Consider the following 56,312-nt stretch of genomic DNA (forward strand, 5'->3'; position numbering starts at 1 on the left):
AATTATGGAACATGATCTTCATATAAATATTGTTTCGACTTGGAACATGATCCTCTCAATTTCAAATGAAATAGATGCTATCCATTTTATGGTCAAAAAGTTAACACATATAATAATGTACATGATGTGTCATGGTGTACGTATTATTTCCATTAACTAATATGATTTATTATTCCATTGTTTTGTTTTTGGTCCAATAATTTTAGAATAAAGTTTTCATCTAAATTGGGTTGAAATAATTTCTTTTAACTCAATCTATTAAACTGATACGTGTTTAAAATGTATTTTTAATTATGAAAATTACATACATTTTGGACACATGCCAATTTAGTAGACTGAATTGAAATAAATTTTTCTAACTCCATAATTTTATTGATGACAGATGAAGAATTAGATTGATATCTCCAACAATTTTCTATCCAAACAGATTTTAAGTTATCTGACCACTTATTCATAAAAGTGAGTTATATATAAACTATCTCACTCGTGTTGCTGAAATTACTTAAAGAATTGAACAAAAGTTTACTGAAAATTTCAATCCTAAATAATTAGGGCTAGTGGTGCTCAACTTCTTCACATGTTTCATGTGTTCATGTCTCTCTCTCTCTCTAAAAAAAACTTAGACACTGCCTTATATTATGTTCCCAAAAGTAAATTTGTGTCATTATGCACGTAATTATTGAGGTCCACCACTTCTTGCTACCCAAATTATTAGGGGCTTTTTGACAACTTTTAAGGAATTATTTGTGTCGTTGAGATCAACACAAATTTCGCTCAAGATGGGAAAAGGTTTATGGAGCCAAACTCATCTTATATATATATATATACATTTTTTTTTTTTTAAAAAAAAAAAATACGTGTATTATTCATTTTATAAAAATAAAGCAATTTGCTCTAACTAAATAGGGAAATGATTTTTGGGGGACGTTTTATCGTCCCCCAACCGGCATTTTTAATAAAAAAATCCTCTTTTAATGAAAAGAGGCGGGCAAGGGACGGTAACCCGTCCCCGTTACCGTCCCCTGCCAATCACTGCTCAACTAAATAATATCAGAAATGCAAGAAGAAAAATCTTCAATCGAAACTTAATGTAGGACATGTTTAACGGTTGCTTTAACTAAACTATGAACATCAGAATTTTCTACCCTTTTGACATTGAGTTATGTTATTTGCATATACACGTCTTATACACACATTCATAATCGGTATGTATATAATATGTGTACGAAGTAAAATATGTGTACAAATGGTTAAAGTGTCTTACATCGTCAAAAGATATATGACTATGACACTTTATAAGTTATAGTGCTTTTTTTCTCTTAAGATATTTTTTGAAAGTGATTATATTTTATTATTTTTTAAGCATCTTTTTAGAACGAGTAAGACCGATAAACCTTTATACAAATAACACAACTCTTTGAGATAAGCTATTTGCCAAACCGACCCGGTTCTAAGCACAATAGTAACCAATGTTGGACAAAGAACAGGACATTTTGGACATTTCGGTAAATGGCAAACTCGATACTGGAAAGCTAATGAGCGGTCAATGCGTAGGGAAGCGAGAAGGAGCGGACGAGATTAAATCTTTGTGGATTCGAAATATTCGATTGCCCACTAATTGGTCTCGGATTCTCGGAAAGCAATGGAACATAGTGGGGCCACCGAGGCAAAATGGCGAAGATGGGCCGAATGGGTCCCACCAACCCCTATATATTATTAATAATATAATATTATTATTCTACGTATCTCCCTCCGAAACCTTTTTGTATTCAAATTTCAAAATCTTGCTTCAGCCTTTTTCTGTCTTTTTGGCTTCTTCTTTTTTTCGTACTTGCTATTTTACAGCTTCACTCGTCTTTGCAGTTACTTTCGTTATGCTCAGTCCTTTCTCAAAAGTATATACTATATAGACGTTGCTCTCCAATTAAATAATAAAATAAAATAAAATAAATCAACTTAACAAATGGGAGTATCAAATCTGAGCCCAGACTCCATAGCAGTCTTTGTTCCATGTAGTTTCGGGAATTAGTGGATTATGCAGGATTTAATTTTTATTTATTTATTATTATTATTATTATTTTTTTTTTTTAAAAAAAAGAAAACTTCTCTTAACTCGTTGTCCAGCCCTCTCACACACCTTTGGTACCTTATAAAAAATTAATAAGGGCTGTGTTGTGAGTTTTAAATGTTACTCGCAAGTGCATGAGTCGTTTGCAATATAGTGTGTGCAAGTGCGAGGTCGAATCCACAGGAAAATGGTCAAAAGTTAGTGTTTTGCTTAATCAACCTCATTCTAATCTAGTTCAAAGAGATTGAGGGTTAAACATGCACCAAAAATGCTAAGTTAAAGAAGAGGAAATGAAGTATTTAAAAAGGGACTAAAGCTAAAGAATTCATCAAACCAAATTCAACAACTCACACTCTTGGTTTCCACTTGAACACCCAAAGAACATTAAGCTTAGGGCATCATTCAAGTTTCTCAACCATAACCCTTAAAACCATTAAACGAATCCAACTCAAAGATAAATCACAAAGAGTATACATTTGAAATCAAATCATCCATTGTATCCATTCAAAGAATAAATCACAATGGATATCATCTTTCAAACCGATAAAACAATGTATCCGTCGGTTGAAACACATTAAATGTCCTATGTCTACCACCAACCACATTCATTGCAAAAGATAAAGCATTAAATGAATGGAACTTGAACAACATAATGATATAGCATTAAATGTACAAGTAGGACTACAAGAGTGTGAGTGTCATCAATGGAGATATTTCATCATCAACCTTAGTTGAGAGTTCTAGCCTCCCATGATTAAGAACACCACAAAAACTTGAAAAACATGAAAATTGAAGAAAAGCTTTACAAAGACAAATGTCTAAAGAAAAGAGCTATTGAAATAAACTACAAAATACACGAAATTAAACCTAGCTACTGCTCTCCGAACTCTTTCCAACAAGGAAGCATATCTATGGCTTTATAGAAGGAAATTAGGGTTAGAAACCCATGTAAAATGACTCCTCTAACCCTCTCTAGGGTTCCTCTCTTGCTAGAGACAACCAAGGTCACGAAACTAGCGTGTTCTGCTGCGAAAATCAGATGGAGAACTGTTTTTTGTCATGAAGAAGCTCCTGATTGGGTGTTCTGGCACGCTTCTGCAAAAGTAAGTTCTGTGAAATTTCGATCGATCGACTTCGGGCAAAATTTCGATCGATCGACTTTTCAAGACTTCCGAATTTCCAAGCATTTCCACATGAAATTTTGTCATTCCTCTCTTATTGACCTATAAAACACAAAAACACAAAAACTAACAAAAAATCAGAAAATAACAAGGCTAAAGGTCTAACTAATGTAAATCAAGGGGTCCAAATATACAATATTTGGTACTCATCAGGCTATTTTTTATTAGCTCATTGTTTGAATTGTATGATAATCGTACAACAGTATATTAAATAATGTTACTCTAACAAAAAATGTTATAATGTAACTTAAAGGTGAAAAATATTTTTATGAGAATTTTGTGCTTTGAATTATTTGTTAATATTTTATTTTAATAACAAAAAACAAAAATTTTAATAAACATAACTAATTTTTATTTTTATTTTTTATTTTTTATTTTTATTTTTTTGGGATCGAAATCCCCTACAATCTCCTTCCCGAAGTATGAAGGATTGTAAGGGGCTATGAGAGGCCCCCAACGACAACCCCTGCAGGGGATGGGGAGAATTGTCGAGATCTTCAACAGTAGAAAATCCTGATCCATTTCTTGAGGTTTCACAAAATTATACTGCATTTTTTTTTTTTTAAAAAAAAAAGATTTTCAATCAGATACTAATCTCTTTTAAATTTAATATATTAAAACGGATCATATTCAAGCTATCAAATATAAACCATCATAATATTTTAAAAGAAGTGTTTGGTGTCAATTCCCCTACACTGTAGGGTCAACAGATTCAATAGTGAATTTACTTATCTCTTATACAAAAATTGACAAAAGATGAAAATTAAACATTTTTTTTTAATCTTTTAATCAAAAGAAAATTAACATTGAATCCACAAATTTTTTTTTTATTATTATTTATGAGTTTTAATGCCAAGAAACCTCGAGTATCACCAGCAGTCAGCAAGTTGGTTACTCTTCTAAATTTCCTTGTTATTGGGTGTCAGGTAGTGTCACGCACTCCTTAACAACATCTTGGCCTTATTAATACGTGAATTTTAGAAACTTTATTTTTTGGTATCTAATTTTCAAAACGTATCGCAGATAAGTTTCGCGAAAAGATGGACTTAGTACTTCCGTCTATTTTTCTGTCCAAAATGTAACACTTTGTTAGGTCTTAATCCCTAAGGGTTGACAGGTGTTTTAGTATTAAAAAAAAAAAAAAAAAAAAAAAAAAAAAAAAAAAAAAAAAAAAAAAAAAAAAAAAAAAACTTTAAAAATTAATTAAAAAATTTTAAAAAAAAATTGGAAAAAAGAAAGAAAAAGAAGAGGGGTGGCTCCGCCACCCTTTGGCCACCGTGGGGGTGGTCAGCCACCTCCATTTTGGCCAAGAATAGCCACCCTCTTGATCGGTCTGGCCATGGGGTGGTTCGGCCACCCCATGGCAAAGAAAAAAAAAATTATTCAAGAGTTTTGGCCCTTGGAAGTGGCAGGCCACCACCATGGTAGCCAAAGGATGGCTCAACCACCCCTCTTCTATTTCTTCTTCTTTTTTTTTTCAATTCTTTTTTAAGTTTTTTCAATTTTTTTTAATATTTTTAATTAATTTTTAAAGAATTTTATTTTATATTTTTATAGTTTTTATTTATTTTTTTATATTGTGACATGTGTCAACCCTGATAGTTGACACTTGGCAAGGCGTTAAATTTTGGGCGGAAAAATAGACGGAGGTACCAAGTTCGTCTTTTCGCAAAATCCAGGTATCATCTGCTATACGTTTTGAAACTCAAGTACTAAAAAATAAAGTTTCTAAAACTCAGGTACTAATAAGGTATTTCACCCCAAATTTTAAAGCAAAACACATCGAAAAGTTTTCCAATGACTTGACATTTACACGATGTTAAAAAAAAGAAAAAAAGAAAAAGAAAAAAGGGAGCAAATTCAATTGTCAATTCATGTTGCGGGATTGATTTCTCGTCCATCGAAAAAGTGTAACCAACAAAGTTGTGTGAAATTGAATAGGTGAAATTCTATTTGTTGGATGAAGGTGAGCTATTGCCCCAATTGCAACAGAAGAGTTTCCTGGCCCCAATTGTAACACCCTGATTATCATATATATTGTGAAAAGAGTTCTCATGCCAAACCCCACAACCGGTTATTTGTGCCACTCAATTTTTGGTTAGTTTTTTCAGCCTTGTGAACAAGTAAACCTTCTCTTGATTGTCGCAGATTTGCTAGGGGGCATTTCTCCATAAAGATCACACTCACGGATAGGGGTGTGCACGGGGCGGGGCGGATTTCCAACCTTTTTCCCCCCGCCCTGTACTACTACTGATTGAGAAAATTTCACCCTTGAACAGCACAAAAAAGGGAGAATCCGTGTGGGGTAGGGGGGTGCGGGTTGCGCAGGGCTGGGCGGGGGTGATGCACCGCTCTTCAACTTCTTCAATCTTCTCTGAAAATACTGCGGCACTTGGGTTAAAACAAAGAAGATGAAAAGGCGAAGAGCAGCGCAAGGGGAGGTTGTGAAGAGAGGAGAAAAATGTAGAGAAGAGGTGTGCGGCACAAGCATTGCGGTGCTAGGGTTAAAAAGAAGAAGATGAAGAGAAGAAACAAAGGAAAAGGAGAAAAGGGTGAAGTAATGAGGGAAGTCCACGTGCCATTTAATAAATGAATAATGGCTTACCCGTGCGTTTGAATAATTACTTCCTCCACGTGAAGTAATGTACCAACGCATGGGTAAATGAACCAACACATCAATTCAAATAAAAAAAAAAATGAAAAACACATGAATAATGAGGAAGGAAGATGTAATGTATAGGCTGTAAAGCTGTATTTGGTAAATGAACCAACGCATGGGTATTTGCGTTGGTTCAAAGCATCCTTAAGCCACTACTTCCTTCATGTCACACTTGGAGGAAGGATTCAGAAACAAATAAACATTTGTAGAAAACAAAAACAAAAACAAATAAATGAATAATGTTTTACTAGTTGGTTCAAAATGCAAATACCCGTGCGTTTTGATTCTTTCGAACCAACGCATGGCTTCTTGTTCCAGCTGTACCAATGCATGAATAATCTATTTTCACTTCTTTGGGTTGTCTTCTTCCTCAGAGTCTCAGACTGAGACATAATGAAGAGAAGATCAAAAGAGAGGCTGAACGAACTCAATGAAGAGTGAAGAGAAGAGAAGAATGAAGAAGACTCTAGAGGCTGCAGTGCAAGGTTAGGGTTTTTTAATTTTTCTTCTTCTTTTTTTTTTTCCTGCGGGTTGGGGCGGGGCGGATCCCCGGGATTTTTTTTAAATTCCAACCCGCAATCCGCCCCGCACCACACGGATATACCATATTTCAACCCGTACCCGCAAAAAAGAAAACAAATAAAATTGGCTTGGGCAGGGCGGGGGATGCGAGTTGGGGCGGGTCTACGGGTATTTGCCCACCCCTACTCACAGATTCCATCCCAAGGAAGTTCTTCACCCTTGACCTTCTTCAACAAGTAGTGGCTTACGATCTCTTCATCGTTGGACAAAAAGCGAAACCCCATCGACAACATTGTAGCCCTTGACTCCATAACTCTTTCTTTTCTCCTCGAACAATAAGAATAAGGACTTCTCTCAGTACGTAACTTGGAAAAAGAGTCCAAACCCAAGATGTATTTGTAAGCCCTGCACTGACCGACGTAGCTAAATAAATAAATAAAATAAAATAAAAAAACAAATAAAAGTAGTCGCGGCGGTGCAAGCCTACCATTTAAGGAAGGCGGTGCAAGACGACGTTCTGTATTGCCCTGTCCGTTAAATGAATTGCATACAGAATTTATAATGGCAATTGAATCCAGTGAACAACCCAGTGACTGGGTCATCGATGACATCGGCAGAGACTCTGCTGAAGGGGTCACCGGCCGAGAAACGGTAGGGTTTTAGCATAGAAGGCCTCGAATACCATCGTACGACTCGGCGAAATTTTTCCTGTCTTTTTCATCGTTGTTGTTCGCTGGCTTGTTTCATAGCTACCCCCTATGTTATGGGTCTACCGAGATACAACAGAATAAGTGAGTTTTAGTGATTTGCAGAATATGGTTTTGTATAAGAAAAAGAAGAACGAGAAAACCGGAGATAATTTGAATGGGGGATGTGTGTTTTTCCAAACTGACGTGCAACAATTTTTAAGCAAAACGAGTCGAATGTTTTCCAATGACTTGACATTTACACTATGTTAAAAAAAAAAAAGAAGAAGGAAAAACTTAGCAAATTTAGTTGTCAATTCATGTTGCGGGATTAATTTCCCGTCCATCGAGAAAGTGTAACCAACTAATCTGTGTGAAATTGAATAGGTGAAATTGTATTTGTTGGATGAAGGTGAGCTATGGCCCCAATTGCAATAGAAGAGTTTCCTAGCCCCAATTGCAACACCCTGATTATCATATAGATTGCAAGAACAATTCTCATGCCAAACCCCACAACCGGCTGTTCGTGCCACACGATTTTTGGTTTGTTTCTTCAGCCTTATGACCAAGTTAACATTTTCCTGATCGCCGCATATTTGCCAGGGGGCTTTTAACAATAATGATCACACTCACGGATGCCATCCAATGAAAGCTCTTCACCCTTGATCTTCTTCAACAAGTAGTGGCTTACGAGCTCTTCATCCTTGGGCAGAAAATGAATAAGAATAAAGACTTCTTTGAGTGCGTAACTTGAAAATCAAGTCCAAACCCAAGATATATTTGTAAGCCCTGCACCGACCAACATAGTTAAATAAATAAATAAAAAAAATAAAAATAGCCTTGGCGGTGCAAGCCAATCGTTTAAGTAAGGCGGTCGGTCGAATAAGGACTTCTCCTTGAACAATAAGAATAAGGACTTATCTCATTGCGTAACTTGGGAATCAAGTCTAAACTCAAGATGTATTTGTAAGCCCTGCACCAACCAACGCAGCTAAATAAATAAATAAATAAAAACAAATAAAAGTAGTCGCGGTGGTGCAAGCCTACCGTTTAAGTAAGGCGATGCAAGACAACGTTCCGTATTGCCCTGTCCGTTAAATGAATTGCATACAAAATTCATGATGGCGCTTGAATCTAGTGAACAACCCAACAATTGGGTCATCGGTGACATCGGCAAAGACTCTGACGGAGGGGTCACCGGCCGAGAAATGGTAGAGTTTTAGCGCAGGAGGCCTCGAATACAATCGTCTGACTCGACGAAATTCTTCCTGTCCTTTTCGTCGTTGTTGTTCTCTGGCTTGTTTCATAACTGCCCCCTATGTTATGGGTCTACCTGGATACGGCGGAATAAGTGGGTTATGGTGATTTGCAGAAGATGGTTTTGTATAAGAAAAAGAAGAACGAGAAGACCGGAGATAATTTGAATGGGGGATATGTGTTTTTCCAAACTGACGTGCAACAATTTTTAAGCAAAACGCGTCGAATGTTTTCCAATGGCTTGACATTTACACTATGTTAAAAAGAAGAAGAAGGAAAAAACGTAGCAAATTTAGTTGTCAATTCATGTTGCGGGATTAATTTCCCGTCCATCGAGAAAGTGTAACCAACTAAGCTGTGTGAAATTGAATAGGTGAAATTGTATTTGTTGGATGAAGGTGAGCTATGGCCCCAATTGGAACAGAAGAGTTTCCTGGCCCCAATTGCAACACCCTGATTATCATATATATTGTGAGAAGAGTTCTCATGCCAAACCCTACAACCGGCTGTTCATGTCACTCGATTTTTGGTTAGTTTATTCTGCCTTGTGAACAAGTAAACCTTCTCCTGATAGCAGCAGATTTTTCAGGGGGCTTTTTACCATAAAGATCACACTCACGGATGCCATCCTAAGAAAGCTTTTCACCCTTGACTTTCTTCAACAAGTAGTGGCTTACGAGCTCTTCACGCTGGGTAGAATGCGAATACCCATCTGCAGAATCGCATCCATTGACTCCATCACTCTTTCTTTTCTCCTCGAACAATAAGAATAAGGACTTCTCTCAATGCGTTCCTTGGAAATCAAGTCCAAACCCACGATGTATTTGTAAGCCCTGCACCGACCGACGTAGCTAAACAAACAAATAAATAAATAAAACAAATAAAAGTAGTCGCAACGGTGCAAGCCTACCGTTTAAGTAAGGCGGTGCAAGACGACTCTCCGTATTGCCATGTCCGTTAAAAGAATTGCATACAGAATTCTTGATGGCGGTTGAATCCAGTGAACAGCCCAGCGACTGGGTCATCGGTGACATCGGCAAAGACTCTGCCGGAGGGGTAACCGGCCGAGAAATGGTAAAGTTTTAGCGCAGGAGGCCTCGAATACCATTGTACGACTCGGCATAATTCTTCCTTTCTTTTTCGTCATTATTGTTCGTTGGCTTTGTTCATAGCTGTTCTTGTGTTATGGGTCTACTAGGATACGACATAATAAGTGGGTTATGGTGATTTGCAGAAGAAAAAGAAGAACGAGAAGACTAGAGATAATTTGAATGGGGGATATGTGTTTTCCCAAACTGACGTGCATCAATTTTTAAGCAAAACACGTCAAAAAGTTTGTCAATGACTTGACATTTACTCGATGTTAAAAAAGAAGAAGAAGGAAAATACGTAGCAAATTCAGTTGTCAATTAATATTGCGGGATTGATTTCCCGTCCATCGAGAAAGTGTAACCATCAAAGTTGTGTGAAATTGAATAGGTGAAATTCTATCAGTTGGATGAAGGTGAGCTATTGCCCCAATTGCAACAGAAGAGTTTCCTGGCCTCAATTGCAACACCCTGATTATTATATACAATGTGAGAAGAGTTCTTATGCCAAACCTCACAACCGGTTGTTCTTGCCACTCGATTTTTGGTTAGTTTCTTAAGCCTTGTGAACAAGTAAACCTTCTCCTGATAGCTGCAGATTTGCCATGAGGCTTTTCACTATAAAGATCACACTCACGGATTCCATCCCAGGGAAGCTCTTCACCCTTGACCTTCTTCAACAACTAGAGGCTTACAAGCTTTTCATCGCTGAGCAGAAAGCGAAACCCCATCGACAGCATTGCAGCCATTGACTCCATCACTCTTTCTTTTCTCCTCGAACAATAAGAATAAGGACTTCTCTTAGTGCGTAACTTGGAAATCAAGTCCAAACCCAAGATGTATTTGTAAGCCCTGCATCGACCGACGTAGCTAAAAAAATAAAAAAAATAAAAGTAGCCATGACGGTGCAAGCCTATCGTTTAAGTAATGAGACGACGTTTCGTATTGCCCTACCCGTCAAACAAATTGCATATAGAATTCATGATGGCGCTTGAATCCAGTGAACTACCCAGCGATTGGGTCATCGATGACATTGGCAGAGAATCTGCCGGAGAGGTCACCGGCCGAGAAATAGTAGGGTTTTAGCGTTGGAGGCCTAGAATACCATCGTACGACTCGACAGAATTCTTCCTGTCATTTTTGTCGTTGTTGTTCACTAGTTCGTTTCAAAGTTGCCCCCTATGTTATGGGTCTACTGGGATATAGCAGAATAAGTGGGTAATGGTGATTTGCAGAAGATGGTTTTGCAGAAGAAAAAGATGAACAAGAAAACCAGAGATAATTTGAATGAGGGATATGTGTTTTCCCAAACTGACGTGCATTAATTTTTAAGCAAAACGCCTCAAAAAGTTTTCCAATGACTTGACATTTACACGATGTTAAAGAAAAGAAAGAAAAAAGGGAGCAAATTTAGTTGTCAATTCATGTTACGGGATTGATTTCCTGTCGATTGAGAAAGTGTAACTAGCTAAGCTATGTGAAATTGAATAGGTGAATTTGTATCTGTTGGATGAGGGTGAGCTATGGCCCCAATTGCAACAGAAGAGTTTCCTGGCCTCAATTGCAACACCTTGATTATCATATATATTGTGAGAAAAGTTCTCATGTCAAAACCCACAACTGGCTGTTCGTGACACTCGATTTTCAGTTAATTTTTTCAGCCTTGTGAGCAAGTAAACCTTCTCATGATCGCCGCAGATTTGCAAGAGGGGGCTTTTCACTAAAGATCATACTCACGGATGCCATCCCAGGGAAGCTTTTCACCCTTGACCTTCCTTACCTAGTAGTTGCTTACGAGCTCTTCATCGCTGGATAGAAAGCGAAACCCTTTCGGAAGCATCGTAGCCATTGACTCCATCACTCTTTCTTTTCTCCTCGAACAATAAGAATAAGGTCTTATCTCAGTGCGAAACTTAGAAATCAAGTCCAAACCCAAGATTTATTTGTAAGCCCTGCACCGACAGACGTAGCTAAATAAATTAAAAAACCAAATAAAAGTAGCCATGGTGGTGCAATCCTACCGTTTAAGTAAGGCGGTGCAAGACAATGTTCCGTATTGCCCTGTTCGTTAAATGAATTGCATATAGAATTCATGATGGCGCTTGAATCCTATGAACAACCCAACGACTGGGTCATCAAAGACATCGGCAGACTCTGCCAGAGTGGTCACCGGCTGAGAAATAGTAGAGTTTTAGTGCAAGAGGCCTCAAATACCATCGTACGACTTGGCGGAATTCTTCTTGTCTTTTTCGTCGTTGTTGTTCGTTGGCTTGTTTCATAGCTGCCCCCAGTGTTATGGGTCTACTGGGATACAACAAAATAAATGGGTTATGGTGATTTGTAGAAGATGGTTTTGCAGAAGAAATGGAAGAACGAGAAGACAAGAGATAATTTGAAAGGGGGATATGTGTCTTCCCAAACTGATGTGCATCAATTTTTAAGCAAAACGCGTCGACAATTTTTCCAATGACTTGACATTTACACAATGTTAAAAAAACAAAGAAAAAAGGGAGCACATTCAATTGTCAATTCATGTTGCGGGATTGATTTCCCGTCCATCGAGAAAGTGTAACCAACTAAGTCGTGTGAAATTGAATAGTTGAAATTGTATCTATTGGATGAAGGTGAGCTATGGAACGTGTTTTGCTTTTACGCTTCCCAATAAACCTACTTACCATCACGCCTTCTGACTCTTGTCTTCTCAAGAAATTCTTCGTCTTTCCGAGATTTTTGTCAACCAAACCTAATCAGATCCTGTTCAAATAGCTCTTTTGTTTCATAAGTTTTCGATGTGGTACACTAACAGCTAGTGGGCTTGGTTACTTTCGTCATTTATGTAAACTGTAACGGCTACGCGTGCAATACATTCCATAAGCTCATCTAAATAGTATTGGTGTGGGCTCCAGGTCTTATATATATATATATATATATATATATATATATATATATATATATATATATATATATATATATATATATATATATATATTATTTATTTTCAAGTTAGTGGGCGAATTTGTATCCGTTGGTTGAAGGTGAGCTATGGAATGTGTTTTGCTTTTATGCTTCCCCATAAATCTACCATCATGCCTTCTGAAACTTGTCTTCTTAAGAAAAACTTTTTGTCTTCCCGAGATTTTCTCAACCAAACCCTAATGCTTGAAATACTCCAAAGAAATGTTGAGATTCTCAAGGGGTTTACCTTTTATGATTGGAATTATACCATATAAAAGATTTGGTTTTCACCCCTACATATTTCCTCTGCAACCTCAACTTGGTTCTCAAATTTACTAGTCTCTGTAATTGTTATCACCCAAATCCAACTAATTTTAATTTTTTCAACGAAACAAAAAATGCATTGTTAAAACAAAATTGCAGAAAGTCGTTCGTTTAAAAATGTTTGAAAAAAGAAATAGCAATTTGCAAATGGGAACAAGTTTACGCATTCAAAACGTATTTAGGTGTGCATTTTAAAAAACACATGATTTTAAATGTTGAACCGTTAATTTACTAGACGCTTAACTAAATTTTAAAAAATTACATTTTGAAAATAGTAGACTAAACTAAGAGTGGTTTGGATTTAATGTTTAAAAAGTGCAATTTTAAAAGGGATGATTTGAAAAGTGCGATTTGATGGAATTTGGAGCTGGAGCTAATCTGCCTCTATATATATGCTTATGGATTCCAAACAAATATGTATGCATGCATTAGAAAATTGCCAGCCTGAGCGTCATTTATCATGAAGTTTCCTGGCATCGTACAATTTCTAGCCCTAAGATTGTTGGACAGACTATGGAACCAACATTTATGAGTTGTTCAAGTTTTGAGAAGGGTATATTGGTTAGAAACTTACCTTCGATCGTGTTTTGGGACCTCCATAGATATTATAGGTGTTTAAGGTTAAGAAAAATGGATATTATTCAAGTATTTTGGTTAAAAAATACTTTTAATATGAGATTGCATAATCAAGACGCTTTTTTCTTCTTCTCATATTTGTTTATTATTATTATTATTTTAAAGTATTTTTACTAGGAAAATCTATCAAGTAAACATGTTCTCTCTCACAGAGTAATAGGTTCTTAGAGCACTCACAGTGGGTTATGTAAAACCCACTTTTGGCTAAAATAGGTAACAAAACTCCTAAAACCTTAAACCACCCTCCATCGGCTTATGTAAAGCAACGCTACAATACAATTGCCGTCCATTTGTGAATAGTGCAACGTCACATGAGACGTTGCACTGTACACGGATCTAGTGAATATTTTATTGTTCTTTCTTTCACTTTCTTCCTCTTTCTCTTGTTTTCTTCGCGTCTCTCTCTCTCTCTCTCTCTCTCTCTCTCTCTCTCTCTCTCTCTCTCTTTCATACTCTTCTCCTTCTTCTTTTTTTTTTTTTTCCTTCCCTTTTCCTTTCCCTGCTAAAATTGATGGTTTTGGGGTTTTCATTTTCTTGGCCCTAGTATTGGCGGAGCGACTTGTGGCAGTGGTTCTGGTTCGGTGTTCCTGGCTTGTCGACATACTCTGGGTTCTGGTTTGGTGGGTCTGGTTCGGCGGCTCTGTGGGGTGCTCTCCCACTTCTCTCTCTTTCTCTCTTGCTCGAGGGTTCTGGTATAACCCGCCCATCTTCTCGCTTGAATGAAGAAATCGAAGAAGGGTTTGGGAGTAAATTGGAGATTGGAATTAATGGGTGCAAAAGTTTCAGAGTTGAGGGATATGGTAGTGAAGAGGGAGGAGAGGAAAAGAGAGGGAGTTTCAACGAGAGAAGGACGGTGTGTGTAGAAGTTTTTGGTACGGTGATGTGTTTTATTTGGTGTTTTTGGTGAAGATGCGTTTTTAATTAAAATGAATAAAAATAAAAATTGATTATTTTAATAAAAAAGAGAAGAAGTTTTGATGGATGAAGGTGTTGAAAAGGGGTTAGCTAAATAAGCAAAAATGGGTTTTCATTAGCAATTTTATATAAAATTTTACACAAGCCGTTGTGAGTGCTCTTACATTGTAGCTTTTTGGTCTAACTAATCATGTAGGAATTTCTCTAATTATTAGAAATTTTCTTAAATTTTTATTAATACAAGATCCTGCTACACCCTTAGTGGTCTGGCAGCACCTTGGGCTCACCTCACTTTTTACATGAGGCTTACCGAATGTGGAGGCCTAGCCTAGGATCGGCTGACTAATCCTTAGTCCAATACCCCACACCACTCAAAGCGATGGTTGGTCCCAAGAGGGAGTTTACACTTAGCAAGTCTCAAACCTGGGACCTATAGGACAATATTCCCTAAGGACCTCAAGCCTCAACAGCTAGGCACACCCCTTGGGATTAATTATTAGAAATTTAGCAAGTTATTGGATGATTTTTGTTTTCTCTCTCCTCTCCAGGCTAAAAGGAGATGTGCTGATATCCAAGTATTTTAGTGAAAGAACTAGGAATTGAAGGAAGTTGAAAACTTGGAAGGAAAAAACAGTGAAAAAAGACTGGCAAATTATCAAGGACCGAATTGCAATTTCTCATTTCTTTCTTGATCACGATCCTAATTGGTTTCCATACTATTGATTCGATCCTTGTTAGAAATTGGAACTTCGTGTTAAATCACCAGTTGTCCCAAAAGTTTAACATGGAATATTTAATTGAAATGAGAGATAAATGACGAAGTCAAGGTTCGAATTCAAAATCTTTGGATCTGATACCATGTTAAATCACCACTTGTCCCAAAAACTTAAACTGATAGGAAGATGTAAATTTAATCACTTAATCAATATTTTAACACTTTGTATATCCATAGTGGCGTTAGTCGATATATTTCTAAGAGTTGTATTTTCTTAGATTTGTAACTTCCATAACCGAGAGTTGTGTTTCTTGGTTGATTATAAATAACCAATGGAGTGGATGTGAAATCATTCGATTTCAATTTTCGAAATTCTGAATCTCTTTCAATTTTTCTCTCAAATCGAGTTTAGGTTATGGGCAAATGTGTTTTGTTCTTGTAATAAAACATTACCGTTGAGTTTTTTCAATTCTAGATGTGAAAGAAGTCACTACACAGCGTAGAACACTTACAAAATATCCTGATCTATATGTTCTTAAAAGGTACACACCATAAAACTAACCCTTTTTTTTTTTTTCTTTTTTCTTTTTTCTTTTTAATGATTTTCCAACATCCTTGATTACAGGATTAGGCCTAAGCTTGCTCAATTGCACTTCCGGGCTTGTTTGATAAGCAACATTACATGACATAATCGTGCATCTGGGTCCCACTTCTGGCAATTTTTGCTGCAGCCTTCCACTATTCGGCTGACTTGATTTGGCCAAATCGTCTAGCTGGCCAACACTCAAAATAAATTAAGCTTGAACAGCAATTAAAAAAAAAAGTTAACGTACACATTTTCACGTTGACTATTCAACGGACAATTCACGTTGACAATTCCTCTCTTTTTCTCCCTCAATTCAGAAGACACAGCAAAGAGATGACCGAATAGTGGAAGGCTGCAGCAGGAATTGCCAGAAGTGGGACCCGGACGCACGATTCTGTCATGTAATGCTGCTTATCATGGACTGAACTCCCTACCTTTCACTTGTGCGTTTAGACGTGCATATGTTCAGGATGAACCTCTTTTTTTTTTTTTTTTTTTATTTATTTATTTATTTGTTTTTAAGGGAGGTTAGTAATTAGAGAGGGGAAAAAAAAGAAAAAAAAAGAAAAGAAAGGATAAAACATAATAAATCACGATTGCCTCGTGAAAAGTGTATGACATATATCGGATTCGAGTCATGTTGAAATATGAGTATTAGATTATATAGGTTAATCCTAACCCAACTTGTTTATTTAAATGAATCAGGCCCCTTAACCTTAATCTTCTAATTTCGTATTGGATACACGAGCCGTGTCAAAAATTGATACCCCTACTCGCAGGTACGAAATTTATTAGTATTTGTAATTGTTACTCTCCAAATGAAACTAAGTTTAATTTTTACAATGAAACAAAATTGCACTAAGCGTCCTGTTTGAGAGTGTGCTTGAAAAAAATAGCAGTTTGAAAATATGAAATAAAAAAAAATAAAAATAAAAAAATTCTTCACATAAAAACTGCAAATAACTGTAATTTTATTAAATGCTTAATTACATTTTTAGAAATTGCTTTTTTATATCTACGGGTTTAAAAATATTTTGAAACTATGGAGGCTCTTGCATGTTTCGGCCCTTTATTAACTGATCTGCAAAACACTAAATTAGAAGTCTACATTTATGGAATTAGATGCAGGGAAATATATTTAGTAGTATGAACGAGGCATTTGCAATGCAATTCTCATTTGGCAGTTGCCTATGCTCGCACCTAATGACATTTGGCAGCTATGCTTATAAAATAAATCTTATTCAGAAATTTATTTTTCCGAATTTCCGCTTTTTTTAAAAAAACTAGGACTTGATGCTGTAAAAAAAAAGAAGAAAAAGTGGCAACTAATGACCAAACACGTGGACAATAACGGGAGGGAAAGACACATCATCGCATTTCATCAATTGTTTGTACATGGTATCAGAGCCACAAGTTTCTTGCGATGATGGGTCTTTCCCTCAAAATACGCCTTAAGAGAGGAAGGAACACCATTGCTTATAAAGTGTCCAGGTGAAAAAAATCTTAACGATATGGGACACTTCAACATGCAGGACATGAAATGTCTACTATTTTTTTTTGTGTATGGAGATTGGTTTCAACTTCCACCAGTACCCTCCTTGCTGCGGCGATTATTCTCTTGATTGTTCCTTCTCTGATACGCCATCTCAAACCACCTAAAAAAAGAAAAGGGTTATAACAGCTATTTTTTTATTTGGTGTAATAGTCTCCTCTCCCTTTCACCTTGGGTGAGTGTAAGGTATAGGGTCAATTCGTAGTTCAACCTACCATGATGATCAAGTTGCTAGCTGAAGTTGCGGTTAGGCTAATTTAGTCAAACACAGCAAGTTTTCCCCATCACTGGTCGGACCAAGCTTTCTTAATTCTAGTCTTAAATGCTACATGCTTCCCACTATTCATGTTCCGAGTCCATTATTTTTTTTACCACATATATCACTACTTACTAGTTGCGTTGTGAAATTTTTATTTGAATAATAATAAGAAGTGATTGACGTGATATAAAATATAAAAATTTTGAACTTTTTTATAGAAAAGTAAAAAAATTTTGTTTTGTAATGGGTTTTTTTTTTATTTGAATAGTAATAAAAAATTATTGATGTAATATAAAAAATAATAAAAAATAAAAGAAGTTAGATTGTTTTGGATTCGATTTTTTTGGGAGAAGTGAAAAAAAATAAAAATAAAGAGGAAGATGAGAGTGTTGCCAAGCACACTCAATGTATGTCGTTCCCGACGTAATATAAACGTTGACATCATTTAGTAAGAGACATCATTTAGTAAGAGACGATGTTAAATTATTTGGATTAAGATCTTCCACAATTTTAAAAAAAAATTAAATTCTTATATTATGTGAATTCATTCCTTTTTTAAATTGAATGACGTGAAAAATGCTACATATTAAAAATATGACATGTTATCGAGGATTCGAGGCAAAAAAGAAAAAAGAAAAAAGAAAAAACACATTCCAAAAGGTTTTTTCTTCACTTTTGAAGAGGTGCTTCTTCTTTACTAAACTAAAATACAGTTTTTTTACTCAAAGCTTTTATTCGATATAAAGTGTAAGAACCTGTTAAAAATATACTCAATTTTTATTGTTAACATGTCATATTTTTAATATGTAACATTTTTCATACCGTTCGATGCATAAAACGGTCTAAATTCATATAATTTGAGAATCTACAATTTTAAAAAAATTGTAAAGGATCCTGATCCGTACCGACTACTTACTACTTACAACTAGATTTAAAAACACCATATTTTAGCTGTCTTACGTGCTATATATTGACCCTTAGAATGTAGTAAAGGGTATAATAATTTTTATTATAAGTCTTTTATAAATTGACTTGACATAGTTTACGCATTACTTATAACGTTAGCCATTAAAATAATTTATCAAATATTATTGCTTAATTCTTTACCTATATTATGCTACATGGCATTCATATATAGTAGTACTACAACATAAATTTGTAAAAAATTATAATTAAAGTCAGTGTCCCAAACATTCTCCTCGATCTGCGATTGAATTTGTTTTTGTCTCCAAACATGACTCTTCACGGCCTTTAAGTAGAATTTAAGCCCCTCAAAGGTGGTCGGCCGGCCGGACTGAATTACTATTTTGCAACTGGCTATATATATATATATAAAAGCAGACAGGATTAAAATAATAGCTTATGTACATTAATTAAGTATACGGAACAACCAAAACGCGTACCGAATGAAATCAAGATTTTTTTTTTTAAAAAAAGTCATATAGAATTTAAGCCCCTCTATTTATTATTATTTTTTTTTTTTAAGAATAATTTAAGCCGTCCTGCTTTATTTATTTATTTAAATGATTATATTAAAGCATACAATATTAAGGTGTATTTGACATTGCGATTTCATAGATAAAAAATACAATTTTAAACTAAATCAAAGAAAATGAATCGTTTGGAATAGCGTTTTTAAAAAATTGCAATTTGAAAACTTAGAAAGTTTGCGTTTTCAAATCACAGGTAATGGTGTTTTCTTAAATGCACAATTTTAAAGGATAAACTGTGATTTTGCAAAACGTTTAACTGTATTTTTAAAAATTACGTTTTCATATCATAAACCCAAATGAAAACTCTTAGGATGCATTTGAGATTGCGATTTTATATACAAAAAGTGCGATTTTAAACCGAATGGCATAAAATTAATCGTTTGGGAATTGTGTTTTTAAAAAAATTGTGATTTGAAAACGCATAAAACTATTTTTTCAAATCACTGGTAAGTGAGTGCTTTTTGTAAACGCAGAATTTCAAAGGCTAAACTGTGATTTTATCAAGCGCCCTAACTGCATTCTCAAAAATCACATATTTTAAATTTGTTATTTTAAAATCGCTTTCAAACCTAAACATACATTTACAAGAAAGGAACCACGCACGGTTGACCAAAGGAAAATTAGGATTATCATAACAATGGCAATAAGGACGTACGTTAACGTTGCTTACTCACCAATCATAATACAGATGAAAACTGTGTTATTCGAAGATGCAAATGAAACTAGCTAGCATAGTTTGTGTTTCTGATCATATACAAAAATGGCTTGTAATTATAATAATACATTTATCATTTTAAAGAAATTTAAAAAAGGTTGTAATGGATGTCATGCATTATTAATCAGAAGTCTCCCCCTCCGGCCTCTCTCTCTCTCTGCACATAATTAGAATACATTTTGCTTAACTGGATCTTACTGTTAAGATTCCCTTACATGTCCATATATATATATATAAGGACTTGTGATGATCACTGCATATAGAAGAAGAATTCCTTTGCTTAAGAACATACGCAGTAGAGTTGCTTCAATTCAGAGGGATTTGGAAATGAAGATCGAGGCTAGCATTCTCCTGTTGGTCTGTATAGTATTAGGCATTCTTGGAGTCTGTCATGGAGGCAGCAGCTGCCTCAGGAAGACTTTCTATAAGAAAACCTGTCCACGCGCAGAGATGATTGTCAAGAATGTCACATGGAAACATGTCTCCACGAATCCCAACTTGCCGGCAAAGCTGCTGAGATTGCATTTCCACGACTGTTTTGTTAATGTAAGGCACTAAACATGGCCCTTCTGCATGCACGGGAAATTTATATGCATTCGGATCTCCATGTTCTTGCTCATATCATTTATCCTTTTAAGGTTCATTACACTTACTCCATGCATACTAACACTCCATTTGCATTTACACTCATGGCTAAATTTCATTGAAGCTTATAATTGAATGCAAATTTGCAGGGTTGCGATGCATCAGTTTTATTGAACTCAACAGCAAATAACACTGCAGAGAAGGACGCAATACCAAACTTGTCTTTGTCAGGCTTTGATGTTATTAACGACATTAAAGCTAGACTTGAGACGGAATGCCAAGGAGTTGTATCATGTGCTGATATCGTGGCTTTGGCTGCCAGGGACTCCGTTTCATACCAAGTAAGTCAAGAAAAATAATTCTTGGTAATGCAGTAACTATTCGGTGTTGTTTGAATAGTAAACGACGCTAATCCAAATTCTTGACCTTATGTTTAGTATTGTTTGCTAATGGACACTATTTAAACTTCACTAAGTGAATCATGTGTGTAATATTTGCAGTTCCAAAAACCAATGTGGGAAGTGCTTACAGGTAGAAGAGATGGCAATGTTTCAAGCAACACATCAGCCTTAATGAACCTTCCACCGCCTAACTTTAACTTCACCCAGCTCAGCGTTTCCTTTGCCCGCAAAAATCTTAACTTGCAGGACCTCGTCGTATTATCAGGTAAATCCGAAGAAATGTATCGCAAAATAGTGAAATTTAAAAATAAAAAAAAAAGTTTTTAATATAATGTGTAAATATATATATATATATATATATATATATATATATGTATGTATGTGTGTGTAGGTGCGCACACTATTGGAGTGGGTCACTGCATTGCATTCACCAACAGGCTCTACAATTTCACTGGAAAAGGTGATCAAGACCCTTCTTTGGACCCAGCCTATGCCGAATTCCTGAAGACCAAATGCCCGAGCCCTACTGACTTTATAACAACAGTAGAAATGGACCCCGGCAGCTTTCAAAACTTTGACAGCAACTACTATGCTATCCTTCTGCAGAATAAGGGTGTCTTCCAATCCGACGCGGCTCTTCTGAAAAACAAGCAGGCCAAAAGAATTGTCCAGAAACTGGATAGCCAAACCAACTTCTTTACAGAATTTGCACAGTCGATGAAGAGGATGGGAGCAATTGAGGTCCTTACTGGCACTGCCGGGGAGATTAGGAAGCAATGTTGGAAAGTCAATTCTTGAGGTGCTTTAATTAAGTTTTGGTAATCTGTTTCAAACGTCTAATGAAATTGTTTGGGATTGTTTTATTTATTCATTTGAATGTAAAACTACTCTGTTTCACTAAATAAGTTGTACTTACGTGGTTATTAATTGGCCTGCATGTCAATGAGTTTGTAAGCTCAGATTCTCTCTATATGAACCTGCTATGTTTCTTAATATGTAATGCTTTTGTAAGCTCGGGTTCTGTATCTGAATCTACTGTGTTTCTTTAAAAAATTTAGCCTCTGTTTGTTTCGTCGTAAAAGAAACAACTTGATTGAGTAGAGAAAGCTAAGCCTTCTTTGGAGACTTGGGCCCTTCGACAGCCTTGTCCTCACGTACAGCCAGCAAAACATGCCTTGGAATGATTCTGTTCTTCTTCTTGTCATGAGCTGCATTTCCAGCCAATTCCAGCACCGTCACACAGTTTTATGCACAATGACTTCATAATCAACTAATCAAGAATGAAGAAGAGACTGAAATTGAAGTAGTACGGAATTGAAGAATATCAAAATAAAAGAAACACACCACCTCACTTTGCAATCAAATGCAGATACTAAAAACTCCATATTTATGTTAAAATATATGATGAAATAATTAAATTTATCTCTTTCTATTAACTTAAGCTTTTGAAATAAATAGTAATTTAACATGTTATTAAAGCTAAAAGCATCACGTTAAGGATTCGAGTCACGGAAGGAACGACTTATAAGCTGGATTAAAATATTGATAGGTGAATGGAGCCGCCAAAAGAGAAAGGGCTACTATCGGGTCAATGTTAAGAGAGTGAGCCTCCGTAGACGTCGATTGTAGAAACGTGGTGGTATGTTTCGATCTTTGTGTCCCACATGGGTTAAGTTTAATCTTAAACATGTGTATATAAGCTCTTAGACACATTCTCTTTGGAAGCTGGTTTTCAAGAGTGAGTTCTACCAAAAGTTTGTATGATTTGGTATTAGAGTAGAAGTTATGAGTTTGAACTTTGTATTCTTCATTACCTCCAATTTCAATTAAATATTCAATGTGTTAGGTCACACCTATTAAAAAGGAGTTGGACCACACACATGAAGGAAAGAATTAAATTACCAAATGAAATGGTCGGTCCAAGAAAAATCAGCTACTATTAATGGAATGTATACATTTTATGTCCTCCATTTCCAGGAAAGCAAACATATATCTAGGGCAATAAACACAAACATGCATCAACTACCAAACAATAACACAGACCCACGAATTTTCGAACCAAAACGCTAGCCTAGTGATCGAGCAAAACAACCAACATCTAATTAAGCAAAATCACAGATTTGAGAGCTATAAACAAAGTTTGACCATAGAGACAAAGGGAATGTATGCTATTAATTACTTCAGCAGCTTGGTATGAAGTCCACATAACGTCTAATTATACCGTTTAAACCCAATCCGTTAGTTCGTTTGAACACAACGTTGTCTGTTTTAAAACTTCTGTCATTTAATTTTGACCGTCTGTTTTTTTTTAATAAGTAAGCCCAGTCCAATAGAAAGTCCTCTGTAAGCTCTGTCTACGAGGTGGGCTTGGGCTGGGCACAGTTTATTACAAAACTGGGCCTGAATATTAACATGATAAGATCTATATGAAATACGAGGATACTCTTCATTTAGTATAACAGTAAAGACATGATTATCTTTTCACATTTCCATAAAAATAATAATACCCCCGACGGAGAGAGGATCCAAATTCCAGTTGATAGAAGACTTTATTGTACAAGTCCACGTGGGACTCCCACCAGCCGACGGATCAGGATATCTAATGGTATATGTATATATACCCTAACAAAACTCCTGCTTCCACGTAATTCTTCCCCATCCAACTGTTCCTCCTCCAGTATTCTTTTCCCCTTCCCCTTCATCAAGAAAGCGAATTCGAGAAACTTTAAGCCTCACTTCAATTGCACTCCATCCACTTTAAAGAATCAAATTCCGCCCAAAACCGCTGCAGCAGCCAGCGTCTTCAAAGGATTTATTTTTACTCTGAATTCGCCGTCAGAGAGCACGCTTTTAGTTCTTCAGGATGATGCTCAGAGTCCGAAGCCGCGACGGCTTGGAGCGAGTCTCAATCGAGAACCCGCAGATCACAGTCTCGCAACTGAAAACCCTAATCCAATCCCAGCTTCGAATTCCCGTTGACAATCAAACCCTCTCCACCAACCAAAACCTGCTCTTGGCCAAAACCCCGGCCGATCTTATCAAATTTACCGACATGACGAACCCTGGCACGCCTCTCTCCGCGCTCAATCTCTCCCACGGCTCCATCGTCTTCCTCACCTACGAGGGCGAGCGCACCGTCTCCGGCCCGGCCTTCCACCCCGCCGGCTCGTTCGGCCGCAAGATGACCATGGACGACCTTATCGCCAAGCAGATGCGCGTCACGCGCCAGGAGAACCCGCATTGCGAGCTCGTCTCGTTCGACCGCGACTGCGCCAACGCGTTCCAGAACTACGTGAACGATACGCTCGCGTTCGCCGTGAAGCGGGCTGGGTTCATGTACGGCACCGTTTCGGACGTGGGCAAGGTCGAGGTGGACTTCATCTACGAGCCGCCACAGCAAGGGACTGAAGAGAATTTGCTGATTCTGAGAGACCAAGATGAGGAAAAGCTCGTGGAAGCGATCGCGATGGGGTTGGGGATGAGGAGGGTCGGGTTCATATTCACGCAGACGATCAGTCAGGACAAGAAGGACTACACTTTGTCGAACCGCGAGGTGCTTCAGGCGGCGGAGTTTCATGCCGAGAGCGGCTTGAAGGAGTGGATCACGGCCGTGGTGAAGCTGGAAGTGAACGAGGACGGTGGGGCTGATGTGCACTTCGAGGCGTTTCAGATGAGCGATGTGTGTGTTAGGTTGTTCAAGGAAGGGTGGTTCGTGACCGAGATTGCTGAGGACGCCGATCCGAAGCTGTCGAAGATGAAGAAGGATGTAATGGTTGGGGTGAAGGATACTAGGGAGGTTGACAATGATTTTTTCTTGGTGGTGGTTAAGATTTTCGATCACCAGGTATGTCTAGATCGACTACATTACTCAAATCTTTTACTTGCTTTCAATTCATGTTCTTGGGGTCGCTTTATCTGTATTGAATTGTTGTTACGTTTTTCCTATAAGAAATTTTCAATCTTTTTTGGTTTTAGCAAGTATACAAATTGTGAGCTTTTAAGGCTTGTGATAGGGCACTTTTAGCATCATTGTTAATGACACGGATTGCTTGTTGGGGTTTATCATTTATGTTATCTTAGTAAATCTTATCTTAGTAAAGTTTTTTGTAAGTATGGTATCTTAGAAAAGTCCAATTGTCAGTATTTTGTTTTCTTTTCTCAAAACAAAGACATTAACTAACAACTGAAATACAAAACACTCTAAAAATACAAAAACAGTTTTCACGTTTTTTTCACATCAGAACATTTTTTCAAAAAAAAACTGCTCCCTTGAGACGTTAACCAAGTAAGTCTTTGCTTTAGATTTTGACGAGGGGCACTCATGCCTTTTCCTCAAGGTGGGAGTAGTTGTAGAAGAAAACTTTTAGCACTTACCCGCAGAGGAAGTGAGAAAAAGAATTAATAGGGAAAATTTTGACGTTGAGGATTTTGAGGTTAAAATTAAGAGCCGCATGATGAAGTCTGCCTTCTTTTCCACCAGGGTGTAATCTCTCATTTGTTCAAACAAAAGTTAAAGCATGAGCATAATTATTATTGGCATAAGAGATTCTGGCGCATGTGATGTCTGTAATAGTAAGGAGTTAGTGATAGATTGCTGACCCATGGCCAATCAATAGGCTTGTAGCACCGCTAACAACTAGACTAGGCCTTGACTAGGAAATATAGCATCAGGGATTGCAAGTTAAAGAGCCTTTTTATGTCAATCATGCCTATAATCACTTTTGTTAAATTCATAATCGTAATTTTTGGATATCTACAATTGTCATCCCAAAACAACAAATGAATTTAGTTCCTGCACTCCTTCCTTTTTCTCCATTTATTAACATGGCAGAAACTTCTAGTTCATGCATCAAATTCCCAATATTGTGAAGCCTTGCCCTGGGATTTTTTTTGCTGGTTAAAATTTTTTTTTTTTTAATTTTAAGTAAGAAATTTTATTAAAAAGCGTAAGGCGCCCCTAAGTACACCGAGGGTATACACAGGAACCACCAAAGCCAACTCACAAAAGGAAAAAAAACCCAAACAAACCCACAAGGATCAACCCTAAAACCCGAAACCCACAAGGAGCACCCATAGCCCAAAAAACAGAAGAAGCCCCCATCAAACACCCAAACCCACCCTGAAAGTACCCTAACCCAACAAACCCCCTAAAACCCGCAAGAAAACCCGAACAACCCTCCCAAAAAGACACCCACAACCCAAAATACATATGAAAATCAAATCCAAAATACAAAGCAAACCCGAAATACAAAGAACAGCCAGAGCATCAAAATACTCTAAACTTTCATTCTCATCCTCCACTGTTCAATTCTATTTCATGCATCAAATTCCCATTATTGTAAAGCATTGCCCTGGGCTTTTTTAACTGGTTAAACTTCAAAATAGGTTAACTTTTTATTCTTGTTTGTGTTACATTGGAGAATTTTCTAAAGCTTCTTCTTTCAGCTAGTTTATGCTCTAGTTGTACTGCTCTGTTGTGCTGTTTATGGGTAAAGGTTTAAATGATTAAATTACTAGTCGTAATCCTTTTCTTCTTCTTTTCTTTTTTAATGTTTCTCTTGATTTTTAGGCATATTTTGTAAAAAAAATAAAATAGATTATTTCTTTATATACATCACCCCCAATCCCCAAAAGCCTATGTGGCGTGGTCCTCCCAACCAAAAAATCAATCTCCATGCATCAAATACTACGGGAGACCATACCACATACACTGTGGGGGGTGATGTATAGTATTATTCTTTTTTTAATAATAGATCTGGGCTTTTGATCCCCAATCCTAACAAATGAACCCTTTGACTTCCAATGTCCTGAAGTATTAAGACGCTCTCAACCCTTATGGCATTAAGCATTGATCTGGGATAGCCTCGTCAGGTTGTCCTGGATACTGTTCACATTCTCCTTGGGCATGTCATTTACCACAAATTCTATATTTGTCTCATAGAATGCAACGAGTTGGAAATGCCATCTGTGCCTAAATTCTGGTTCATGAATTTTTTTCTTACCATCTTTGCTAATTTTGCCAATAAATGGAATATTTGTGTTTTCTTTACATTTCTGCATACAGTCTCGTCTTTCTTTCATTCAGTGACGATACAGTTGTAGCTTGTTTTGTTTGGTGCTGGATTATCTTTGTTGGCTGTTCTCAATTATAGAATTTTATTTGGAACAGAGTTTTCCTTCAAATTGGGTTTGGAGGAAGTTCCTCCAACCTCATCTATAAAAATGACATATGTCCTTTAAGCATGTGAAAATCACATGCTTTTTTAATTGTATAGACAGTTGGAAGGAATTTTATTAAATAGGTATGTGTTTCTTACCTGTTAAAGGGCACATTTTCATTTTTATGACTGGTTTGGAGAAAGTTCATCGAACCTAGTTTAGAGGAATTCTTTTATTTGTAAGCATGTAATGGTAGGGTGTTTTATGTATGCCCCTTTTTGTCGCTACAATTTCCATCATTCTTAGGTGTTGGAACTTATTTATGAGGTACTTATGATGTTGGAAGCACACCGTATACTTATGGTCCATTGAAAGCATCCATAGTCATGACATTTGCACTTCGAACTGCTTTTTTCTCTGATCATTTACTGCATAGTCGTATATGTAGTTGAGAGGCATTTACCGAGTGGATCTTTTTCTTTATTATGTACCGATCCATTTTCAACTGCAAAGATTCAGTTGCTGCATTGACTTATCTGCTTTCTCTGTTCTACATGATATGCAGAAATTCTATAAACCTTGTTCACTTGCTTCTATACTGTGAGGTACTAGTGTAGCACTAATATGAACTTATATGTTTCAATGCAGGGTCCACTTTCATCATCGTTTCCCATTGAAAACCGGAATATCCCCCTGACCCTGAGGGCGCTGAAGAATCATCTGGACAGGACAAGGAGTCTTTCTTTTGTGAAGCGTATTTCAGATTTTCATTTGCTGCTTCTACTGGCCAGATTTTTAGACCTCAGTTCTGATGTTCCTGCACTGGCAGAGTGTGTCCAGGGACAGTCAGCTGTACCAGAAGGTTACCAGCTCCTAATTGAGTCCTTGGCCAGTTCTTAATGTTAGTTCTGTGTCCTTTGAGATCTGATACATCTTTTCATTTAGGATGTTTATGGCAATGTATTTAAGCTAATTAAAAGGTTTTCTGAAGCAATCTCAATTGCTTTCTGGTGCAATGCACTGCCCTAAAAGGTAGTTTGGAGTATAAAATGGCTTTATTCACTGGCAGTTTAAGTTTGTATCAAATCATAGTATCATAAAATTTATATTGCCTTGGATCCTTTGGATATTTATGGCTGGAAGGTGCTGAGGTTTTTGGTTTGATGTGTTTTAGCGTTACTGCCAACTGCAACCAGAATACAAATTATGTTATCGTCTCATATTTAAGTTGGCCTTGCAATTTATAGTATGAATTTTATGTCTTAATTTCTTGTTTTCTTTCCTCCTTCCTTCCCACTCCCACTGTCCCAATCCATTTTGCTTGTGCAGTGTTGTCTTTTCAATAAACCTAGCTCAAGTTGCTCAATATTGGAAAAATGAGCTTTACTTTTTCTTGACAAACAAAGAAAGGAAAAACAATCATTAGATGTAAGATATAAAATGTTTTCTGTAAAAATATTCTTAATTTATTTAATAAAATTAAGGCAACTCTTTCTAGTCGCAGCTTCTTTACAGCATCCTTTTTCATGGTTGTAGTTGTCAAAAGCAACTAGGTTATTTTAGGTTTACGATTTTAAAACGTTTGATTTAAAAATAGTAATTTTTAAACATGCAATTTGTAAATGCGAATGTAGTTTAACTTTTAAAATTGTAATTTATTATTTGAAATTATGCATTTTTAAAGATGCACATCTTTACCCCGTGTTCGAGTTATTGGATTGTCCAACCCGGTAGCATTCATGAGTCGCTCGTTCAATGATTTCAAACATGGAAAATGGCTCCGACCGTGATTTGAATACAAATTTATATACATTTTTAAATCGTAATTTTTAAAAATGCACTCCTAATAATTTCTTGTAATTTAGTTTAAAGTCACATTTTTTGTTTGCCCAATATCAAATGAAGCAGCAATGAAATTCCGAGTTGAACTAGAATCCCCTTGGCTCTATCCACTACGATATACATACTTTCGTTTATAAAATCTCTATTAAGGTTTTCTATGTCCTCAGACATTGATTATTACACGGAATGTAGGATCGACTCCTTTATTATTAGTAAGACTAGCTCATAACCCGCGCTATGCGTGAAATTTTTCATTATAATTTAATTTTAGAATTTAAACACATCTCCATCGTACTTTTTATTATTAATCGATAAAAAGTAAAACTTTTTAAAATATTTGTTCACAAAAATTTAAGTTGGAACTCGGCTTATATATATATATATATAATATGAGAGTTAAAGGAAGAGAGAGAGGTAGAAATTAGTGAGAATTTAATGACAAGAAAATTTGACGTTTCTATTATTTTTTTATTTAATATAAGAGAATTAATTAGGCATATTAAATACACCATTTATTTCACTTGAAATGCATGGACCAATTCAGTTTTACTTATATGACCAGTTTTCTACTTAAATGACCAGTTCAATGTTTAAAAAAATATGGGTTCACGCCACGTGTCATAATTCTAGGCTAACTCAAAGTTGGAACTCGGCTTTTATATATAAACCCGCCCTGCCCCGCCCCAAACGCCCAATAAACCGCATATGCAACGCAGGTCACGGGCCAATTTTGGGCCCCCCACATGGTGCGGTGCGGGCTGCGGGTGGGCTGTTTGGAAATTACTGAGGACCAGCCCCACACCCGCACCGCACCATTAAAAGAAAAAAGAAACAAAACAAAAAACCCTAAAAAGTAAAAACTAACCCTAGCACAACGCCGCACCCTTTCATTTATTCTTTCTTTTACATAGACACGCCGTTCTTCAATTCTTCATAGTGTTCACCCTCTCCGAGTCTCCAATGTCGTCGTCACCTTCAGTCCTTCACCCAAATCATCGCCTATTCGCCTCTGCATCTCCGTCGCTTTTTGTCATTGAAGACCCAGAAAAAGGTGCGGGGTTAGTTGCCATTGCCATTGTTGTTGCCATCTCCATCTCCATTGTCGTTGTCACCATTACAAGCTTCTCGACGTCGAAGACCCAAAGAAAGAAGGTACCAATTTTTAATTATATTACTATAATAATTTGTGAATTTTTGTTCTTCTTTTAGCCTTTAGGATGTTGGATTTTTTTGTTGATAGCTTAATCCAGATGCTGATTGTTGGGCTGTTGAATTGCATTTCGATTCTGGTTTTTTCAGTTCTTGATGTATTTGATGTTTGGTATTAGTGAAATGGTAGGCATTTTCCAATTTGTATGACTTCCTTTGGTATTTAGGGTTCCTTTGTGTTGATTTGCCTCTTGCTGGTCCTGTGGTTAGAAAACATGATTCTGTTGTGGCATTGTGGTATAAGCCAAAAAATTTATTCCTCTTTTATTCTTATGACTCTAATGCCAGATTGGGCATTAAATTTTTTTCACCATTTGTCACATTTTACTTAATTGATGCATTAAACTATAGACTGCTTTAGTTGCTCCACCTGCAAATTCTGCACTAGCTTTCTGTTGTATTTTGAGCTTGTATTCTCAATTTTATTTTCATTTTGCTTGCTTTAATTTTATACATTTGCCATTCTATTGTATTTGGAGACATTTGGTTTTGCTGTTTTGTGTTTGGTTAGTTGCTTTGGTGTTGTTTAGCAAGTAATAGTTGTGTAGCCCCTGTTTGCCATTTTGAGAGATTTGGTATGTATTTTAGCCTATGTTGATTATGTTTTTTTTTTTTTTTTTTCCCACTTAAATTGTAGACTCAAAAGTCATGGATGATTCAACTAGTGGTACTATTGGTTCTAGTTCTGCTTCATCTAGGCCTAGTCTTTTGGATACTAATATTGGTTCTAGTTCTTCAACTATTAACCCTCAAAATCCTAAAAAAATTGAGCAAACATCAACGGTTTGGGAATATTTTACCAAGTTAGAGGCGAGTGACCCCAATGATCATAAATCACATGCAATTATTATAAGAGGGAGTTTAATTGTCACCCTATAAGCCATGGTACTTCATCTATACTACAACATATCAGAAAAAGATGTAAAAAAAATATCCTGATAAGTTTGATAAGACACATTTGAAGTTGAGCTTTTTGAGGCTAAGAGGAAAGAACAAGCAGTAGTGGGTGAAGGATCTTGTGGTAACCTTGTGATTGCTAAATATAATGCTTCAAAAAAAAAGGCAGCAATTTCTAAGATGATCATAGTGGAAGAGTTGTCATTTAGGTTTGTGGAAGGTGAAGGGTTTAAGGACTTCATGAAAACAATTGAACCTAGGTTTTCAATTCCTTCCCATTTTACTATGATGAGAGATTGTGTTAGGCTCTTTATGTCTGAGAAATAAAAGTTTAGGAGAATGGTTTGTCTTACCACTAATTGTTGGACTTCGATACAGAACCTTAATTACACGTGTATCACCGCTCATTTTATTGATAGTGAATGGAACTTACACAAATGAATTTTAAACTTTTGTTTAATTCCTAATCATAAAGGTAAGACAATTGGGGCATAGATTGAGTCGTGTATGCATGAGTGGGGCATTGGGAGCATTTTCACTATCACAGTTGATAATGCTTCTTCCAATGATACCGCTTTAGAGTACTTAAGGAAGAGAAGTGTTCATAAGCCTAACGCCATATTAGAGAATCAGTTTATGCATGTGAGGTATTGTGCACATATCTTAAATCTTATTGTGTTTGAGGGGTTGAAAGAGGTTGATCAATCCATTATGAAGGTTAGAAGTGCAGTTAAATATTTAAAGTCTTCTTCTGCAAGATTTGAGAGCTTTAAGACTTGTATGGAAAGAGAAAAAATTAATTTCAATGGGTTGTTGTGTTTGGATGTTCCAACTAGGGCCCTGTTTATTAAACCCCTTCTCCCTCCCCTCCCCACTTCCTTTTCCCCCTGTCAATACGGGTAATCAGGAACTGAAATAGTTGGCTTCTTGAGAAGCCAACTATTTTATTCTATTCCTATTTTACCCCAAACATTTTAGTTTATTACCTTTTTTTTGGTTCTTCATATTAAAAAGTTGGGGATAAAATTGGAATAGACTGAAATGTTATCTTTTGGAAGAAGTCAACATTTTATTCTATTCCTATTTTACTTTCAACTTTTCAGTTTATTCCCAACTTTTTTGGTTTTTCATTTTGAAAGATTTAGGGTAAAATTGGAATAAAATAAAATGTTAGATTCTTTTTCAAACTTCTCTGCTATCCGTAGATTCCGTACTAACACAAGCTGACGAAAAGGAGGGGAGGGAAGGGAAAAGGGTTTAGTGAACAGGGCTAGATGAAACCTATATTTAAGATATTGGAAGGTGCAAAAAAAGGTCAAAATGCTTTTGAAATTAGGGAAAATTTAAATGGACACTATGTTTCTGCATTGTGGGATGGTAAAAAAGGTTTAGAACCAACTAATTATGAAGATTGGGCTCGTATTAAGATTTTTCTCAAGTTTCTCAGACTTTTTTATGAAGTCACAATGCAACTGTTGGAGTCTTTGTATGTGACATGTAATATGTATATTCAAGAAGTTTCTGACATTCAACTGCATTTACAAGAATATGGTGACAGTGATGATTATGTATTGAATTCTATGGCGGGGAAAACGATGTCGATGTATAATAAGTATTGGGGGGATCTTGATAAGGTTAACGTGTTGTTGTTTGTTGTTGTTATACTTGATCTACGAACCAAATTGGGGTCATTGGAATATTGGTTCAAAGATGTTCTTAGTGTTGAGCAATGTACTGATATGATAATAAAATTGAAGAACTACTTTAAAAAATTATATGATCACTTCAACGCTGAAGAGAGTTTATCTCAAGATGAACATAGTAGTGCATTTCCTCAAGGTTCCTCAATGGCAAAAGAAACTGAGAATCGTTCATATCACTTAATGAATAGGTTTCATAATAACCAAACTTCTAAAAGTGACGTTCAAAGCAAATCGGAGATAGATCGGTATTTGATGGAGGAGGTTGAAAAACTAAATGTGAACTTCGATATTTTAAATTGGTGGAAGGTAGACTCAACCAAATTCTCAGTACTTACCCAAATAGCACGTATTGTGTTGGCCATTCTCATTACTACAGTTGCTTCAGAGTTGGTGTTTAGCACTGGAAGACGTGTTGGATCCTTTTCGAAGTTCATTAGCCCCAACAACGGTTGAAGCATTGGTGTGTGCACAAAACTGGTTAAGATTAAAACCCCTAAGCAGTGGCAATGGTTATGACGCAGAGACGGTTGATGATCCTGAAAGTTATAGGCTCGAGTCAGGTAAGCTTTCTATTATTCACTTCTTAATTTATTTTTCTATTTAAATATTCTAATTATCGGTTTCAATTGAGAATGTAATTCTTTTTTCCTTTCTTTTTTTTTTTTTTTTTTTATTTCATTCTTTGTAGAAATAACTTTGAAGAACATCGATATTTTGCTTGAGGAGGATTAGTGATGTGAAGACTAAAGATTGATGTTGCATTTTGCTTGTTTTGTTTTGGATTGGATGTTGTTTGTGAGTCTGTAAGACTGTAACAACTGACAAGGCTGAATGGGTTACTGGATTTTGCTTGTTTGTAATTGTGCTGGCTACTTAGGATTTTACTTGTTTTGTTTGGATGGGTTGCTGACTGATTTTGGATGGGTTGTTGAGTTTGTTGAGTTATCATAAATGTCCAGGCTATAAAAACCAGTATATTTTTGAATTTTTAATACAAAAAATTACAAAACTGCCACTCAAACAAACCCAACCCGCCCCGCAGACTCGGATCCTTGCCCTGGGTATCCCCGCCCCACCCACAACCGCCTCGCACGAATTCAAAGGAATTTTAGCGGTTTACGGGTCTCCTTTAGGGAACCCGCATGGGTGCGGGGTGGACCCAAAAAGGGGGGAAACCCCCCTCCCCCTCCCCCTCTCGCCCCATGCTCAACCCTATATATGATATGATAGTTAAAGGGCGAGAGAGGTAGAAATTAGTGAGAATTTAATGACAATAAAATTTGACGTTTCTATTTTTTTTTTATTCAATATAAGAGAGTTAATTAGGCATATTAAATACATCATTTATTTCACTTAAAATATATGAACTGGTTCAGTTTTACTTAAATGACTAGTTTTCTACTTAAATTATCAGTTCAATGTTTAAAAAATATGGGTTTACGCCACATGTCATAATTCTAGGCTAACTCTAAGTTGGAACGCAACTCATATATATATATATATGATAGTTAAAGGAAGAGAGAGAAGTAGAAAATAATGAGAATTTAATGACAATAAAATGTGACGTTTGTATTATTTTTATATTTAATATAAAAGAGTTAATTAGGCATATTAAATACACCATTTATTTCACTTGAATTGTGACACGTGGTGTGAACCCATCATTTTTAAACACTGAACCGGTCTTTTAAGTAAAAAACCGGTGAATTTTAAAGGTTGAACCAGTTTTATCATGATTTTTATTGTGCTTTAATGTAAAGATCATGAGTGTGAATCTTCATGAAACCAAAATAAAGACTTTTTCGCATTATAGCATTAAGTGTCATTATAGCATTAAGTGGTGAGAATTTTTTTTGAAAAATCTAAAATTAAAAACTTTTCCTTATCATATATATATATATATATATATATATATATATATATAAGACGAGTTCCAACTTAGAGTTGGCCTAAAATTGTAACACGTGGCGTGAACCCATCATTTTATTTTATTTTATTTCATTCATTTGCTTTTTTGAACGTTCAGAATTATATATGATTGAAATATATTAGGTATCACACTGACGATATAAAAAATTCCTGCTAATTTTCTATTTTATGCTTTTGTAATCAAAATCATGGTTTTCTTCTTGTTATTTTTCTTCGTACTCATTTTCATTCTAAACTACACCTATGGGAACAAAGATTTTAACATGTTTTAATTTAAGAAATGTTTCTTGCATACGCTTTGTACACAAAGTCCTACGTGGTATTCACTAAAAAAAATAAAATTAAAAAATGTAATAGGTATCACACTAATAATAGTAGAGATTCCTACTATTAATCCTACTATTAATGCTTTGATAATCAGAATCCAGGTTTTTCAATTGTTACTTTGTTCTCTTTACACTTCTTTCCATTTTAAACTACACATCTAAGAATATTTTAAATGTTTTTAATTTATATGGATTAAAACTAAAATTATGGTTCTTTTGATAGTAAAATTTTATGCGACTTATATATTCATGCAATGTTCTATGTGCAAAGGAGATGTTTTTTTAAATTTTAAAATTAAATTATAATAAATAATCCCGCGAATTGTGCAGGTTATGAGCTAGTTTCTTTAATTGGGAGGACCACATTACATAAGCTTTGGGAGGGATGGGAGGAGAGTGATGTATAGCCTTACTCGTCGGATGGCAATGACTTGCATAGTTTTTTTTAACCACTCAAAAGAAATATCTAATACAAAAAGTTATTAGCATAAGGGTCTAACGCATAACCAAATGAGATTAGTATGCTCTCAATCACCCTAAGAATAGTCAAATAACATAAACAACTCCTTAATGACCCAATTCCAAGTCCATCATGCCCAAAAAGCAAAATTACAATCCAAACATAATATCAAATAATAGTGTTTATACATCTTCATATCATTATAACTCAATAGAGACCCACAAAAGGAAAAAAATAAAATAAAAAATAAGAGCAATAAAACAAAGAGTTGTATATCCACACCAACTCCAAGATCCCACAACGTACCCGTAATGCCATCTTATTGACCCTGAAATTAATTAACCATCAACGCAAATTGGAGTTTGATAAGCTTAGGGCTCGTTTGGGTGTTCAATTTTTTTCTTTTGTCTTGTATTCTACTATTTTGCACTATATTCAAAATTACAAATACCGATAGTATTTGTTTTTTAAAATTATGTTTGGATGTTTAGAGAACTTGAAACAAAATTAGAAAAAGTTTGATAAAACTTGAGTAGAATTTGAATTTTAAAAATCAACCCAAGCATATTTTCCAAAAATAATAAATTATAATACAAAAACATGAGTTACCCAAACATTACCTTAATGTATAAATTAGGTAACAAGGAGCTTTGGGAAAAAGTCTTAAGATTGGGAACCTTCTATTACAACATCTCAATGCAGATTAATTCCTCTTGATGTGCTTTTCATAACAGTTGAATAAACAAGCTCCATAATTATCGATGTCAAACTCTTTCGATGTTGGAAAGCACAAATCCATGCACTCTTTAACACGAGCATGAAATATGATGTCCCTATCTTTAACAATATTAACTTGTGATTTGAACTTATAACAGCACTGGAAAAAAGAATAAATGAAACACTTCTTAAATTCAAGGCTTCCAATTTCATATTTTCTTTTACATTCTCGAACTTCATTTCGAAGGCATTTATCTAATACGCCCCTACGACCCATAACATCAAGTTGAGAGCGACGATGAAGATAGTTGGGAAGTGAAGAGGTACTGGAGAGAAAGGGTAGGTTAATAAGGTCATTAGCTTGCACTAATTCAAACATCATGATCAGAATAATCAACTCCATTACCACCACCATATATTTATTAGCCATTTGATTTTTGATTCCCCACTCAAAATTAATTATTCTTACTTTTGAGTTAATTTAGTACACAAACAATTTATAGGAATATAGGAACTTAATGGATTAAGAAATCCATTAAAATAAAGATATTTTAATATGCTTATCGATTTATTACGAGAGATATAAGCTATTTAAGTATTGTGGCTTTTCAAAATATGATAATGTTTGATCAGTTGTTTAACTTTTACAAAATTTTTACGCAATTAACTTATGATTCTTGGGAAGAGTCAAGTACACCCATAAAAAGTGAAATTTAAAAGAACAATTGAAAAGTGTTATCAAATATATAGTATATATTATAGACCAAACCCTCCATTTAAATGGTAACTTGAGAGAATTTACTTGCACAAAAAGGGTAAATAAACATTTAATATTTAAGTATATGTAGTCCAAATTATTAAACTCATTGAAGGTATTATATGTAGTGAAAGTTGAGGATTGAAGTGACCTTTACAAAAAAATCTATCTATAACAAAAGAGAATAACTTTTACAGATAAGAAGAAACATCTGAAACCTGTATAAATAAATCAACATCAGGATGTGGGTTCATTTAATGGTGATTTTTAGTGCCACATTAGGATGTATGCACCTGCTAGTGTGAGAGTAGAAATGTGTGTAGCATTTCTCTTTCTACAATACATACAAAACCTACCAATCTCTTGCATAATGTGAAGGTCTACTATAACCAAGGAACTATAGATTGCTTTTGGTTTCATAAAAAAATTAAAAATTAAAAATTATAAAAAAAAAAAAAAAAAAAAAAAAAGCGCTTCTTGTCCTATGAATCCCTGTTTTAATTGGAGGGAATTTACAAAAAGTAGTTGTCCAAACTAAGTGAAATATATTACTCTATCTCCTAAGTCCTAACCATATCTCTTCTTTTTCTTCTTCTTCTCTTTTTTATTTATTTATTTTTTATTTTTTGTGAAGAGGAATTGCAAGGCCACTAAATTTGTGTACTAACTCCTGTAAGGTAAACTTCGGACCTATGTAAAGTACCCCCTCCACCCTAATCGGGTAGTAGAAACCTTTGCTTCTAGGAATTTCTATTTGATGAAGTACAAATACTTCATTGTCATTGAATTCTCACTAATTTCTACCTCTCTCTCTTCCTTTAACTATCATATATATATAAAAGTTGAGTTCCAACTTTGAATTAGCCTAGAATTATGACACATGGCGTGAACCTATATTTTTTAAACATTGAACCGGTCATTTAAGTTGAAAACTGGTCATTTAAGTAATTTAAGTTGAAAACCGGTCATTTAAGTAAAACTGAACCGGTCTATGTATTTCACGTGAAATAAATAGTGTGTTTAATATGCCTAATTAACTTTCTTGTATTAAATAGAAAAATAATATAAATGTCAAATTTTATTGTCATTAAATTCTCACTAATTTCTACCTCTCTCTTCCTTTAACTATCATATCATATAATTAATATGCCTAATTAACTCTCTTATATTAAATGGAAAAATAATAGAAACATCAAATTTTATTGTCATTAAATTCTCACTAATTTATACCCCTCTCTCTTCCTTTAACTATCATATGATATTATATTTTTTTTAGAACATGTAGCATGTGCTACTATATATTACTGAAAAGGCCCGAGGGCTTACATCTTGAGACAAAAGGTACAAGACCCCAACACTTTAAGTCAGAAGGATCTGACTTAAAAAACAGCTGCTTATGCAAAAACACAAATCTTACAAGAATAACATTTGAGCCTCTCTTTACATTAACGCTTATTCTTAAAATAAAAGAGGGCCGATCTAGCAATAAGCCAACAAATATTCCAGTAAAACAAGGGCACTACAAAAGCAAACTGTGCCGGAGACACAAAGGGAATACACAAACACAACAGACAGAAAACACCCAATCCAAGTCGGCAGTAGTGAGGCAGAGGCGGTCTTTGCCAGACAACGGCGTGTGTGGGACACGCGCCGCCACCAATGACCCCAAACAGCAGATCGGTCGTCCTAAACCTGATCACCACCATGCATGGCCTGAAAAAATAGAACGTGACCCTCACGCACGGCCCAGGGAGCAAAGCTCCCTAGCGCGTGATGGCCACGCACCTTGCTCCGACACGACCAAAACTACGGGCGGTTGGAGTGGAGAACGACAGTGATTACAGCTGGGAGGCGCGTGTCTACTTGAAATCGACGAAGATGTGTAGATCTGGCTTCAAAAAATTGCAAAAAGATGAAAGTCCGGCCAAAACATCCACCGCCGACGACATAGCACAAATTGGTCTCTCCCCCAACTGGACGTCTTATGTTGAGTCTTCATGCCTGAAAAAAAGAAATAAACCAGAAAAAACAAAGAAAAACAAACTACCATAGCCCAAAGAGGACTAGGGGAAAGCAGTCGCCACTGGATTTACCGAAGGAACAAAACTCCACAACCCTAATGGCTGAGAGAAACCTAACCTCCACTGGTACACACCATGGCGAGGGGACAAAAATCACTCCATAGCCCTAAGATGCTAGGAGGAAGCCCTTACCGGGAGGAGGGAGGCGTGAAGCCACCCTCCCCCGGCGAAAATCTCACCCGAAGACTCTCAAAGCAAATTCTCGGTGGAAGTTTCGAGTGAGAATCAATTTTCTCTCATATCATATTATATGATATGATAGTTAAAGGAAGAGAGAGATGTAGAAATTAGTATGATATGATAATTAAAGAAATAGAGAGAGGTAGAAATTAGTGAGAATTTAATGACAATAAAATTTGACGTTTCTATTATTTTTTCATTTAATATAAAATAGTTAATTAGGCATATTAAATATATTGTTTATTTCACTTGAAATACATGGGCTGGTTCAGTTTTACATAAATGACCGGGTTTTTACTTAAATATGACAAGTTCAATGTAAAAAAAATATGGATTCACGCCACGTGTCATAATTCTAGGTTAACTCAAAGTTGGAACTCGACTTTTATATATATATATATATGATAGGGCGAGAGAGGAATGAATTGAACCAAGACTCGAAGACAGAGAATGAGAGTGAAGGTCCTTTTTAACGCGTGTTTATTTCCTCAATTGGAGTACAAATTTTACTTATATAAACTCATGACTAAACCCTACCCATTTATTGACTTATACCCAAAATAATATAAGGTAACACCTATTTATTGTATTAGAAAAACACCCTTAACTCTTTAAAGTTAAATAAAATAAAAAACGAGTTGGTTCAATGCGCGAACTTGACAGTAGCCCAAGTGGGGCTCACTCTGTTTTTAGTTTTTGGCCCATTGTCAGCACTTGGCTCGTTTTCAGTTTTCAGCACTTGGCATGTTTTTAGTTTTTGGCCCATTGTCAGCCCTTTTGGTGTTTGGTCCAAGTCAACCTTGCTATCAGTCTTCACCATCGGTTGCCACTAGCCGCCATCACTAGCCTTCCGCCTGCCAACCTATTGTCTCCTCCAAAAGCGTCCTTCGGTCTTCACCACCAGCCTCCGTTTTCTATTTCAAACTCAAGCTTCCAGAATCTTCCACCTTAAGTTTACGGGTTACTTGTAATCAAATATAGAGATTATAATCAAATCATAAACTTGTATTTACTTTGAACACTATAAATAGAGATATTTGTACTATAGACAAACAAGTTAATAAGCACAATATAGCCCATGTGCCATTCAGAGTGGTGGACGTAGATGTTTAACATCAAACCACTCGTAATTCCTTACATTATTTTATCCCTCTTTCTTTCCATATTTATACTCGTATTTTATCCCTCTTTCTTTCCATATTTATACTCGTATTTTAGATTTATATACATATCACAACACATTCCAAATCCATCCCATATTCCCTTGAGTCAAAAATTCTATATTAATTCTCTTTCGAATATATTTTGCTGTGCCAGTTTTCCTTTGTTTATTTAAAAATGTTATTTTTTCTGTGTATAGAAAAAAAGAAAAAAAAAATGACTCAAAACTAGAGTTTAGCAATTGCAATCGTGTGCAAATCATTATTGATTATTCTAAGAGGATTCTATTTTCAATAAAAAATTATTAATTTTTTTAATAGAATAATTATTCTCCAAGTACCAAATTTATCATAAGTAAACTACATGGCCATCTATTCGGAACTCTTCTTGTATTTGAATCTAGACACGCAAGAAGTGTGCACATTTCTAATCCAAAACTGTTATTTGTCTTCTTTTTATTTTTTTTGGGTCATTTTTAATTTTTAATTTTTTTTAAAAAAATAATAAAAAAATTATCAGTTAAATTTGTATAATTCATACCTTCATTCATGTGGATGCTACAAATTGAGGCTTTGTTTGGTAGCCATTCCCCTTCTCTTATTTTTACTCACCTAAAAAAAAAGTTAATTTCAAAACATTTTAACATTTTTTTATTTTTTTATATCACATTAATAATTTATTATTATTATTTTTAAATAAAAAATATTATTATATATATATTTTTGTTTTTACATTTTCATTCATTTTTTTTTTTTACTTTTACTTTTACTTTATATCATATCTATTATTTCTTACTATTTAAAAAAATTGAGTTAAACACATTTTTACCCCTTGTGGTTTAACTTTTTTATTTTTTGCACTATGTGCTTCAATTTTTATCACAAATGGTACTTGAACTATAAGAAAAGACGGAAATGGTACTTCCGTCCAAAAACTAACAGTAGTCCACGTGTTTACTCCTAGGTGTTGACACGCGTCATATGCATTAAAAAAAAATAAAAAAACTAAAAATAAAAAGCTTTAAAAATTAATAAAAAATTTAAAAAATTTAAAAAATAATAGTATTAAAAAAAATTAAAAAGAATTGAAAAAGAAAAAAAAAAGAAAAGAAAAAGAGGAGTGGTCGGTCTGGGGATGGCCGAACCACCCCCAAGGGCCAAACCCCCTTAATTTTTTATTTTTTATTTATTTATTTTTTCCCTTGGGCCTCCTCTTTTCTTTTTTTTTTTTTTTTTCAATTTTTCTTTAAAGTTTTTAATACTTTTACCTTCTCTTTTTTTAAGTTTGATTATTTTCAAATTTTCAATAATTTTTAAAGCTTTTTATGTTTATTTATTTTATCTTTTTAATGCATATGACACGTGTCAACACCTGAGAGTAAACACATGGACTACCGTTAATTTTTGAATAGAAATTTAGACGAATGTACTATCTCTATCTTTTTTTCATAACCCAGATGCCATCTATATTAAAAATTAAAGTATATAGACAAAAAAATAAAAAACTTAAGCTACATGTTCCAATACATTATTTAACTAAAAAAAAAAAAATTTATCTCAACGATTTTTACCAAACTCACTACTGATTTTAAAAAATTGTACGGAAAACAAATTGAAAGACGTTTCCCAAGTAACCGAAAATACGAGAGAAGTAATTCAGTGCAGCGCTCAAGCATGCGTTATCGCTCCATCAGGTAGCTGATCTGATAGATCTGGTGGCCATGGATCCCAAACATTTCATTTGGCGGGAGATTTCCCCTTCCCCCTCTCTCTAATTTCACATCTAGGGCTAAATCCACACTCAACCCCAACCCTCTCTCTCTCTCTCTCTCTGTGCATCTTTCTGTTTGTGTGTGTAAATTTTTAGGGCTAAGCTTCTGCTCACACAAAACGCTTCAAAAATAGTCATGGAGGACCCTCCTCCACCTTCCGAAACCTCCGCGCCGCGCCCCGTGAGTTTCATTTCCACTTCTCTCCCTCTCTATGTTATGTAGTTGGACCTAATTTTCCGTGTTTTTTTGTTTTGTTCTGTTTTTTTTTTTTTTTGAGTGAAGCAGAAGAGGACTAGGCTTCAGGCTCAGACTAGCGAGAACCAACCTAGTAAGGCAAATGGTGCTGGTGCCGAGAACCGTGAACGGACCAGCGAAGCAAGTGACCAGGCGGGCCGGGAGAGTTCGCCGGACGATTTCGAAGAGGCTCGTCCTGTGGCTAAGCGTAATCGTGCCAATGAAGGAACTTCGGGCTCGGCTTACAAAGCCACCGACCAGAGCTTGATTGGTAAAAATTATACGAAATTATAATTTTGAGAATTTATAGATACGTATGCGCATAGTTTTGGTTTATGTATATTGCTGGAAATCATGTGCGGTTCTGATTAGAGATAGTTATGTAGAATTATCATCTTGAATTATTGCAATTTCACTTATTACATTTTTATTTTTCGCTCCTATGCAATGGGTGCTTTTAGTGTATTGGAATTTGTGTGTAACTGTCATTGGAGCTCATTTCTATATTATCGAGACTCCGGTTAGTCAGATAGACGTGCATTAATAGACCATGGAAGATCTTGAAGAGGAATAATTCGGAATTATATTTTCTGCAATAATTGTGACTTTTTGTCATTAGGGTCATTACTCAGTGCTTGTCCCACCTAAGTGGGTCTTGGGTGGGGTGGTCTGGTTAGGGTCCTTTGTTTTTGTTTGAAGTGGCCGCTCTCAAGACTTGAAGTTGAACGCCTGTGCTTCACAGCCTGAGATTTTTTTATTTTTTTTGTCATGGTAACCTATAAAAATGTGGATGAACTTCCAACGAAAAACATGATTCCAGCATTTGAAATGTATCCGTGATTCTAACATACCTTTGCCAGCCCCATGCATTAAACTTTATTTATTGCTTTGTATCAAAATTGTATATCATCAGGGCCATTGCTTGTTTTATTGAACTGATGTGAGCTTCAACTTTCAATTGTATTCTTATAGATTTGGTTCTTATATCTGTTGCTATCAAACCCCTTCTAAACTTGATTTTGGTTCTTGTTTTATTTAATCAGTTTCTGTTATGTATTTTACTAAGAGCACTTTCTTCTTTTAGGACCTGGTTTATGCATGTTTACAAGTTTAGTTAATTTGGCGTATGGTTTTATGCAGAGGTCATCAAAAGCAATGGGAAACTTATTCCTCAAGTGGTCAAACTTTGGGTTGAGCAATATGAAAAGGATCCAAAACCTGCAATGGTTGAACTCTTGACGATGCTGTTTGGGGTAATCTGAAGCTTTCTTTAATTTTGTGATTGAAAGGAGAAATAATTCGAGTGTTAGATTTTCAAACAATATGAGAATCAAAGGCTAAAAGAAGATCTTCAGAGAAATTTAATACAGTGAAGTGTGTTGGAATTTCCTAATTCATAGGAAGGATCTTTAAATTTTTAATCAGAACCTTACTGACTTAGCTACTTGATTGTTTGACTAAAGAATTTTGGTCTTGTGACTGATGAAATTTAACTTTTACAGGCATGTGGAGCTAAGTATTATATCAAAGGAGACTTCCTTGACGAGACAGATGTTGATGATGTTGTGGTTGCTCTTGTCAATCTTGCTAGAAGAGTATCCTAACCTACTGCATTATTACTATTGTTTCTAGTTTCCGTTTCATACCCTTTTCCAATTTTTATATCTTTCAACCACTGTTCCTAAAACTTTAATGTGATAATCAAATGATATAATTATCTAACATTCATGCATCGAGATCTTTTGCCCATAGTTTATGCTTGACTCATTGGAATTTAGGGAGAAGTTGAAGATTATCAAAATTCAAAAAAGAAGGATTATAAGAACTTCAAAGATAATCTTGAATCATTCTGGGACACTTTGGTTCGTGAGTGTCAACATGGGCCGTTATTTGATCAGGTTTTGTTTGACAAGTGCATGGACTATATAATTGCACTGTCTTGGTTAGTTCTCAACAACTTCAAAGTTTTGAGTTTGTGGCTAAATTTTTGAAGTAGCTTACTCTAGTGTTTTCCTGGTTCCCATTCTACGCAGCACTCCTCCAAGAGTTTACCGTCAAGTTGCTTCATTGATGGGCCTCCAACTTGTCACATCCTTCATAACTGTTGCTAAAATGCTTGGTGCACAGCGTGAAACTACTCGTAGACAGTTGGATGCTGAAAAGAAGAAACGAACTGAGGGGCCTCGTGTGGAGTCACTAAATAAAAGATTCTCAATGACTCATGAAAAAATTACAGTGTTAGAGGAGATGATGCGCAAGATATTTACGGGGTAGGATATACTTAATATTATCAATTCATAAGAAATAAAAAGGATTTGAATCAATAAAATCTATTTTATCCACAAAATTCTGGATATTATAAAAGGCTTCCTAACATAATTATTGTGTTGCTTTTGCTAGGTTATTTGTCCATCGTTACAGAGACATTGACCCAAACATTCGAATATCTTGCATACAGTCACTTGGAGCATGGATTTTGTCACACCCATCTCTGTTCTTGCAGGATTTGTATTTAAAGTATCTCGGGTGGACAATGAATGACAAAGTAAATTAAAAGTCATAGATTGATTACATAGTAATTTTTTTATTGCTCCTCATGTACTAGATAAATCTAACTTAGTTCACTTTTATCTTATTGCATCTGAAGAATGCTGGTGTAAGAAGAGCTTCTATCCTTGCGCTGCAAAATCTTTATGAGGTGGATGATAATGTGCCTACTCTTGGTTTATTTACTGAAAGATTTTCAAACCGGATGATCGAGCTTGCTGATGACATTGATGTTTCTGTGGCTGTCTGTGCCATAGGACTTGTAAAACAACTACTAAGGTGAATTCTAATTGATTACCTTTTGGAGAATTCAATGTTGCCAATAAGTTATATCTTCCTTGGTGACTGTTTATGCAAGAATTGTGCACTGAAATTTGGCTGTGGTCTGCTGCAGACACCAACTTATACCTGATGATGACTTGGGTCCTTTATATGATTTACTGATTGATGATCCACCAGAAATCAGGCATGCCATAGGAGCATTAGTTTATGATCACCTGATTGCTCAAAAGTTTAATACCTCCCAGTCTGGCACAAAAGGTTTTACTCTTACTTGACACTCTATAGTGCTATGTGCATGTTGTGATTCTGTCTGCTAAAGTACTCACGATTATTACAATATTCTTTCTAGGCGATGAAAGCAGTTCTTCAGAGGTCCATCTTGGCAGAATGTTGCAAATATTGAGAGAGTTTTCGACGGATCCAATTTTAAGTGTCTATGTCATTGATGATGTTTGGGAGTACATGAAGGCTATGAAGGTATATTGTTATGACATTCTGAATTGTAGGCTACATAGGAGGACTAGGTGGTAGAGACGATGATTTGACAACCTGAATGAGTGGGAGGATTGGCTGACTTCTTGGCATGCTGTTGGGTGGGCATTGATATTTCTATTCTGGCATGGTTGCACTTTGATCCCAAACTGATTATACATTGCATTAATACAATGAAGTTACATTTTATTACTTTTCAAAAAAAAAAAAATAATAATAATGAAGTAGCATTTAAAATTTTATTGTTAAGATTAAAACCTAGCCTCCTATATATATATATATATATATATATTTTTTTTTTTTTTCTCCCGTTTACGCAGAGAATAATACCGCATGATGCAATTTGAAGCAAAATTTGAAATAGCTCTAATATATTTCGTTTTATTTTCTTTTGCTTTGTCATTCTTTTTTTAAATTTCTCTTTTGATGCTGTAACTTTCTATTGGTTAAAATGTCATTTATCCCCGGATGAGTTATATCAACTTTAATTTTGTATATTTGTGATTGAAACATTAGGAAACACAGTAAATAGGATATGCAGGAAGGTATAACCTCTAGCCCAACCAACTGGTCCACTGGATCTGGAGCAACTTGGCCCGGTCAACGTTTATTGTTAGCGGGTTTTGGTTTTGGGTTATGGGCAATGTGCTAAACTGGGGTCGGGTTCACCTTCAAGCTGAACATACTTGCTATTGTAGTGTCGTTCTTGAAGCTACAATAAATTTCTGAAGGGTTGAATTTTTTGTACTTCGAGAAAATACTATTGTGATGTTACATATATGAAACAAGATTAGAATTATAATGAAATATTCTGTGGAGTAATTCTAGTTTGCTACTTTAAGATGGTATCTCATATTTCACTTGCAGGATTGGAAGTGTATTATCTCCATGCTCTTGGATGAGAATCCATTGATTGAGCTTACTGATGAGGATGCGACAAACTTGGTACGGCTTCTTTGTGCATCTGTCAAAAAGGCTGTTGGAGAGAGGATTGTTCCTGCTACTGATAATCGCAAGCAATATTACCCTAAAGCTCAAAAAGTGTGTAATTCCTTGATTATTCTTTTTCTTCATGCTTTGCTCAAATACCTTTAAGCTGCCATATCCTCCCACCCCCAAAAAAAGAAAAATAAAAGATAGTAATTAATTACTAGTTACCTTTTTTTTTTTTTTTTTAAAAAAAAAGTTTCATATTGTCAGTTCTTAAATGTTTTCTGGTCTATAGTAGAAGCTAGAGTGTTTTGATGTAAAATATCAGTTTTTTTGTATGATCAGTTATTAAGTAAACTACATTGATTTTCTTTCAGAAATTTGATTCAAGAGGATGATTACCCAGTTGATGCAACCCCTTATATATCTAGAACTAGTTCTCAATTCTTTCTGTTCCAAATGTCAGGAAATATTTGAAAGCAACAGACGAGATATAACTGTTGCCATGATGAAGAACTATCCATTGCTATTACGCAAATTCATGGCAGATAAAGCGAAAGTGCCATTGCTAGTTGAGATTGTTTTGTATACCAACCTTGAGCTTTATTCCTTGAAGAGGCAGGAGCAGGTGGGTCACAGAATTTCTTGTCCCTGCAGGTCATTTGATATTGTTTGCAACTTAAACTCAAAGTGAATGCTTACCTCCTGTACCTTTCAGAATTTTAAAAATGTCCTGCTGCTTATGAAAGAGGCATTTTTTAAGCATGGTGAGAAGGAAGCACTGAGATCCTGTGTCAGGGCTATCAACTTTTGTTCAACTGAGAGCCAAGGGGAGCTGCAGGATTTTGCCCGTAATAAATTAAAGGAACTTGAGGATGAACTTACTGCTAAAGTTAAAGCTGCAATCAAAGAAGTAGTGGTATATTTCAATAATAACCTTGCTTTTTCTTTGCTTGTGGGGCTCATGGATAAAGTTTGACATGTTCTAGCCCTGCAGGATGGTGATGATGAATATTCTCTCCTTGTGAATTTGAAAAGGTTGTATGAGCTTCAATTGTCAAGGGCTGTGCCTATTGAGAGCTCATATGAAGACATAGTCATGGTTCTCAGTAGATTTAGAAATATGGAAGATGAGGTGTGTCCAATGTAGCTTGCTTAAAAGTCAGACATTTGTTTCTCTTACTTATTTTGTTGCATTTATATATCTTCATTTGCTGGTCATGCTGTTTCAGGTTGTCAGTTTTCTTCTTCTGAACATGTATCTGCATTTGGCGTGGTGTCTGCACTCCATTGTAAATAGTGAAACCGTCTCTGAAGCATCTTTATCTTCTCTACTATCTAAACGCGATACCTTTTTTGAGCAACTTGAGTACTTTCTCAACACCTTGACTGAAGTGGAGGAAGTGGGTAAATGTGGAAATCAGCTAGGTTGCAGGGTGAGCATTTTTTGCTTTGATTTTATCAAATTTCAATCACAAGCACACAGTTGAAATATTTTACACAGGATTTTTTGTGACACCCCAATTCTGGTCTAATAAATTATATGCTGTGCACAAGGTTTGTACTATACTTGCCGAAGCATGGTTTTTGTTCAGAAGGACAAATTATGCTTCAACGAAGCTGGAAAGATTAGGATATTGTCCAGATAAATCTATTCTTCAAAAGTTCTGGAAACTTTGTGAACAACAGCTCAATATTTCAGGTGATTCAACATTTTTACTTCTTGTCTTGCTAGAAGTATGGTATTATAATTGAGATAACTATGATGGAGACACCGCCCCATCAAGATTGGTAGACTATCATTCAATCCACTCAAATAGATTTACAAACCATTGAGGCGAGAATCTTTTACTTTTGCCTGAATTAGTAAAGCCAAATGGTTAATATCTTTGGTTATATTTTGGACAGTAATTAGCATAACATGTATCTGTAAAAAGAAAATACACCTATTTTGTGAAAAGGAAGGAACAATAAATTTCATCTTTTCATATTGTTATCTCTTATATAGGGTCATCTTAATCTATTGAATGGTTCAAATTGCTATAAAAACGATTATTATATGTGAAAAAAGTGATGTCGTATCAATCTTGATAGAGGTACCTTATCATAGTTTATCTTATTATATATTTAATGGTCATTTGCTGGTTTGTAATCGGATTAGTCAAATGTTAAAATTGGTATCATTATGAATTTGATACCCCTCGTTTACTATCTCTTACTCATGTTTGGGTTCTTGACTTAACTTTGGTATGAACTTCATAATTTGATCGTGGTTGATACTTGAAGACGTGATTGCCACTTATGTTTCTTGCTATAATTTTTTTCAGATTTCCATTAGAAATCTAAATTCATCTTTCTCCATGTTTCTCACAGATGAGACAGAAGATGAAGATGTGAACAAAGAGTATATTGAGGAGACAAATAGAGATGCAGTCATGATTGCTGCTGCAAAGTTGGTTGCTAGTGATGCAGTTCCTAAGGTGAGCATAGTTCTGTTTGTGTGTTTTTAAGTATGATTATTTGTCATTTTTTCTGGTATAAACCTGTTGAGAATCCTTCTGAGCATTTATGATCTATTAGTATGATTGTTATATGTTTAATCAGAAATTGCCGATTATTAATGCAGGAGTATCTTGGTCCTGAGATTATTTCTCATTTCGTGATGCATGGAGCAGGTGTGGCAGAGATTGTTAAGAATCTAATTACTGTTCTAAAGAAAAAAGATGATGACCTTTCCAATATCTTCCTAGAAGCTCTGAAAAGGGTGAGACTCATGACTGCGGGATTGAGGAATTTCATTTAGTCAAAGATGCTGACAGTCATATGCTAATTTACAGATGGTCTTGATGTACTTGGTGAATGGAAAAGGATTTTTTTTTTTTTTCTTTTTTTTTTTTTTTTTCTTTTTTTCTGGTTATTTTCTTGCATTTCTTCACACATGGTGATGCCTAAATTTAATGATATTCATAGAGAAAAGACAAATGAAATTTAATGTGTCATATGATATTTTTAAGTTTGCCTTGTTTTTATTGCTTGAACTCACCTGATCCTTTAGCTTTAAAGTTTTTATTTTTCATTTTTTTAATTGTAATTTTCAGTTTGTCACTATATGTTTGTATTGCGATTTAAGTAAAATCATGAGGAAACTTTACCTAGTGCCACAAGTCCCTCTGGACTTCAGGCCTTGAGATGTATGGATAACTGTCTTGGGGAGTTTGTTAGCTTGAAGAAGGCATGGTGGTCCTCTTAGTCTATACTTGTGCTTATTTAATTTACATACCATTTAAAGTCTCATATTCTGGATCTGTACAGGCCTACCATCGGCATATGGTGGAACTTTCCAGAAGTGAGGTGGACCCCTTGACTAGCAAGTCTTTTCTCGAATGTAAAGATCTTGCTACTAGGCTTTCTGCAACTTTCTTGGGTGCTGCTCGGAACAAGCACAGATCTGACATCTTAAAAATTGTCGAGGATGGTCTTGATTATGCTTTTGTAGATGCTCCAAAGCAGTTGTCATTTTTGGAAGGTGCTGTGCTCCATTTTGTATCCAAACTTCCTACACCCGATGTGCTTGACATGTAAGAGTTTTTTTTTTTTTTTCTCTTTTGAATGTTGGCATCTAGATTAATTTCAGTGTAAACTTTCACATGTGGCACACTTAATTGCAACCTGCACTTTCAATGTGGCACACTTTAACACTAATTGCTATGCAGTATAAAGGATGTCCAAAAACGTACAGAGAATGTAAATACGGATGAAGATCCCAGTGGCTGGCGCCCCTATCACATGTTTGTCGACACGTTACGTGAGAAGTACGCAAAGAATGAAGGTTTTCAAGGTTTCTCTGTAATCTACTTTCATGATTTATAGTGGGAAACTTGTTATTGAGCATTTTTTGCTTCATACTCAATATCTGTTAGTTTCAAATGCTTTGCTTTAGGTAAAATATAAGCAACTTATTAAGCTATTTTCTTGTTTATGAGTAATATTGGTTCTACTTGCTTCTCTCTCCCTCTCTCTCTCACTCTCTCTCTCTCTCTCACACACACACACACACACAGACTTCCATGAGATGAATGGTTCATTGGCTGCACATTTATAGTACTTTTGGCGGTCTGTTAAGCATTTGAAGCTTGTGCCACACGTGATCAAAATTTGCTTGTTTCAGCCCGTTCTTGCGAGGCTTATTTATTTTCAAATTATTGTGTTCACTCAATCGCAAAATCATTTAAATCTATCACCTCTCATATACATTACCATCCTAAAATTGAATATGGGAGACTTCTGACTATAATACGAGGACTAATATATTCAGTTATTTGCAGATGAGAAAGAAGGAGCATTGGTAAGACGCAGGGGTCGTCCTCGCAAGCGGCGTAACATAGAGGGAAAGAGACTTTTTGATGGGCACAGTTCCAGTGAAGAAGAGGATTCAATTAGTGCATCTGACCGAGAAGAAGCTCAAGATGAAGAGAAGCAAGATGAAGATGAAGAGGAAGATGCTCCTTTGATACGCTCGATTAGGCCTTCGTCCAAGTTGAGGTCATTGAGACTTTCGAGAGAGGAAAACAAAGGCCAGACAAGGACAGGAGATTCCGGAAGAGCTAGAGGTAATTTAGCCGCATCTGGAACATCAGGTACAAAATAAATTTTTTCGCTGCCAAGTGTGAAGTGGGCGTCATTTTTTTGGCTAAGAAATGGTTGTTTTAACTGTGGCGTGCATGTTTCTGACTCTGAGAAGAGGTTTTACTTTGCTTTTCCATTTGCAATTTATGATTCAGTGAGGCACATATTCGAGTACTAGGGTACCACCTAAGCTAAATGATAGCCTGGCTGGGTAATCTGTAACCACTGAATGTGCAATTTAATTGTTAAGGGTTTTCCCTGATATTAGTGACAACTTGTGCGTCCTCGTGGTTGGCTGATGATATAATGGAGCAGCTGTTCTTTGTCATGATCTCATCTTTGCTTGAATAATTATCTAAGACGAATTGTTCGTTGTGGCTGTGACCTGATGAGCATACCTTCTTTTCTTTTTCTTTTTTTTTCTTCTTTCGAGTGGTAAGTTACCCACCAAGTGGGACTTGAACCCACCACCTCACCCTCCACTTTGCTACAAAGGGAGGAAGTACCATCGGAGTTAAAGCTCATTGGTAGATAATTTGCTGATTGGACAACTGATTCCTCTTTTTGCTTTCTTTCAACTGGAATGGATAATTTGCTTTTTCTATTGGTTAGTATAAACAAAATATTTTTTGGATTCAGTAACGAGTCTTTGAAGAATATTGCTTCCTGTAAGCCTTACTTTTCCGAGTGCTATAATGAATATCTACACTTTATTGGTTTCTGAACTGGGAAAGCTTTTTTACTTGATAATTTTTGTAGATAATATTTCGTCTATATAATTATTCTGTTTGACTATTTGATCTTTTCATTGTGCAGGGGCCTCCAGCTAGTGACTAAAAACTCAAGATTGCACCTTGTATATGTATATAGGGCATTGCACTGTAGGTATAAGTTGTAGAAAATGGTTTAGGAGCAGTACCATGTTTTCTCTCTTCAGTTTTGGTAGTTTGTTTTCTTATTTTTGGGTACCAAGTGGAAAAAATTTGTTAACAATTCAAAGATCCTCGTATTTTTATTTGGGTTGCTTACATGTTATTGCTTTAATTTCCAAACTTTCACGCATAGTTTGAAAGTGCTTTCCAAGTTGGCCTCTAATAAAAATTAAGCAGCCAGTGAAAGAGGAAAAAAAAAAAAAGAACAGAAAAAGACATGGCAACAAGTAGATTATGCTCCATTCCTAGCATGTTTGGTAGAGTATTGCTGCACTTCCATACCCATTTTGTTATATTTACTTTACACTGTTGACGTGATTTGAGTTGAATGGAGATACGAAGTGTTTTTTTTTTTTTTTTTTTTTTTTTTTTTTTTTATTAAAGCGGTCATTCAACACAATATCACATCAGCCGATGTAAAGTGTTTGTCATAAAATAAGTGTGAAGAATAGATTTATTCGTGTTTAGTAATGTTTGTTTGGAACTTTGGAGGGTGTTTTTTTATTTTAGTATTGCTCTATACCACACTATTATACCACTATGCTGATATGATACTATCAACCCATCTTTACATCGACCCTTGTTAAAAAAAAAAAAAAAAAAAAAAAAAAAAAAAAAACAATGGTGGATTGACAATGCTATGTCAACATAGTGGAATAGTGGTGGGATATTGATATGGTATTTAACATTACTAGTTTGTTTTTGACTTGAAAAATGTGTTTTAATGTGACATAAATGTGAAAATTGTTTTTATATTTTGAGTTTGTTAATATTTTTGTTTTAAGAACAAAAGACAAAACAATAATTTAAACAAAAGCTCCGCATGTCATGGATTGCTATGTATTAAACCACAATTTATCTTAAAAGCTTAGCAAATTTAATCATTTAATTTATATTCTAATACTTGCCCTTACACGTGGGCTCAAAACTTCCGATAGTTTGTGAGGTTCAACAAGTGAAATATTTAATTGAAATTAGAAGGTGAATCGACAAAGACAATATTAAATTATTACTTCTCTTAAAAGTTTAAACGGATAGAAAATGGTAAATTTTAATAATTTAATATAATGATAAAATTATGATGAAATTTACCAAAGTGTTAATTAAATTCTAGTATGTCTTCCTCGTATGCTTCGATTAAGTCATTTATGGCATATAATGCCGTTTCTAGTTTATCCTTCCATAATACTTTTTTTTTTTTTAAAAAAAAAAAAAAAAAAAAAATCGAGTCAGGATTAATGATGCCTTTTGTTGGAGAATATTATTATTGAATTGCTTTTGTATGAAATAATATTTGGGAAAATTTCTTGAAAAAACACAAATATATTTGGGAAAACGTTTGATTTAACTTGGATCATGGAATGATATGTAAAATCAAATTTGGACCATGAAATGATTTATCTTCAATTAACTTGAAATTATGTCTCCTTACTATACTAGGTGCTTCTGTGTTCAAAACCTCTATGATACAGAATGTGTTACTTAAATGATTAAATTTATTAAGTTTTATCTGTTTAAGCTTTTGGAATACAGATATGATACATTTATCACTTTTGTACAACTTTTGTTTAATTCCAACAACTTTTTTTAAAATCAATCATTGAATATGTAGAATCCACATGTAGGAAAAGAGATCCAATGGTCAACTTGGAAAAATAAGTTGTTAAAGTTATATAAAAATTGAATAAAAGTTGTAAACGTATCACATCTCCTCCAAATCAGAGCTGATGATATTTCATGGGAGTTGAGCCAAATCCATTAGAATATTTATCTCTTGCTTCTTTTAAAGTTTGTGTTTAATTAATTACGTTTTTATGGAAGCAATGTCAAAGAATGGCTTTATAGCTACCTTATTAAAATGTTAGGCTTAAAAGTAGGTCTTGTGACTTATCAAAATCGCAATGCCAAACGAACTCCTAGATTCGAAAATGATGTATAGGTGTTAGAGGATTAGTGAAACTAAAACTCTCCTACGTACTGGCTGATTCCCGATTAAAAAGAAATTAATTCCAGTGGTTGAGTCTCACTTTATATCCTCACCACAATGAGATATATATATTAAAAAAAAATTATTGCCAACTACAAATAATATTTTTAGATGATAAAATATTCTCCATGAAGAGCAAAAAAGGTTAAGTACTTTTTCTCTGTTTTTCTGCTAGTATTATTCCATTGTTGAAGTTCATGTAATGTGTCTTTTTTTTATGTAACTTGCGCTTGAAGAATCGAAAAAGAAACAGACGACCAGAAAAAGAGGTGCTTTCTGAAAAAGGATGGGCCTTTCTTGTATGAAGTAGTATGCTTACATGTTTGTTTTCCATTAAACTTCTTCTTCTGCAATGCCTATTTATTTATTTTTGTTACTGTTAATGGTCTCCACAACTTTGATATGCGCAGAGAACCTTGTTGCACCAACTATGGTGAAATCAAAATCAGTACCACACAATGTAGAAGTTGTAACAAGACCCTGGTCTGATCTTCCTGCAGACCTTGTATCACAAATTGCTGATCGATTAGGCATAATCGAGCTTCTGAGTTTCCGTGGTGTCTGTAAGGCTTGGCAAGTTGCTTCTTCTGCGGCTTCAGCGAAGATCGAAACCGCATCGAATCCCGAACCTTGGTTTCTGTTCTATGGGGAAGATTCACAGTGCCATTTGTACAACACATTCCAAAGAAAGTACAGGATGAGCATCCCGGAATTGGATGGAGCAACTTGCCTTGCCTCAAACCAAGGATGGCTGCTCATATTCAAAGAAGGTTCAATGTTCTTCTACTGCCCTTTCTCTCATGCAAAAATAGATCTTCCCAAGCTGCCCCATTCTCTACTTTCTGATCATGCTTCAGCCTATTCATCTCCTCCCACTAGTCCCAAATGCATTGTTGCTGTCATGCATCGTGATGTTGAACATGGATTGGTGCTATATGTGCTTTACCGTGGGGCTAATAGATGGACTAGGATCAAACTTGTCGGCATCAAATATAGATTGAGTGCACTGGGATATGCCACTTACAAGAATGAAACTTTCTACTTTTTCGACAAAACCAATGGTGTTGTTACCTTCTCTGTCAAAGACAGAAGATGTTCTAGGCTAAGTATCGTCATGAAAGGCAAATCTACCACTACCACCGTGGAACGTTTGCCATGTTTTCGTACGAAGAGTCATTTTGTGGAAAGAGACATGAAGAAAAAACTGAGATTGGGGAAAGATGTTTCAGTTTCTATTTGCGGAACAATACTAGAGCCTGGTGACTCTGGTGGCATTGACAATATTATTTTTAGTGAGGAGCTTGAGGCTGCCAAAAAACAATCCAAAAACCATCACCTCAGAGGGGTGTGGATCCAACCAAGATTCTTTCAAGTGTCTTCAAATCAGAGCTGGTCACTTTGAGGGCTTCATTTCTTCTTGCTCCTTAATTGGTTCACCGATAAAATGGCTTTGTAGTTACATAATTAGTTGACCTTCAATTGGTTCTTATGTTGTTGAACTCAGTCAAATTTTATTTTCTTTCTTTTTTTTTTTTTTTTAAAAAAAAAAAAGAAAAAAAGAAGAAAAAAAGAAGAAGAAAAACCAGTTTTTATTTATTATTTTGAATTTTTTGTATAACTTTTTGTTATTTTATTTTATTTTTAATAATTTTTTTAGTTTTTTCTTTAAAATTTTAATAATTTTATGAAGGGTATGTAAGATTACTACAAAACTGGGTGAGGCACTATTATAAAAAACTTTAATAGTTATTAAAAAAAAAAAAAAAAAGAAGCTCTAGTACTACTTGCCCCTGTTGGTTCTATTTGGAAGTATGTTCTAGTGCCTATTTGTGTGATAGTGAAGGTGTTATAGTCTTGAGAAGTGATTATTCTAGCACCTCTCAGATGGACTAGTTTAACATTTGTTTAATTTGTCATTTGGTACTTCTCCACTTTTTTCTCACATTGGTTACATTGTTTAATTGTGTGGGACTAGAGAATGCCTATTTTGATCGGATATTTGTCGTCTATGACTATGAATTGTTACAGGCAACGGCCTTCATACATTTAATTAATCGTGTAGTTGTGTTACGTGAATGATTTTACAAACACGCAACGGGATAATTTGATAAGTTTGTTTCCTCTTTATTAATTAATCACCCATTAAATATGAGACTACATAACCATACGACTCAAACTAAAAGACTTGGAGATCAACTCCTATCAAGACTCTACCAAGTGGGAATAAATATCCGTTGAAACTAAACTGCTAGACAGCATTAGCATAGATATGGAGATAACTCCTAAATAGAAATAGACTTCCACTAAAAGCTCAACTCTCCTACGATCTTATAACCCATGCACCATACTGCAAGATTCCCAGTTAAATACAATTGACTACTACTAGTAGAATTTACTGTAACATTGTATTCACTGCCCTGGTTTAGAATCCACCCAAGTTGGGATTGGGTTCGATGGTTAAAATTATTTCTAAAGTTGTAAATACAGCAAGCT

At 35.3% G+C, this 56,312-nt stretch overlaps 4 protein-coding genes across 8 annotated transcripts; all 4 read left to right on the forward strand.

Annotated features, from left to right (window-relative positions):
- The first annotated feature begins 19,767 nt into the window (after window positions 1-19,767).
- LOC133883128 (peroxidase 3-like) lies at window positions 19,768-21,608 on the forward strand. Its single transcript, XM_062322345.1, has 4 exons — window positions 19,768-20,157; window positions 20,346-20,537; window positions 20,697-20,862; window positions 20,989-21,608. The coding sequence occupies exons 1-4, from the start codon at window positions 19,858-19,860 to the stop codon at window positions 21,393-21,395; spliced, it is 1,065 nt and encodes a 354-aa protein (XP_062178329.1). The 5' UTR covers window positions 19,768-19,857; the 3' UTR covers window positions 21,396-21,608.
- A 1,628-nt stretch (window positions 21,609-23,236) lies between these two features.
- On the forward strand, window positions 23,237-28,022 carry LOC133851553 (NPL4-like protein 1). Its single transcript, XM_062287999.1, has 2 exons — window positions 23,237-24,441; window positions 27,405-28,022. Exons 1-2 carry the CDS (start codon window positions 23,461-23,463, stop codon window positions 27,654-27,656), a joined length of 1,233 nt encoding a protein of 410 aa, XP_062143983.1. The 5' UTR covers window positions 23,237-23,460; the 3' UTR covers window positions 27,657-28,022.
- A 1,440-nt stretch (window positions 28,023-29,462) lies between these two features.
- LOC133851951 (uncharacterized) lies at window positions 29,463-33,291 on the forward strand. 2 transcript variants are annotated; one of them, XM_062288588.1, is made up of 3 exons: window positions 29,463-29,750; window positions 32,784-32,967; window positions 33,096-33,291. In XM_062288588.1, exons 1-3 carry the CDS (start codon window positions 29,559-29,561, stop codon window positions 33,137-33,139), a joined length of 420 nt encoding a protein of 139 aa, XP_062144572.1. In that variant the 5' UTR covers window positions 29,463-29,558; the 3' UTR covers window positions 33,140-33,291. The 2 variants fall into 2 exon arrangements, with proteins under 2 accessions (XP_062144572.1, XP_062144573.1); XM_062288589.1 differs by having other exon boundaries at window positions 32,793-32,967.
- An 8,338-nt stretch (window positions 33,292-41,629) lies between these two features.
- LOC133851358 (sister-chromatid cohesion protein 3) lies at window positions 41,630-51,915 on the forward strand. Of its 4 annotated transcripts, none has more exons than XM_062287739.1 (22): window positions 41,630-41,969; window positions 42,072-42,294; window positions 43,164-43,276; window positions 43,526-43,618; window positions 43,802-43,965; window positions 44,057-44,293; window positions 44,424-44,568; window positions 44,671-44,849; window positions 44,965-45,110; window positions 45,202-45,329; window positions 46,212-46,385; window positions 46,741-46,902; window positions 46,993-47,193; window positions 47,272-47,409; window positions 47,507-47,710; window positions 47,832-47,976; window positions 48,648-48,754; window positions 48,901-49,038; window positions 49,587-49,852; window positions 49,988-50,103; window positions 50,600-50,911; window positions 51,717-51,915. In XM_062287739.1, exons 1-22 carry the CDS (start codon window positions 41,925-41,927, stop codon window positions 51,728-51,730), a joined length of 3,450 nt encoding a protein of 1,149 aa, XP_062143723.1. In that variant the 5' UTR covers window positions 41,630-41,924; the 3' UTR covers window positions 51,731-51,915. The 4 variants fall into 4 exon arrangements, with proteins under 4 accessions (XP_062143723.1, XP_062143721.1, XP_062143724.1 ...); XM_062287737.1 differs by having other exon boundaries at window positions 41,631-41,969; window positions 49,988-50,112; XM_062287740.1 differs by having other exon boundaries at window positions 41,631-41,969; window positions 49,988-50,112; window positions 50,600-50,884.
- Window positions 51,916-56,312: the final 4,397 nt, after the last annotated feature.

This window comes from Alnus glutinosa, chromosome 12 (genome assembly GCF_958979055.1).
Source record: "Alnus glutinosa chromosome 12, dhAlnGlut1.1, whole genome shotgun sequence".
Lineage (NCBI taxonomy): Eukaryota > Viridiplantae > Streptophyta > Magnoliopsida > Fagales > Betulaceae > Alnus > Alnus glutinosa.

Excerpts from the sequence above, each read along its gene's own strand:
- LOC133851951 (XM_062288588.1), top strand. The coding sequence starts at position 29,559 with ATGTCGTCGTCACCTTCAGTCCTTCACCCAAATCATCGCCTATTCGCC. Across the intron at positions 29,751-32,783 it reads CGAAGACCCAAAGAAAGAAG|TTGCTTCAGAGTTGGTGTTT; the intron begins GTACCAATTTTT and ends TCATTACTACAG. Across the intron at positions 32,968-33,095 it reads AAGTTATAGGCTCGAGTCAG|AAATAACTTTGAAGAACATC; the intron begins GTAAGCTTTCTA and ends CATTCTTTGTAG.
- LOC133883128 (XM_062322345.1), top strand. The coding sequence starts at position 19,858 with ATGATCACTGCATATAGAAGAAGAATTCCTTTGCTTAAGAACATACGC. Across the intron at positions 20,158-20,345 it reads TCCACGACTGTTTTGTTAAT|GGTTGCGATGCATCAGTTTT; the intron begins GTAAGGCACTAA and ends GCAAATTTGCAG. Across the intron at positions 20,538-20,696 it reads GGGACTCCGTTTCATACCAA|TTCCAAAAACCAATGTGGGA; the intron begins GTAAGTCAAGAA and ends TAATATTTGCAG.
- LOC133851553 (XM_062287999.1), top strand. The coding sequence starts at position 23,461 with ATGATGCTCAGAGTCCGAAGCCGCGACGGCTTGGAGCGAGTCTCAATC. Across the intron at positions 24,442-27,404 it reads TTAAGATTTTCGATCACCAG|GGTCCACTTTCATCATCGTT; the intron begins GTATGTCTAGAT and ends GTTTCAATGCAG.
- LOC133851358 (XM_062287737.1), top strand. The coding sequence starts at position 41,925 with ATGGAGGACCCTCCTCCACCTTCCGAAACCTCCGCGCCGCGCCCC. Across the intron at positions 47,977-48,647 it reads ACAACAGCTCAATATTTCAG|ATGAGACAGAAGATGAAGAT; the intron begins GTGATTCAACAT and ends TGTTTCTCACAG. Across the intron at positions 48,755-48,900 it reads CTAGTGATGCAGTTCCTAAG|GAGTATCTTGGTCCTGAGAT; the intron begins GTGAGCATAGTT and ends TTATTAATGCAG.